General features: G+C 40.2%; 3 protein-coding genes across 7 annotated transcripts; 1 reads left to right on the top strand and 2 right to left on the bottom strand.

Moving 5' to 3' along the window:
- Positions 1-159: 159 nt before the first annotated feature.
- On the bottom strand, positions 160-11,048 carry wnt7aa (wingless-type MMTV integration site family, member 7Aa). Its single transcript, XM_026308048.1, has 4 exons — positions 10,754-11,048; positions 10,111-10,337; positions 7,356-7,627; positions 160-2,968 (listed from the first exon to the last, which is right to left on the bottom strand). Exons 1-4 carry the CDS (start codon positions 10,822-10,824, stop codon positions 2,489-2,491), a joined length of 1,050 nt encoding a protein of 349 aa, XP_026163833.1. The 5' UTR covers positions 10,825-11,048; the 3' UTR covers positions 160-2,488.
- Positions 11,049-19,829: 8,781 nt separating this feature from the next.
- Positions 19,830-54,722, bottom strand: ptpdc1a (protein tyrosine phosphatase domain containing 1a). 4 transcript variants are annotated; one of them, XR_003295725.1, is made up of 11 exons: positions 54,557-54,722; positions 50,566-50,663; positions 34,444-34,615; positions 33,987-34,067; positions 33,714-33,832; positions 27,565-27,702; positions 26,390-27,489; positions 24,437-24,622; positions 22,243-23,716; positions 21,027-21,137; positions 20,909-20,934 (listed from the first exon to the last, which is right to left on the bottom strand). XR_003295725.1 is itself a non-coding variant. In XM_026307461.1 (10 exons), exons 2-10 carry the CDS (start codon positions 50,651-50,653, stop codon positions 20,821-20,823), a joined length of 2,109 nt encoding a protein of 702 aa, XP_026163246.1. In that variant the 5' UTR covers positions 50,654-50,663; positions 54,557-54,722; the 3' UTR covers positions 19,830-20,820. The 4 variants fall into 4 exon arrangements, 3 of the variants coding, with proteins under 3 accessions (XP_026163246.1, XP_026163249.1, XP_026163248.1); XM_026307461.1 differs by lacking the exon at positions 22,243-23,716 and having other exon boundaries at positions 19,830-20,934; XM_026307464.1 differs by lacking the exon at positions 22,243-23,716 and having other exon boundaries at positions 19,830-20,934; positions 21,027-21,129.
- Positions 54,723-65,120: 10,398 nt separating this feature from the next.
- On the top strand, positions 65,121-68,859 carry barx1 (BARX homeobox 1). Of its 2 annotated transcripts, none has more exons than XM_026307321.1 (4): positions 65,121-65,630; positions 66,759-67,050; positions 67,810-67,894; positions 68,340-68,859. In XM_026307321.1, the coding sequence occupies exons 1-4, from the start codon at positions 65,492-65,494 to the stop codon at positions 68,505-68,507; spliced, it is 684 nt and encodes a 227-aa protein (XP_026163106.1). In that variant the 5' UTR covers positions 65,121-65,491; the 3' UTR covers positions 68,508-68,859. The 2 variants fall into 2 exon arrangements, with proteins under 2 accessions (XP_026163106.1, XP_026163105.1); XM_026307320.1 differs by having other exon boundaries at positions 65,121-65,693.
- The last annotated feature ends 3,230 nt before the right edge of the window (positions 68,860-72,089 follow it).

The raw sequence follows: 72,089 nt of genomic DNA, 5'->3' as shown, positions 1-72,089 counted from the left end.
TTTTATTAGCCAGAAACAAATGAAAACAGTGTTGGCTTACATGAAAAATGTCAATACCTTTAATTTAACAACACTACAGCAGTTGGGTGATATGATTGCATTAGTTTAGTCACATACAAGAGAAACATCTAATAAGGACCGAGTCAGTATTGACTGGCCCTTCGCTAGAAATTGTCTATTAAAAAGAAGAGAAATGTGAATGAACTGCATCCTTTCTGCAACTATAGTCATGCAATGCACCCTTCTGTGACAAAGGCATTTCAGGTAAGTCTATAATCAGCCCGATTATGATATTCTACTATGAGAACTTGCCACTGGCATCCCTGTTAAGGTACCTCAGGTTGCTTTATATTTAACTGCTAAGGCTGTGTATTAAACCTTAACAATTATTGAGTAACAACTGAAATGTGTCAATAGAGCCGAGAGTCAATTACCTCAATATCAAAATCTGAGCTCAAATTTTTGGTCTTGTTTAATTCTTTGATCAGATTTATAATCTTAAACATCACATCAGCTCAGAGACCTTGCAGGGCATTCCTTTTCTATTTCTCCACCCAGCACAGTTTAATAAAAAGCATAAAAAATGTGTATATGAAACAATGTCCTGTCCTGGTTTTAGTGAGAGACGTGACAAAGAAACACTGCATGTACTGTGTGTGGATTGGCTGACCAAAACTGTTCTGTTCCTGAAATAAAAACATCACATTTGTAATAATTTTTGAAAATCTGTAAAACAATGAACAACAGTATGTCAACTGCTACAAATCATCTGTCTAACAGGATGGAAAGAAGAACATTTAAATTAAATATGTATTTATCTTTATTTGTTATATTTTGCTGTATATTTATTGTTTTAGCATCCTTTAACATCCCTTACAACCTTTAAGTATTAGCTGTTGCTAGTCATGGCTAAAGGGCAAGAAGAGCAGAATGAAACATATGTTTTAGACAACAGATTAAAGCTAAAAACATGAAAAGAAGGGGAAAAAAACTGTGGTTGAATATCAAACATGAGGAACCCAGCAGTTTCAATGACATGTTATATGTCTAATACTAACCCTCACTTTTAAAGTTTCTGAGTTGCAGGTTCTTGCTAGCAGGTTTTTGCTTAACTGTTAATGTTAGGCTTTAAGACAGCTAATGGCCTATGCTGTTGTAGATATATATATATATATATATATATATATATAATCTTAGTTTAGTTTATTTTCATGCTTTATTTTTTTTTAGAAACAGAAATGAAAGAAGCCCTCTATAATAAATATCACCCAGTCATACAAGCTCTGAGGGAGACAGTGAAGGAGTGGACCCCAACAGAAGACAACTACTGAAGAAAAAAAAACAAAACAATGTTGTCTAGTGAGTGCTTTACTCACAGGTTAGTGGAAAAACGGCCATCCTGATATGTGGTGGCGATGTTAGGACTTTAGCTCTCTAAACGTAGCAAAGTAAGGTGACATGGATTAAACACACACACAATACTGCACATTTCATTAATATATTCTGCTGCTGAGGAACAAGGCATATTTCTAACACAGCGGTTCACTGGGTCATTTCCTTTTGCTGAACTTGTAACTGAACAGAAATGCAGAAATGCTAAGGGAAAATATTTTACAGATAAGAAATAAATAAAAAAATATTTATATAAAAATAATCTCTTACAAAATATATTCTAGCAACCAACATTGAGGGGAATGTATGTCTGGAAGCTTGTGTTTGCTCCTGGTGGTGTCAGCTTAGCTTGAAGAATCAATATGGCTGCTTGGTCACAAACTCCATCACTTTCCAGACAACTAGCAGCAAACTGAAAGGGGATGAAGGACAGAAACGAGTAGAAAACAATACTATCATAGTGAGCCCATCAGTAGTTTAATGTTCTTCTGCTAGGTTTAATGCACAAGCTGTAGGTTCAGGTCTGAGCATTTCAGGTTTCAGCTCCAGTGTTTAAGTAACAAGAAAATTTTGTTTTGTTTTAAGTGCAGTTGATATATTTTTTTTAACTAAAATGCCAGGAATCTACACCAGCTTAAAACCTTACCAGATTTATCTGACAGCGAATTTTCAAAATAATCAGTAGTTTTCTCACTGAATAAATTATTAGTCTAGAAAAAGAGAAAAAAAAAAAAAGATTACTGTTTGAGGTGAGTCATGCCAAGACAACATTTTTTCTGCAGAGAAGTCAAGCCTATAGGCATGAAATGGCATTCAATTAAAAAAAATTAAAATTAAAATTAATGAACCTATAGGTTGAGTCCATCTGCTGAGTGTGACAGCAGATGTACACTGGCATCAGAATAACCGACACAGGTCAGGGGAAGTGGTTGCTGTGATTGCTGTAAAGTCAAGACAGCAAGGCAGTCGCTTCTCACAGCCCCCGAGAACCTTTATTCTGAAATACTTTAGCAACACACACACCTGCACACACACACACACACACACACACACACAGTCCAACCTTTCTGTCTAAATACATGTCCAATAAATATCTCTATTTACAGGTATAGACCTCTGTCCTCTCACTACAGGTGTTGCATTTGACATAGCAGCACCACAGGAACTTGCAGTTGCACTGCCAAACACGTGAGTACTGGTGTGTGTTATATCCCCGACCACAGCACATCAGGTCGCAGCTGTTGGGCTGCTGGGCTGTTTTGTTGCACAGGCGACCCTGTGTTCCCACGCTGCCGGTCAGAGGGTCAGCCTCGCAGTAGTTTGGTGATTTCTCGATGTAGACCAGCTCTGTGTCCATGGGTTTCCTGTAGGAATGAGGTTTTTTGATCTTCAGGAAGGTGGGACGCTTATTGCGACTGGCTTGAACTGGCTCCACATGTACGGCCTGGTTATACTTGTCCTTGAGAATGTATCCCAGCTGACGGAATTTGGGGAGTGTCGTCCAGCAGGTTTTGGTGGTGCAAGATCCTGACACACCATGACACTTACACTCCAGGCGCATGCCCTTCTCCAGGACCTGCAACATCAAGAAAAAGTTCAAATGAGACAGGGTTTCAGAGTTTCAAACGAAAATGTGTAGTTACAACTGCTCAAACCAACTAAACCTACAGCTGGATTTACTTGAACTTCTTTGATTATACTATATACCACACCTACATAGAGCTTAGTCTGAAAAATTCAAATTTCCACCTGAAAACGTTTCTTACTTCGGTACAGATTTTCACAGTTGCTGTTTTGCCATAATGAGCAAGTAAGAAACATCGAAGTTCAGAGAAATACGCATATTGCATGAACAGTTCAACAGGTTGAGACAAAAGTTGTCTAACATTCCAAATGAATGTAAGCATTCCAGAGATCCCAGAGCTGCTACAGTATGTCACCCTATGGCTAGTGGTGTGTGCCACTCTTACAAGACAGGATGAGTTCCAAACACATTCATGGAAGAACCCTACTAATACAAAAGCACAGAAATGTTTGAACTTCATGCATGTTGTGTTATGCAAGATAGACAGTTTAATAAATAAAAAAACCTAAAAGGGGCTCCACTGATTTTACACACCAGTTTCCAGTTCATAAGGTGCACTGCTCAGTCTGTGACAGCATTGGTAATTGAATGTCTTCCGTGGCCCTGGAGAAAGCTTTGTCAACTCAAGTGTCACATGTCACAGTGATCTTAACAGAATTATCTGAAGCCTGTTAGGCTCATGGTGAATTGCAGATTCTGCATTTATCACATCGCGCACACCAGCCCAAAAAGCAACATTTGGAAAGTTTGGCTGCAAGGCTAAATTGGTCTATCCCATTAGCTTGTATGCAGGGAGCCAATGGGAAATCAGACAGCTCAGCCAGCGGAAGTCTTGGGCGTGCATGATCTCAGCTAGCTCGCCAGAAGAAGCACTCCGGCGCATGTTTTCTATGGGCTAAAAAACGAGGAAAATTTCTGGTGTACATGAGCAACTTGAAAAAAACAAAACACCACCATCATTCTATTGATTTATTTTTAATAGCTCATTATTTTTTCAGATTTTTGCATAATATGTTTCTAGCGGTTTTTAATAACCAAAATTAGAGACCCCTAAATATTGTCTGCAAACTCCTTAAGGTCAGAGATGTAGAGATATTTTTCCACTGCCTCTACAGAGCAATCTGGGGTCTGTTTTATGGATTGTGTACAGTATCGTCATAGGCTACTTTATGAAGCTACTTTATGACTTTGTTCTATGAAGAACAATAAAAAAACAGCCAGTGTGACCACGAAACTTCCATTTAGAATAAAATGAATCAGTATGAGGTGATGAATTCAGACATAAGCTATCTTAATTTACATGTTCTTGCGGTGACTAAGGAGACCATTTTGTCTGTCACCACATCAAGACATTTACAGCAGGAGCACTGGCAGCAGTGCCCAGCCTTTTCAGGGTTAGAGTGGAACCTTTTGGTGTGTTTGGCAAAGCGGTTGGGGTATTCTCTGTGCTTCTCAGGCTGAATGACATCAGCTTGCCCTCCTTCTTCCTCACTGAGTGGGAACCCTTACTGGCATTAGTGAAGCCTCACCGTGCTTTTTAATTACTCCACCCTGATGTGGCCTCAGACTTTCTGGAGTCTCGTAGGGTAATTGACAAAATCCTGGGATGCATATAGCTTAGTATGGTCATGCCCCCGAGACCTGACAGACATATAATTCATGGAGTTCAGTGAAGTGAGATGCCATTGAAGCTGCCATTGTTTATCTAACAGAAGCCCTGTAAGCTTTCCATGGCACCTTGTACACTACTGTTTATTCTTCTCAAGAAATTTGAAGGTTGGCATTCAAAACAAACAGTGACATCATCGCCAATTAAACATAAAAGTCTCACTACAATAATTACAGAGGTATCAGTTTAGCAAGTGTATATTAAGAGATTCACACACTGTATGACATTCTGTCTGATGCCAAACCTCAAATATGAAGCCTAATTCCAACAAAGTCAGTCCAGAGATGAAACATCTGCTCTCTACAGCCTGTCACTGTAAAACTCACATGGAATCTACCTAAGCACTGCTTAGCTTCTCCATCATGACGTACGACCCTGAAAACTACCATTTCGTATATATTCATCTAGCATAGTCCACAACACAACACTTTTGGCAAAATCATTATTTTATGCCATTATAATGACAGTCTTGGGGTTTAAATCATAGTTTCAGCACCAACATATATAGTAAAACTATGATGGGGTTATCTTGACGTGTGCTTATACACATGCAATGGATTAGCAATTAACAGATAATGAGAGTGATTTGGATTTGGCTGTTACAGAGAAACATTTTTAAGCATTTCTAATATTGCGCACAGCAATGCCTTAACTCCTTATTATTAATCAATTTGTTTCTGTTACAGTTCATTATTTATCTATTTGTATATATATATATATATATATATATATATATATGTGTGTGTGTGTGTGTGTGTGTGTGTGTGTATATATATAATGCACACATGAATTCCAAGATCCTAAGACAAGGATCAAGGCCATGATAGCAGCTCTGTATTTAGAAACAGCTTTTTTGGAGCAACCATGTCTACATAATTTACTGTTCAAGCAATCTAAACTGCTTATAAATGCAGCTGCATCTTAGATCCAACAGACCTGTCTTGTCTGCAGCATTCATGGAAGATTACCACAGACGTCTGCTAATCTAACATGTGTCTACTGGGTTTTTCCAATTGATTGTTTTCCTTTCAGGCCAAATTGTCAAGGTTCCAGCAATTTCTATTGATCTGTCATTTGGCCTCAACTTCTGTCCACTGGTAAACAACATTCAGAACTGGTTAATGTACTCCCATATGTCATGGTCCTGGGTTCATCACACTGTTACCTCTTGACTCTACATTATGTTCTCTTTAAATGACTGTAGGATCTTGCACTGAGGACACTTTTCTTCCTGTGATGCTCCTGATGTCACTGTACTATACTTGTCATTTGACTTGGTTATGAACTTTTTTAGTATGTCTTTACAAGAAATGACTGCAGTAAAGCTCTAAAATTAGATTCAACTCACTGGATCACAAAATACCAAACAAAACTTTCCCCTTTGTATCTTTTTTATATGAAAAATTATAGTTCCACCTGTATTTGAGTAGAATTACATAATGTAAGGTAGGGTGCGATATAAAAATCAACAGCGTTTCACACGATCAGATTTGATGAATGCAATGATAATCATTTTGAATACATTTGTGCATGTATTCCTTTTATCATGTGTGGTCAGCTCAACCTATGTTTGACCTGACAATATAACCAGCTAAAAGGTAAAGCACTCACTAGACAACAGATTCTTTTTTCTTCAGTAGCTGTTCTATGGTGGGGTCCATTGGTTCATGCTCTCCCTCAGAGACTTTGAAACCATGTCAGTGCAATGATGATTTTTAAAATTAGCTGGACTCTCCCATCCAATTGTCCTATAACCTGCTTTGGTTTAAATGTTCTCATCTATTTTTATGTATTTGTGGCACATTTCATACAAAGAATTACTGTCAAAGGTAAATGTACAAATCCCAGATTAGAGTTTCACTTATTCCGGTAACCATCCTAAATCAAAGTGTAAAGGGCTACTGTGTATCTCTGTTGCAACCTCATTGCATTGAAGGATCAGACAGTTTAACCCTCTGTACTGACACCTTCACAGAAGTTCTCATATTTACCCTTTTCAATACCAGTCTTTGATTTCCACAACATTCACTGAAGCATGACTAAAACTAAACTAGACACTGTACGCTGAGTATTATAAATATGAGTGTGAATGTGTTAACCTAGGTACATGGGGCACCCCTGTAATAGGCATCATTTCAAAGTCTCAGTAATTTTCCAAAACTGCTGGTCACTGCAGTTTTTATCAAATGTTATTCAAACAGGAGGAAATAGTGCATTTGTTAGGGAATATTCTCAGCAGTGGATGAATCCACATTTGGTGCTCTGGAGAGTATTTCCAACTGCAGGACAGTGTATATGGGATTCAGTCAAAATAGAGTACAGTGTGTGAGTTCATTGAAATGAAGGAAGTGTGGATCATTGATGTGTTTTTACTAGATTTTAGACCACAATGAAGCTCTGTGGCACAAAGGAATAAGATGTCAGGTCAGACCTTGGATACACACACAATACTTTTAAGTAGGATGCATTCAATTACATATATATATATATATATATATCATATATTGTCCATCTTCACAATCTCTCCTAGATCCTATAAATGTTGTGTTCCCTCTAAATTACAGCATTCACATATGTATAATACTGCATCATCCAGTGCTATGATGTTTCTGACCATGAGCATATACTATATTATTTGGTGATGCTTATGATATGATTAGGAAATGTAAAAAGTAAAGCAAAAATAAGAGCACACAATTACATACATACCTTGCGCCCCACTTCATTGTTATGTAAATTCATGAGAGTCCTGGCATTCTGCTTAATTTCCCGCGCATCCACAAACATCTTGGAGAACCCCAGGCCATAGTGGATGTCTGCAGAGCAGCCACCCCACTTCCAACCCTCCTTCTTGTTGTAGAAACCCTGTTTCTCCTTGTCACAGCCACAGCTGCTCAGACTGCCCTGCGTGCAGGCCGCAGTGACTGCATGAGCAACCCCAGCAGCGATGATAGCATAGGTGAATGCAGCCTCCTTACTGCCTGTGATAAAGAAAAAAGACATTTGTAATCACAATTGCCAACAACAGGATTCAGTATTTCAGACTCTGTCAAGCCTCCTTGCATACCTGGCATAGTTGCCTCAAACCAAATCATAAAATACATCAGCCAAGCCAAGCCCAATTCATTAATCACATTCTCTTAAAAGAGATAAACTTCAGGAGGAAGCTCTGAATATTGCAGAATACATAATACAACTGTTTGGAAGAGGAGAAAAGCCCTAATAAAGGAAACTATTTCTAGGGAAGCAGGACAGTTTCATTATATTCATAAGTTATGCTCAAAGAACCTCCAGGCTTGTAACTAGTCTGTAAATCTTGTAGTATAATATAACAGTTTCACCAATTAACATTCAGTGGGAAATAAAATATTAAATGTTTAGGCATCATTTTGGCCCTTGCCCCAGCTGCCATCACACTAGGATCCACCCTGTGATGGCAGGTGAATGAGAAGCATGCAGAGCCTCCCTACATGGATTTATTTCCAGTGCATAAATCAGAATGCCTTAGGTCAACTGCTTCTTTGAATTAAAATGGAGATAATGAATATTAGAGAAGCATGAAAATCATTCAAAAGCGACAAGTTGTAAAATGCTCAAATAAGGTCTTCATTAATAATTAAACCACAATAAAAATGTTTTTAGGCATTTAAGGTCATAGTTCTTCAAATTCTGAAATTGATGTGCATGAGCATTATTGGGACATATAAATGTGAATCTATGAGTGCTGTGTGCAGATGAACTAGCTAAGACTGAGATTTAAAGGGATAGCAGACACAGCAGGCTCCTTGCATAAAGTTTGTAAGCCAAAGATATTAACTATTGCATCATTTCCAACAAACACTCCATGATCTGCTTCTAAAAGTCAGAAAGAAGGGGCTGGTAGCCACGCTGAGTTACTTCAAACAGTCAGCTTGGTGGGTGGGAAGGATACTTGATCTTAATGCCAAAATACTGTACATTATTGCATCACTGCCAACAACAATCCCAAATTCATGTATTCTGTCAGTTATCAGTGTTCCAGTCTGCTGAAACAAAACAATGGATTGAGACAGACTCTGTGTTGCTGTCTCCAGGCACTCTGCCTGAATCTCATCCAAATTAAGGTAAAATTTGGAGTTTGCAAAGCTGAAATGTTTGTAATCATCTCCTCTTGCCGAGCTTTGTTTGAATCTGCTGATGTTCACAAATAGTATTGTTGCTTCCCTGAAGCGGTAGTCTATAATCGTTCTACATAAAAGATCCCCTGCCAAGGCTGCAGAACCTGGAGGTAAATTTGTGAACCTAGAAGAAAGTACTTGTTTGAACATGAAGGTTTTGAAGGAAAGTATTTTATGAACATCATGAAAGTGGTTTAGCTGAGAGTAGATAAAAAGCATGTAGGGCTACATGATACAGGCTATGAAACTGCAACAGGCTGGAATAGAAATTAATTCTGTTACAATAGGTAGTTATGTTTGAACACTGAAATCATCAGACTAAACATGGCAAATAAAATCAGAGGTCAAGATGTTTATTATTTTTTATATCAAGCCATGAAGCAACTCAAACTAAGTGTGTGCCACATATTAAACAGACTGGTAAAGCAAATTGGCTTTAAGAATACTACACCACTGCAAATGCAGCACTAGGCAGAAATTAAGGGCTTTAACATAATGTGAGTGATAATCCCAAATGACAACCTCAAGTGAAAAATGACACCCACACTATTTTTCTCTGTCTATGAGATGACATGGTGAAGCTAAAGGACAGAGGAATACCAGTGTGTGGATTCTCCTCTTATTTCCACTGTCCCATCTTTGGAGCAAGCATGGCCTAGAGCCTTATTCCACATACAGGCGTATTTTCCCACCAAGCACAGATGCACTGAGATTCAGAATCACTGACATTGGTCAAATGTCTGTTTGAAACTATTTTTGGACATTGTATAGCAATTTCCAGTGTCCAATGTTCAGCATTTTCTTTCTTTTTGAATCAATGTTTCAAAAGTAAAAATATAATAAAAAAGATTAAATGAAGGAAACATTGCAGTGTATGTGCAACACACAAGTAAATACTGTTGTATTAGTTAAAAATTCATGTGAGCTCTGTAACTATGAAGATCAAGCCATGCTGACATGTTTCAACAACGTCTTCTATGGTACATTAGAAAGAGGAATACTAAGTGAAGCTCTTCCTCACAACAAAAACAACAAAAATAGTCATTCTAACAATTACATTGTTAATGGGCTGCACTATAAATATATACAGTTCTACAGAAATAAAATGCATGTCATATAATTACACTGCAATAAAACCACTCTAAACTTAATACAAGGCCTATCACGGAATCCCATAGAACAAGATAAGCAAATAATACTAATCCAAAGTGTCTGTTGCACAAATAACCAAGAAATTCAACAGTTCAATGTTCCGATTTTTTGCCGAGGTGTATGTGATGTTAGAGTGAAATCAAAGCGCAACATACCCACTCTGAGCTCTTTCCCAAACACGGTCCTCTCTCCCAGGGCCGAGCAGTTCCAGCGTCCGTGCCTGAACTGAAACTGACACTCGTTGATGCCCATCTGAACCCCCTCTCCGATCACTATGATCGCGTCGGGTCGGCTCTGACATATAGTCCTCTGACGGGGGGCCAAGCCGGGGATTTTATTACAGATGATACTCGCTCCCAGTGCAACTACGGATGAAAGACCCCTGCGGTGGAGATGGAGGGTTAAAATCTGGCATTTTCCTATGGAAGTTCTACAGGTGTCCTATAGATCTTTCTTTGAGTGCAAGCTGAAGAACTTAACGCTCTTATCACATAATAACTGCATCTTGTGGTCTGATGACATTCCTACACCTCCATCGAAATGAATGTAATAAAAGAAATGGTTAATTAGTTTAACTATAGGCTACCCCACTTGCAGGGGGAAACCGCGGAAAGGCCTTGATACCTAACTTTCGGGATCCCTCATGTTTCCATAGCTCTTAAGACTGTCAGAAGTGGGATCATTGTTAAATGACCCAGTTTTCCTAAAATCAGCTACATTTTCCCTGCATTATTTCCAAATCTAGTCAGGGCCTGTGTGAAAATGCAGACAACCCACAGGACATCTCTACTAACTCACCCGATTTTCAAATACACTATTCCAAGGCACAGGAAAAAGTGGAAAATCCAGCGCCGTGCCTTCCTACTCATGGTGCTCAGCCCAGCTGCTAGATTCACGCTCTCCTGTTGCAACAAGCCGCTTTATTTCTCTGTGGAGTCCCGCTGGATCTCCAGGTGTTCCGAGCTGCAGACGGGGACAAAACTCCTCGTGACAAACCAAAGTTTGTGAAAGTGAACTCGTCCTGATTTCATTTGGTAGGTGTCCGGTGGTATGAGCCTGCGCTGGAGCATTGGGGCTGTTGTTTCCAGGTAAGCAGCTCGGCTCCTCAATGATCAGGCTCAGTGTGCGTGTGCGTCTACCTTTTTCTATCAGGGCGTGTTCTGCGGAGGATCTGCCTCTGAGCTGCTCACACTCAGCCTGCAGGTACACGCTCAGCTCATCAGCGCTTCCCCTGCCTTGACGCACGCTCACAGCGGCTCAGCTGTGAGCCAGGCAGCTCCCAACCTCCTCACATCTGCTCCAGCCTCAGCTTACAGAGACTCTAGGCCTTCTCGGGGACAACGGGTGATTCCTGCGCTTCAGGAGCGCACCCAGTCACTGTAGCGCTCCGACAGACCTCAAATACCGCCACTTTATATTTAGCTGCTTTCCAACACTAATTCTGTGTCACCGTGGCACGTTTTGAACCCCCTATGTCCATCAGATCACATTTCACCTGCTGCGTTTTTTTAAAAGTCAAATCTAAATCAGTTAGGCGAACTTGTAACACCATTAGTGGAACATGAACTGCTGAGAGTTCACTCTTTAAACCCAACAGAAACAAAAGTAGGCCTAGCAGAGTTCCCAGCATGCACTGTCTGACAGGTAGTTTCTCATCAAACCATGAAGGTTGGTGCTGCATTCACAAGGGAAAAATGGATGCGGTCACTGCCCACATTATCCAACTATTCATTCTTTCTGTTTTATTGAATTTCTTCCCTCAGGTTCATTGTGCTTCGTTTTATATGTTCACCACACATCAAACAGCACTTAACAGAACAGAACTACCTCGTTTTGAAGGCAGCAGTAGCAAATGAGGTCTAATTACAACATCCCTATCCATGGTAATGCCTCAGTAAAAAATAAACTTGATCTAGTAAAAAGGAGCTCTTCTCCATAGTGGGAAATTTTACTTTGTGAGTTTTATTTGATTACATTTTTAAATGCAGGCATTTTACTTGGAATTGAGTATTTTTATTTATAGTATTGTTGATTGATTTGAATTATTCATATTTCCATTTATGTTTACAGCTGGCCAGTGTACAGGTTCTTTGCCAGATAGTGTTAACTGTAAGACTTTAATACAAGTCCAAACTAATTTGTAAAATTTAAGTTCATAAATATTGAAACAAAATTCATTAGCAGTTACATGAAGAAGAAACAAAAAAAGTAATTCTTTGTGTAATCACTTTTATTAATAATCATAAGGATTAATGAGTAGTCCACAACATGCTGCAGAACTATTACTCAGGATTAACACTTGGCCATAGTTCCTGTCCAGTAATTGTCCTGTCAGTAATTCTTAAATATGACAGGCTTCATCATGATCTGAGCAGGAGAGTTGGTGTGAGTTGTCAAAGAATTACACCACCATCTGCTGGCACATCTCGCAACTACCGTCATCATGTTCACAAAGTGCCTGGCATAACTGACTTGTTTGCAGGGCCAGCTGCCCATGGCCCATATGTTGCTGCTATATGTTGAGACAACCTGACAGGGTTTGCTATGTCACTTGCTTTATTATACTTTGCCTGGTGGGTAACCCAGCAATGCAAACTGGTATGGAGCCAATTCAATATGATGCCGCTCCTTTTTTTTTTTTTAACAATGCCAATGACTGTTTTTCTGTTATGGGGGTCAAGGGGAGGGGCCATGGGACCATGATTTACATATGATTTGCATACCGCGGTCCGCCGAGTAACCAAGGGAGAAGCGGTAAACTTGCACTCCAAGTTGTTCAGCGTGGGCTAGGGCTGAGACAGTAGCTCTGTTCCTGTTCAAGGCTTTAATAAAGCAAGGAGCTAAAAGGATAACGAGTCGTCTGGTAGCTGGAGGTGTATGGGGTATTACAATATTTTCAATAGCACTCACATGTTGGAGTAGGCACCCCTCCCCCCCAACATAAGTTCACCAGGACCTGCTTTAAATTAAGAATTTGAACTTTTACACTCTTTTGAAGTGTTGGCACAGAGAAAACTTCCTTATGCTGTTAAAAATATATAGCGTTATATACTCAATGTTGTTGCTAAGGTTAGCTAGCTAACGCTAGCTCTTAGTATCAAAAGACTGTCACTGAAAAACAGACCATAATGCAAACAGATACAAAAGTAACATATATTTTTAATGTCCATTTGCAAAAAGTATATTTCAATGCCAATGCTTCTTTTTTCAATGCAAACTTTCTTTACAATGCCAAAACTTAAAAGACATCGAATTGGTGTAATAATCCGACTTTTTGTCATGGCTAGAAAATGACATGACATTCCTATACACTGATATTTAAAGTTTGACCCTGAGGATACAGACTGAGGTTGACAGCCACCTCTATAATAGTTTTTCTCCTTTTAGGATGGGACAAATAAGGAATGTTTCAGTTTATGTCAACTGAGTGGGACTTCATGACACACTAGCAATTAAATGCAGGGCTAACAACTAAACTAACCCAATTCTGTATACAATTACATTCCCTGGTACTTAGGATATTACACACCTGTAGAATAAGTCAATAACCATTTATAAGATAAGCTTTATTAATGTCCAAAAGGAAATTCATTTACAACACTGATACTTTCATTTTGCACATCAGAAAATAATGACAACCAAAAATGTAATGCACTGCTATACACTTGACTACATATCATTACAAAATTAGCTCTACCTCAACCATACATTAAAATGCTACTAACATATTATTGAACCAGAAATATTCATCCAATGCTACAAAAACAACATTCAGCATTCTGTACAATTTTATTTTTACTATGTAGATTTAACTGATAATACCTCTGCACTTGAAATAAAACTGCAACATTTACTTTGAAATGGAGCATGTTTTCACCGATTACTACTTTTACTTAAACACAGATATAAAAAAAAAAAAAAAAAAAAAAAATCACTGAACATTCAGTCTGTAATTACTTCAACAATTTGTAGCCAAGTCTATACTGCAGCAGGTTTTCAATAAAGCTGAAGAATATTGTAAACACCATCCTGTATTTTCCAGACTATAAATCGCAACAGAATACAAGTCACTTTTAGCAAAAACAGCTTTGTTGAACAGAAAAAAAACATAAGTCACATCAAGAAGAAGTGCATTACAAAATTCATTCATCCGTGTTAAGTAATGTTAAAAAACTGTGCCAATGTCGTAGTGGAGGGATGACACTCACTCCAAACTGTTTCAGCTGCATACTTTATTACCTGAACTTTGAAGTCTGCGGAATAGTTCTTTCTTTAGGGCGGCATTTTCACTTTTGTTACACTAGGACTTATAGATTACTGTGAACATAAACGTTTTTATTTTTTGGGCAGTACAGTATTGAGTCAAGAGTGTCATCTAACGCTAGTGAATACTCAACAAAATTACTGTAAATATACACAAATATACACTTCGCTATATAAGTCCCACTACAAGCTAAAGAAGAAAAAAAAAAAAAGTGTGACCTAAAGTCCCGAAATTACAGTAAGTTTATTTTCACTAACTATAAGGAAAAACTTAATCAATTTTCAGTAGTTACAGAAGAACTTAAATAAGAAATTTAAACAGACTTTTAGTGTGGCTGCCTCACAAAGAAAAATGGTGGGGGGGGGGGGGACCTTAACAGAAGGGATGCCACTCCTCAGGGAAGGCAATAGATTGTATAGTTATCTCCCTAACAGGGCAAAAACACTACCCTACAACTATACAATCTACTACCTCACACCGTGTGAACAGCTGGAATATGTGCTGCTGATTAAATCAACATCTGGATCCATTAAACCACTGCTGTCACAAAGTAGGCCTTCACAATCCATGTGGGGACACCTGAGACGTGTGTTTGACACTTTGAGAAAGACAGTAGGCTGAATAGTTATCTCCCAGTGTGGGTGTGACCCTAAAACTATACAACCTACTACCTCAGCCCACAGTGCCACCTCAGCTGCTTGCTGCAGTTAGTGAAGATCAGGGCTGATTTAGTGATGATGATACTCCAAGATCATGGAAAACCACTAGCTGGATTCAGGGCAGTTTAGCAGGCAAAAGATGACTGTGGAGAGAGTCAAACAAATGTAAGATGAGAAGTTCTGCTTTATAGTTGTAAAAATAAGGCTGTAAGATGGATAATGAACCTATTTAGTTATGACAAAGATTATTTAAGCATTTCATATATTTCTAGTGCCTCTATCATGCCTTTTCTAGTTTCTCAGAGCCCAAGGAGACATGCTGGTTTTGTTGTATTGACCTGATCCACACCCTAAAGGTACAATGTGTAATATTTAGGCTGATCTATTAGCTGAAGGCTCTGAAGGTTGCATCCTGCAATCTCACCACTAGATGCTGCTAAATCCTTTGCATCTTACACACTACAGGTTTAAGGTTTTCAGCTCACAGATAGCAAAGAGATGTGACAGCTCCTCCCATTCAAGATGGAACCATTTTTGGGTAGAATTGTGCTTGATGAATGAAATGATTATCAAGAGTGATACATTTTCTGCAGTTTGCCCAATCAATTGTTTTAGCACAAGAGGAAACCTTTGCTTTCTTTGATATTGGGTTGCAACTAGTTAGGAAACATGGCGAAATATGGTATCTCCGTTTTTTCAATATCGGGGTATAGACTTAAGGAGTCTTAATGAGCAAGAACTATTTGTTGCATCTGTCCTCATGCCACAACAGATCTGTGTTCTTGTTTTAAATTTCTCTCACTTTTTCTGTAAGGTTTATTTGTATGGGTGTACCAAGACAGATTCAACAAACTTCACTGTGTTTGGTACATTTGATCATTATTAATTGAGACCCAACCGATAGCAATACAAGGCTACCTGTGGCTCTCGATTTGTGCTTTTAGTTTCAGTCACGAAAATCAGATCAAAGGACAGAATTTCTGAATGAAAAGCCTCAAAAAAGGCTTGTGTGAAAAAGGTGAGGTGGTTTAAATATTTTCTACCAAACTGTAAATCACAAGCTTTGTTATGGATCTAAACAATCATCCATTTTTTTAATCAATGCAGTCAACATGTTGACTAACATTTGTCTGGATTTGACTCATGTACAGTACTGTTGTGCAGCTATAGGACTTGTCAGTGCAGGTGGTGAAATGTGTAAAGCTCCCCCCCCCCCTTTTCCTTGGAATTCTGCAAAAAGCTGAGTCAGCAGTGGTAATGTAACTGTTTCCATCCTGCAGCTTCATACCTGAGGTCAATCTCTTTTACTGGCTTGTCAAACCCAGTTTTCCACTTTTCTGACAGGCATCATGTCATTTGCTATAACACATGAAATATCCATCAGTGTGAGCTTCTTTTTAACCTCTTATCTGCTAATGAGTGAAAAAGCAGACAGCAATAACTGCTGCTGGGGTCTGAACTAGCAAGAGGTGTGATTGTGAGCAAACTACAGACTATATTTCATTACAGGTATTACTCCACTGCTTATACAGTTTTACAAAGTCTAACCATTTCCAAATCATACCCGTTATGTGACCTCCTCTCATCACAATTCATCATCTGACTCGCCCAGTGGTTGTTCATTTTCAAATTTACAGTGTGTGTGTGTTTTTTGCCTTGTTTTGGACCTAGAAGTGTCAGCTACATTGTAGCCAGATGGAGAGCAAACCGTTAGCCAAAATTACTCATCAGTTTTTTGTTTTTTTTAAATCGTTATTGCAGGATTGTCTTTTAACTTGGGAAAATAAACATTTAAAGTGCTTGCTTCATCGCCCAGCCCTCACTACAACTAACAAATATTTCCATTAATGAATAATATGCCAACTATTCTGATCCCAGAACAAAAGGTTCTGGAATCAAATCCTCTGCAACCCTGAGGCCTTTAACTGGTGGAGTCTGAATGTTCCCCGTGTCTGTTTGGGTTTGTTCTGGGTGCTCCAGCTTCCGCAAACAATCCTAACACGTGGGGTTAGTTAAGTGGTGACTTGTCACTGTGATAGACTGGTGATCTATCCAGGATCTGTCCTCTCCACTGTCAGCTGGTATTGGTTACAGTGATACAGCATCCATCCGCTGCAGCTCTACTTTATGTATAACTTCATGATTATTATGACAAACTATACCCAGAGTGCAACAATTAACCAGCACGACTAAAGGATGTGCTATGTGATTAGTTTAGAAAAAGCAGCCAGCTGCCTCCCCTGATCAAACACACTGCTGTCTGCCCCTCTACTGTCTGACCAGTGCTGCTCCACAAATGGCTTTGTTTGCAGAGCTGTTGTTACTTTGTCAGTATGACGCGCATTGAACTGGCCCCACAGAATCAATCAAGTAACTGTGACATTCAGCCTTTCTTTCTTGAACACTGTGCTTACACCAGGACCGACACTTGGAATGGAAGCAAGCAGGCTAGCTGGATTTAACAGCCAGTCAACATGACGGGACATTTAAGAACTACACCATCCTCTCTACACAGCCTCAACGTTGTAAGCTAAATGGTACTGAATGTAGTAATTGCAGACACGTGTACAGGACTATGTTATTCACACCGCACTCTGCTAGATAACCACTGCTCTAACCTGCTAGCTAAGGTAGCAGGTAGCAGCTAGCTAGTAGCACGTTCAGCATGTTGGACCAGGAAACCGCCCGTCCAATAAAAGTGCAGCAACTGCATCTTCCTCTACACAATTACAGCAACCACGATTACACAGACTTTTATGAACACTCATTCAAGCATTGCGATGTATTTATGCAATATATATCTGTGATTAACACATTCAGCCCACCTGTCTGCCATGTCGAAAAGCGCCTCCACCCTCTCACTGCTTCTTCTCCGTGTTCAGCGCAGTTGCAACGCTGTCAAACGGGTATTACTGCCCCTGCTGCTTTACATTGTCACCTACAGCAAGATCTATGTACAACCTTATGGAGCCAGAACAGTGACAGTTCAACTTTGGCACTGAAAACAAAATCGGAAATGAAAAATAAAACACTGAGACATTTGAATTTTTTTTTTTGCGTTTATGTTTTTTTTAAACAAATTTTTTCAATTGTTTTTCAATGCCATAGTTTTTTTAAATTTTGGATTTCTGTCACTGTTTTGGTGTGGAGGAGAGGGCTAACAGGGTGTGGTTACTACATGTTCTGCATATAATTTGCATATGTATGAACAACACAGCTCATGCTTCCCTGTTCATTGTATGAACTGCTATGCTGTAAACATCGTCAGTTTCTACCGGAGATAATGTTATTGTGGATATCTTTAATTACCAATCCGAGTAGTGAAAATACAAATTTGATTGACATAGATATCTAAAATGAATTTTCAAACAGTAGCGTGGTTCATTCACATGATAAAACAGCTCACCATGGACGACGCTCACTTCCTAGCATGACTGTAGCCAGCATGAATTCAGCTGCAGCTCCCAAACAGCTAGTCTGTCTATCCTGTTTTTTCCACACAGGGATGGGCTGATATGAAGTTAACGTTACCTTTTGATCAGCTTAATAATGTTACATGAGCAGCAGGGTCACCGAGTACAAACATTAACTCTGGTGTTGAGGCTGCCACATATTTTGTGTTAGCACATTTATGAGACCTTCTGCAGCAGCAGCAGCCACACTGGCCTCTGAAACAAAGCAAAAACAATCACCACAGGACCAGAGTCTGAGCTAACATTACCATTAACCACATGTATATATATGCTAACTTGCTAACTCACTTGCTCCAGCATACCTCTGCCAAACTAGTATAATATTATTAAGCTAGCACTAACTTCAAACCCCCTCAACACTGTGTGGAAAAGCAAATACAACAGGACAGAGGGACATATCTGTGCTTTGGAAGCACCAGCCGAGCTCATGGAAGCCATTTGCTAGAGACCTAAGATCATAAGACAGCAGTAACATGGACGGGGGTGAGGAGCTTTTATGTCCATGTTGTGGAAAATTTATCTTTGGCTTATTATATAAAAATAGAATACTATGTAGAACAATAAGAAACAAGAACAAGGAAGGGAAATGCATACTTGCAAAAACAAAAACTAGCCTATATAAAATATAATAGATTGATATGGGAGAGGGAATACATTTTTGTGGAGTTCAGCAGCCTGCCCCACTCATTTCTGATGACTCTTGACTACAGAGTCTCCCTGAGAGAAAAGCTCAAAGTGCTGGGATCGCTTCTAAGAAGCTTTAATTAATTTAACAGGTTACACATTTCTCATTTGATTGCTTCTAAGGCGTCTCCATTAAAATTATCTTTAATTCTACTATTTGTCTTCATTTATACTGAAAAAAATGTGAAAAGCTAGACAAGGACCTGAGCCATCTCTTCCTTCTGATGGCTATTTCCAGCATTCTAAGGCTCCATATCACAAAGGACACATCAACTTCACTGTACATTGTATTTCACAGGGTGCTAGCTCTTAGTCTAATGGGGCACCTTTGGGACATGGAGAAACTGAAGCGATCATGTCCACATGGACCTGAATCTCAAGGGAATTATTCCAGCATCATGCAAAATGCACGCAAGAAAGAGGCTGCTCTTGGGGAAAAGGTGGGTTTCTACCCATTAGGGAGGTGCACATATGCCTCTTATTGTCAAATCTTGAAGAGGCACAATCTTGGCTAAACCAGATGCTTTTATCCCACTCCCTGGATTTGGATGTGAGCATCAACATAAAGAAAACAATAAAATGATTATCATGATGAATCAGACACTTTGAACTGTGTGCATCAGAGAGTGATTGGACTTTTGCCCTTACTGATGAACAAACAGGGATGTATCATTTTTATGCCCTCATGTTGCTTGTGACCTACCTTATTAATAACAATAAGAAACACACCATATATAGAGTATACATCTATATGTACAGATGTGAGATATCAGGAAAGACTGAGTGCCCACAGCTTGCAGTGCATTGTGTTTAATTCTGAGAAGTAGCTTGTTTAAACAATGAAAAAATAGTGCTTATTGAAAATTCCCCACAGTATCATATCTTTCATATTATTATTATTAGTGTTCCACATTCAACATGTGTGAGTAGATACACATTAAACTGTGCCTATACATGAGACATAAAATGAGAGGCAACCACTGACTTCTCTCAACAGCTACACACATGCACACACACAAACACACATAGGCAAGGCAATGTTACACACATAAGCCACTGCATTTGAGGCAGACAGCATTTTGCTAAATGCAACAGAGGAGGCAGATTGATGTTTAACAAATGCATGTAGCACAAAAGAGTACAGTGAGAGGTTTTAGGTACCCACAGTATTAAGGACATTAAATTGATTGGTAAAGCAAATGCAGTGTGGTCTTTTGAGTTTGCATTGCCATATCAACAGCCACAGTTTGCATTTAACTAAGAAAACAGCTTACATTCTACAGGAACAAAGCTAATTTGCATCTTGTCATCGGGTAATAGGTAAGATCTTAATAAATAAGACACATTGTAGCATCTGCACAGTGTAAAACATCTTTTGGTTTAAATAAGACCCCCACACCAATAGCTTTGAGTGCTGAGTTACATGTTTAAATAACATTACATTAACTTCATGAGAGGTTCCTCAGTCGTTTCCTCATTATACAATAAAAGCAACATCTATTTCTTAACAAATCTTACAAAACAGATAGAACAAATGGTTTAAAACTGAGCGCAGTGGCACATTAACACAGACATGGCAGTGTTTAGTCTAGTAAGAGCTTATAAAAAAGGACAAAATGCTAAACCTTCATACTACAGATGTCTTAAAGAATTTTGACTAAAGATTGGCAGATCACAGCAGTGTCTGGTGCAAGGAACTTGGTTAAAAATACAATAATGCCCCTAAAATTTGAATGTAACCCCTTTTGTAATTCCTTTTGTCAAGCTGATCATGTCAAGACTGGATCAGGAGACTTCATTCTCCTCCACAGATTTGTCACGCAGCTCATGAAGAATGGGCGTCAGGATTGCTTTCAGTGTCATGTACAAAGACTCACTGTTCTCTGATGCAGAGTCGATCTGGGGGAAGAAAAAAAAAACAAAACATTAATGTAAACGAAACACCCAGTGTGAAACTATATAGTTAAAACAAACCTTATGTTAATAGTCACCTTAGTAAACACTTTTATTGTTTGGTTGAGAAAGCTAGTCTCCACTTCTTCAGGCACTGGGAGAAGATGAGCAGCACAGTCGAGGATACACAGCAAAGTCAGCCTGTGACCCTGTTGATGGTAAGGACCAGGGCATACAATTACATCACAACTTTTTCACTGGTAAGGACCAACTGCTAAGGACAAAATGTGACCATAAAGCAATTTTGAGGAGCTAGGATATTCATAGCATAACACATACAAGATTTAGGAAAAACAACTAAAATTAAAATTTGTGCCATAATCAGGTTGTTGGGTGTAGGGTTGCATGAATCAATTAATAGAATCAATAAAATTTGATTATTAAAATAGTTGGCAATGAATGTATTAATTGATTAGTTGGATCTAGTGATGTAGCTGTTTGTCATGGCACATGGTGACACAATGAGCAGCCACAGAGACAAAAATTGGAGTGGAGAAAAGTGAAAGTTACGTTTTCGATTGACTCATCAAAAGCATAACAGATGTATTCATCCATTTCATATACCCGGGTTATTCCTTAACCAGGATCACGGGGATCTGCTGGAGCCTATCCCAGCTCTCTTTTCAGGTGGAAGGCAGGGGTACACCCTGGACAGGTCGCCAGTCCATTGCAGGGCCACATATAGACACACAAAGACAAACAACCACACACTCACACCTATAGGCAATTTAGAGTCACCAATCAACCTAACATGCATGTTTTTGGACTGTGGGAGGAAACCAGAGTACCCGGAGAACATGCAAACTCCACACAGAAAGGCCGGGTTGCGAACCCATGGATCTTCTGGCTGTGAGGCAACAGTGCTGACCACTCCAGTGACCATGCTGCCCTGATGGATTCATTAATTATTAAAATAGTTGTAGTTGCACCCCTAGTTGTGTTACTCCATTCTGAGTATCAGTATTCCCTGCTTTAGTTCTGTGTTTTTTGATGGTTCGTGTGAGTGGTTGTGTTGATGAGCTCTGTCTGGTTTTCATCAAACTGTATGCATTATGGCCAAACATCTCCACTGTGTCACTTGTCTGTCCAAAGGACATTTTTCCAGAGGCTTTTTGTTTGTTAAGATGCAACTTTTCAAACCTAAGCCATGCTGCCTTGTTCTTTTCAGAGAGGTTTTCTCCTGGCAACCCTTTGAAAAAAGCCATACTGGTGCAGTCTTTTTCTAATTCTATTGTCATGAACCTTGACATTTACCATGCTAACTGAGGTCTGTTGAGTCCACTTTTGGGTTTGTTGCAGCTTCTCTGAACATTACTCTGACCTTGAGGTGAAATTGTTGAGACGTTTGCTCCTGGGAAGATTGATGATTGTCTGGAATGTCTTCCATTTGTGAACAGTCTTTCTCACAGTGGAATGACAGATCAAATGTTTTGAAAATGGACTGATAACCCTTCCCAGATTGATGGGCAGCAACAATTGATTCTCTAAGATTATTGCTAAAGTCTTTCCTCCTTCGCATTGTGTTAACACATATCTGAAGGCTCCAGACCAGCAAACTGCCAAATGTTCTGCTTTTATAAAGGTGCTCACACTTTCTGATGATCAATTGATCAAATGTTTCATCAGCATCAGCAGCAGCTTGCTGCTAATTACCTTCTTCCTTATGGAAGCAATGGATGGATGTACTTTATTTTTCATATACTGTTTCTGCATTTTTGCTTAGTTTTTATTAAATAAATAATAACAGGGTGAAATGTGTTGGTCATCTGAGGTTCTATTTACCTAGCTTTAAGACCTGATTAGGATCAGATCATTTTTTATTACATACTTCATGTCATGAATGTCCTGGAGAGATTCATCCTGGCTCAACTCAGACCCTTGGTAGCCCCTGCCCTGGACCCTCTTCAATTTGCACATCAGCCTCATGTTGGCATGGACGACACCGTCATCTACCTGCTGCAGTGTGCTCACTCTCACCTGGATGGTGGTAAGGGCACTGTGGGGATCATGTTCTTTGATTTCTCCAGTGCCTTTAACACCATTCAACCCTTTCTGATGAGTGAGAAGCTGCTCAGGATGAGTGTCAGCTCCTCCACTCTCCTTGATTACTGACTATCTGTCAGACAAGCCCCATTTTGTGCGACTGGGGGGCTCAATGTCTGATACTGTGGTCAGTAATGTGGGGGTGCCACAGGGGACTGTCCTGTCTCCATTTCTGTTCACTCAGATTTCCAGTACAACTTTGGATCCTGCCACCTGCTGAAGTTCTCTGATGACTCTGCAGTGGTTCGGTGTATTAAAGATGGACCAGAGTTGGAGTACAGGACACTGATCAGAGACTTTGTGGAATGCTCCCAGGCTAAGTACCTGCTCCCGAACGTGGACAAGACGAAGGAGCTCGTCATAGACTTCAGGAAGAGGGCACCAGTGTAACCCATCATCATCCAGGGCAAGGAGGTGGAAGTAGTGAACCGCCACAAGTACCCGGGAGTCCACTTGAACAGCAGGCTGGACTGAAAGGACAACAGCAATGCTATGTACAAGAAGGCATGAATAGACTTCCTGAGGAAGCTCGGGTCCTTTAATGTGTGCAGGAGGTGCTGGAGATTTTCTACCAGTCTGTGGTTGCAAGTGCCCTGTACTTTGCTGTGTTCTGTTGGGAGAGCAGTTGCAGTAATAGAGACATCAGCCGGATTAACAAACTGATCTGGAAGGCTGGACATTTTATCTGCAATGAAATGAAGATGTTTGATCCAATGAGGCACAGGAGAACACTGGACAAACTGCTCTCCATCATGGACAATCCTTCACACCCACTTCACCAGACTGTGGAGGGGCAGCGGAGCTGATTCTCCAACAGACTCATCCAGCTCTGCTGCCACATTGAACGGTATAGGACTTCATTTATGCCGTTTTCAATCCATCTGTACAACAATTCACCCTTTTGCATCAGATAATTCCATTTTATTCATGTTTATTATCCCGTCTGTTAATGTTATATATACAGTGTATATATACTTCCATTTTCCTTGTAAATTTATATGTATGCAAATCTTATATCTCAATTCAATTAAATTTTATTTGTATAGCGCCAAATCACAATACAAATCATCTCAAGCATATAATATTGTATTATATTTCTATTTATCTTATTTTATTTTTATCTATGTTAGTTTTTATCTTATTTTGCTATCATTTTTTGTCAAGAGTGTTTTGTGTGCAACTGAGCTACTGTGACCAAGCAATTTCCCTTGTGGATCAAAAAAGTTTAGTGTAAATCTAAGTCTAAGTCTGATGTGTAAAAACCATAGAACCCAAAGAGGGCGTACTTTATTTTTCACGACTGTAAATAGCTAGCTGGAAAAAACTGTTTAAACAGTTTGTCAAGTGTGTGTTATCATTCTTTGCTTCTGAAAGTAATGTTGTGGAAGATGTTCAACTCTGCTACCTTTTCCAGTGAGTTCAGGATGTTCTGTGGGTTGGTGTTCTCCTCACTGAGAACATTTATATCCTCTCTGCTGATGACTGGATCTCTGAGCTGCTCCAGCCATGACCACATCAGACAGGACAGAACTAGAGGGTCTCTCTCCATACACAGCCTCTCCCATGCCGCCTCTCGGGAATTCAGCTCTGTCTGCACATTACAATAAACAACACTCTGACAACAGCCTGACTGAAATGAAGTGACATTAAGTAAAAACGAACATCCTTAAATTAGTAATAAGAAAGGAATCAGAATGTGCTGCAACCATGATTCTCTGTACTCTTCAGAGGTTGGGGATTATAGGCTCTCTGATCAATGAAGGAGGGTGGTGCTTTCCCACCATTGTTTGAGACTCACGTAAATAATTGCTTAGAAGTCACAAATATAAGTGACCACATAATTAGCTCTTTATAGGTGAACTGGGGGAAAATCAAGTTCCTCTAATACCCCAAGTACAGAAGTCCAGTTTCCCCACATTGTTTTTTAGTGGGGGAACCCTGCTTGCCTGAAAAAAGAGCCACTGTACTAATGTCAGAACCAATCTTCACATTTTTATGAAATACAAAATTAGGTTTATTAAGTCTCAAAAGGAGTAGCACCACATCATGAAGGGTGCATATTTCATGCATGAGGCAAATAGAATAAGACAATTACACTGTTGCACTGGTGCAGGTGGCCGACTGATCAATTGCAACATTCCTTCGGCAGTAATAAATCAAAATAGCATTATGGACAAAAGACAAACACAACCTCCAGTCAGTTCAAGTGCTCATGTGTGAGAAAAGAAAGGAAACTGGTCTTTACAAGCCTGTGTCCACTCTGTCAGTGTGTACTGCCTGAGCTGAACTAAAACAAAACGCCACGACTGTGAACGTTTTCTGCCATGTTCACTAAATTTCAATGTAAGAATTGTAGAGGCATTTTTAATACCACATAGAATGCAGGCCAAACCTGTCAATTAATGATGTCTGCCTTAGCCTAATACTGATATCTATGCCAGGCAAGCCAAATGATTGATGTCTTCATATTACCTTCCAATGTCTTTTTGTTTTTCAACAAAAATTAAATTAGTTTGAAAACTTTACAAGACCTGCAGATCCCCTGACTACACACCCCATAAACTCTGACTAGATAGCACAGCATGTGTGATGAAATGCAGTGGCTGCCAGTCCTCTGAATGTACCAAGTTGATGATAAATAGATGGATAGGCAATGCATCACTTAATATATGACCAATAAAGTGGTCATATTGTAAGGGTACAGATAGAACATTAATGCACAATAGTTTCTACAATAACCAGAGAGTACTTTATATATTTTCTAATGCACCGTGTTACTACATGGTACCATATTTTTCATACCATAAGTCACACTAGAGTAATAGTCACTTTTAGCAAAAACAGAAAAAAACATAAGTCGATTTAGTGTATAAGATGCATTTCTAATTATACCAATTATAGTCTAAATTAGCCTCTGACGATCGTAGGCTAGGCATAAAAACAAGCAGAAGTGCATTATGAAATACATTTATCTGTATCAAGTAATGTTAGTTAACTCCGCCAACTTCATGGAGAATGTCAAGTGGTGTGTCCTCCCCCTCTCTTGGGTTGCCAGAATCCCCACACTCCAAACTTTGTGCCAGCTGCATACTGTATTATCTGCACTTTGAAGTCTGCAGTATAGCTCTTTGTTTTGGGCAGAATTTTCACTTGTGTTACACTAGGAGTTACAGTTTAGCGTGAATATAAATGTTTTTACTTGTTCGGCAGTACAGTATTATATTCAGTTGAGTCTAGGGTCCCATCTAACGGTAGTGACTATTTAACAGAATGACATATATGAGTCACTTTGCAGGACAAGCCAGAGAAATAAAAAAGTCTTGATTTGTAGTCTGGAAAATATGGTATATTTGCTTACCTGCCACTCTGAGACCTTGAAGCTGAGATCTTTGTCTGTGAGGACCATGGCCAGAGCTTTGGCCACCAGCAGGCGTCTGCTCTCTGGAGTGAGCTCAGACTGGAGGATGATGACATCTCTCTCTGCTCCACCCAATGACACATCCACATCTGGTTGCTCTTCACTGCTCATCAGTTTGCTCTTTGATGATAAGGCTGACAGTGTGGTACTACAATGGGATTTTTCTCCCTGCTCCAAAAGATCTAAAGACAAACTCTGATGCCCCTTATTTAGCTGTTTTTTTAAAAAGGGAGAACCAATGTTTTGCTTTGCTTCTCTGATTGTGTCCTGAATGTTGCTGATGTCCTGAGGAGAGAAGTCACAGAATCTGTGGGGTGTACAGGCTGTAAGGCTGCTGAAAGACAAAGAATGTTTAATCAGGCAGTTGATTGGGTTGTTGCTCTTCAGATTTCCTAAAAGCTCCTGTCGTGGTCGAAGTTTGTGAAGGAAAGAATCGCTGTAGCTGAGGTTCCTGTTGTTCAACAGAGAAAAGTTCAGAAAGCTTTCTACATTCTGCTGCCTCCACAGAGGTTCAAGCTCATGATCACTGGTGAGAGGCTGATCACAATGAGGCCTGGAGTGCAGAGGTGGCTGGCTGAGAGGATGAGATGAACAAGGAAGAATAGGAATACCCTTCCCTCTCATCTCCTTCCCCAGTTGCTGAAGAGCCTGCTGGGACACGGTCTTCTCAACCTCGGCTGTGAGGTCAGGGATCTCCAGCCAATCCTCCTCGATTTCCACCTGTTTATTGGCTGCAATGTTGAGTAGAAGCCTGCACACCAGCTGGATGATTTTTGGCACGTTCTTCATCTGCCGAGCCTCATAGCCATGCAGGAGGTGGCGCTGCCGGGTGAGGTACTGTGATAATGTGACAGCACTTGTTTTGGGTTCTGCACAGGAGAAGACACTTCGGAGAGGAACCAGGAACTGGGCAAACTCCCTCACACACAGCAGCTGGCCTCTGGTCTGGATGGAGTTGGGTCTCTTGGCTCGTACAAACAGGATGGCTTGGTCAGCACTCATCCGGGATGTGAACACCAAGTAACAAGCCAACAACACGCCTACATGAAGAACAAACATATAATAAAACCTAACTTATAAGCAAGTCTAAATTGTTGTGTGTTTGTGGTGCAAACCTGTTCTTCCAAGACCAGCATGACAGTGGATAGCCATTTTCCCCTCTTGGACAGCAAACGACATGACTTTTACCATGTCAAGGATTGTAGTTAGAGATGCCACACCGTAGTCTTTCCAGCCAAAGTTGTAGTAATAGACTGAAATACACAAAGCCAGAAAACTGAATCCATTTCACACACAACCTTATGGGCCTTATATATCTATTAAAGTATCTTCTTTGTCATTCAAATATAAAATAGGTGTATTTGATGTTTAACAGGTACTCTGTCAATTAAAAAAAAAAAGAAGAATCAAAGCTGGATGCAGTAGAAACAGATAGATCTTGAATTGTACGCATCCTTATTTCTTGCCAATTCATTTAATATTTCATAGCTAAAGTAATTCAGTCAGTGTTTTGTATATTTCACCATATATTATATTCACTTTGTGTAGACTAATTACGTGTCTTCTGTGTTTGTCACATTGATAATATATAAGACAGGAGCAGTTTGTTTCTCACACTATGAAGCACTATGGGAGGTCATCAGGTTCTACAATCAGCAAAGTTATTTTATGCCTCCTCCTCTGAGTAACTAATGAAAACTGATTGAATAATGAATTACCCAACTGTGTGAAGATAGACTCAAGATGCACCTGGGCTTTTTTTTTTTAGAGAAATAGGAAGAGTGAAGGCTTTCACAGAAAGGAAACCAAGCAACAAGAGTAACAAGTGTATAAGAGGAAAAGAGGTAGGAGATTGCTCTGGGATTAAGATTGTTTGTCTAATTCCTGTTAATAGGTTTGGCTCAAAACTGCCACGCCACTCCACCCAAAATGTGGAAACAGATTATGATCACTAAAATTTGGTTGTAGATGATCCATTATAAGAAAGATAATCTTGTCAACACATTAAAGGTGAGATAATATGTCCCTTTTTTGGGAATAAAAAAGTAGGTCCCAAGGTCCACAAAATGCGTCTGTAAATTGTCAATGAAATACCTTTTACATCAGTTTCCAGGAGGTCTGAAAATTTGTTGTGAATACAGCACTTGAAAACGACCGGTTTTGAGAGCTTGTCGCTTTAAAAGAATGAGCTTGTGGCTCCTTCACCTCTTTGAGGAAGTGCCTGCTATGCAGGTTCAACCTCCTTCCAGTTTCCATGGTGAGGGAAATTTGAAGTCCCAAATGCAACAAAGCATGTCGGAATGGTTAGTTAACATTTTTGATTTACTGTGTTTGATACTATTTCATAATTGAATTGGGGCATTCTTAGAAAGTAGCTGCTAGTTTGCCTTTCTTTTTCATGAATAAAAAAGGTCACGTAATAGCGGCTGGAGGACAACTATGTAAGCAGCTACATTAGCTACACTGCTAATAGTCAATAGTACAATATGTGCAACAGTAGTTAGGGAAAATGTCGTGCCTGTTATTTGGTTAAAAACATAATTCTTTATACTTTTCATAATGCATTTCAAAGTGTATAACGTGAGGAATACTTGATACTGTGCTCTTTCATTGTCAATATTACATTTTATATGCTTATATTAAAGTCAAAGCATATAAATATGGTTTACACCGTATCATAGCATACGTCTTTCTTCCTATGTGCCAAGGTAGATAATGCTGAACTATTGCTGCAGAGATAGACCACAGGTATGTTTGGCTATTAGTTACAAATGTTATTGTCTGGGCAATTCTGTCATCAAAACTTATGTTTTCCTAACTAACCAAGGTCACAAGACAGCTGAACAGCTTCCAAACCTATCGTCATGGTTAGCACCTGGGGCTGGTAAATGTGTTTGAATGTGTTACAGAAGGCATTCAGAATGTGCCAGGCTGACTATGACTCCCCGTGTCTAACAGGATAAAATCAATAAGTCTGATAGGCTGTTATTACCAGTATTTTGGAAACGATTCAGATGTTTTAAAAATTCATAAATTACATTTTAAAAATTGCTTAGATATCCTCCGGAGACCCAGCCTATTCATTTATGTCCTCTGTAGCTGACATTGGTTTTTGAGCTATACATCTTGTGTCTTTTGAGCTTCCTCACTAAGTCCTGGTTTGTTAAATAGAGGACATCCTGGCCTTTCCAATGAACTGAGGCAGAGAGAATTTTATACCGAATGGTGGAAGGAGAGTCAGACCTGGAATTGTCAGATGAGAAAAGTGCTGAGAATGAGTTTGATCCTGTTCAAGAAGAGAGAGAAAGCTCAGATGAGGCAGGAGGCTCATCAGATGAGACGACAGACACAGATGAACAGGAAAACCGTCGTCCTCTGTGGGCCAAGACCAGCATGTATGATAGATCAATAGATGGATAGACAGATGCTGTAGATTAGTTACTGTGTTCATTACCTCATTGTTTTGTTTTTTCACCCATTATAGATTCAAACCTGTTCTACCCAGGCCTCCTGACTATCAAGACGACCCCACCATTCGTAGAAACTGGAGTCCTATTGATTACTTTTCACAGTACATTGACAAAGTTTTTGAAGACTTGGCAGCATTCACAAACCAGAGAGAGATACAGGTGAGGGGTGTGTCCCTAAACACCACCGCTGAAGAAATGAGGATCTTCTTTGGAATATCAATCCACATGGCCTGCCTTGGCTTTCCCAGAATCAAAATGTTCTGGGCCAGCAAAACCAAAGTGCCAATAATATGCCAGAAAATGACACGAAACAGGTTCTTTAAGTTGAGGAACTCACTAAAGATTGTAAATGACCTGGATGTAACAGAACAAACAAAGAAGAAAGACATTCTTTGGAGAGTCAGATCACTTCTGGACAGAGTAAGGCAAGGCTGCCTTAGCCTCCCAAAACCAGTAAAAGTCTGCATTGATGAACAAATGATCCCTTTTACGGGCTGGTGTCCCATCAGGCAATTTGTGCCTGGCAAGCCATACCCTACTGGCTTAAAGGTATTTGTACTTGCTTCTCCAGATGGTCTGATGTTGGACTTTGAAGTTTATCAAGGGAAGGATACATTTGCTGGTCAAAAAATAGAAATTGGGGCAGCAGCAGTCCTACGCATGGTTGAAACTGTTCCCACTGGAAGTCACCTGTACTTTGATCGCTACTTCACATCAATTAACCTCATGGATGAATTGCTGGCCAAGGGCCTTCCAGCAACTGGAACCATAATGAAAAATCGCATCCCAAAGATGTGTCGGTTGCCTGATGACAAACAACTAAAAAGAGAAGGTAGGGGAGCGTCAGTGACGATAGTCAGGAGAAGCCCTGAGTTAGCAATCACAAAATGGTATGACAACAAACCAGTGCTGATGGCTTCTACTGCACATGGAAAAGATCCGGAAGACGTCTGCACCAGATGGTCAAACAAAGACAAAATCCAGGTCCAGGTGCAAAGACCTGCAGTCATCAGGGAGTACAATGATAACATGGGGGGTGTAGACCTCTGTGATTGCATGCTGAGCTTCTATCGCATTGCAAGCAGAACCAAGAAATGGACTATGCGTGTGATTGCTCATTTCTTTGATGTTGCCATTACAAATTCCTGGATCCAGTACAAGTGACAGCGTTGTGCTTAACTGATCAGCAAAAAACACTGAGCAGTTCCTAGACTTCAAACTGCATCTGGCAAATGAGCTTCTGAACTACTTAGAACCTGATGACACTGACAGGATACTAGAAGACAGTGATGAGAGAAGAAGCGTATGAGCCACCCCTCAAAAAGAGGATTCCACTCTCTCTCTCCCCTAGTTGTGCTCTCTCCCTATCTCTCTGTCCAATCCCTGTACCTTCTGCAGGTGTCCCCGGTCCTGGAGCTGTATATCGCTGATATGCAGATACTGGCCCCATCAACCTGCAATGTCGGTTTGTTGTTTATTGCCGCTGTTCTTTTCTCTCTCCTCTATCCACTCAGCCCAACTGGTCAAGGCAGATGGCCACCCAAACTGAGCCTGGTTCTGCTGGAGGTTTTTTCTTCCGTTAAAGGGAGTTTTTCCTCTCCACTGTCGCCAAGTGCTTGCTCATAAGGGATTTGTTGGGTTCTTTGTTTTTGTTTGTGTAAAGTGCCTTGAGATGATTTGTATTGTGAATTGGCGCTATATAAATAAAATTGAATTGAATTGAATTTCAAAGCAGTCAGAGGTAAAGTGATTTCCACACACAAACAAGGCTTTGGGAGATTTGCTGCCATCTGTCCATTTTAAATGAAAGTACTCCAGTGTCTTGTGCTGATGTTAGTGAAAACAGACAGTAAACACCAGAGCAGCTTCTGTGCATAGTTTGTCTCCGTGATGTGTTTTTCCTCTTGGTGCCTGATCAAAGTGAGTGCGCATCAAGTTTTTTGTGAGAGGTGTTTGGGCAGAGCCAGAGGTGGGAATATGTAAACAGTACTCTTGTATACGTATATGAGAGAAGGAACTGTCTACCTTTTGGCCATTGCTTTTCACTAAACAGGAAAAAGAAAAAAAAAAAGGAGGCGCACCTCTATATTACTTGGTGTGTAAGTAAGACATACTTACACATACAGCAGCCAGACTACATACACCAGACAGCCATATAAATGTACCACAATGGCCAAAAAGTCGATCTAGCATAATAGGACTACTTTAAAACAGGCTCTTTTACAGTGGTTCCTGCTTTGTGATTTTATTTTCTTTGCACATAATTAAGATAATTGAGATAATAAATATTTAGCATTATTGATAAAAACAGTGCATTTAGAAGATCCACACTGCATATTTTACATTGTGCTACTGCAGCCTCTATGTTAATTGTAATTGTACAATTCAATTTAGATTCATTTAGGTTTTGAAAGTGACAGAAGAAAGACAAGTCCAACCTGGTAAAACTGACATGATTTTTATGTAAAGATGACTGGTGCTTATAAAGAAGTACATGTCTGAAAGAGGTTCTAGAGACCTGGAGAGTGAATAACTGCAAACAATAAAGACCTACACTAAGATAACACGTCAGAATTTACAGACTATCAAATAAAAGATGGCATAGCTGAAACCAAAGCTGATGCTCTCACGAGATGACTTGAGATGAGATCTCAGGAGAGCTTGTTAGGAGGCGGAATCAAGAGTACAACCCTCCAAAGACATAATACCTGGAATCCCTCAGTAATTACTTGGTTACTAGGAACCACATTATGTTCCGGATGTAGGCAAAACACAACATTGCTGGTACTGAGGAAAATGGTAAATTGACCTTAATCTTTTGTCTAATACTTGCTACTCAGTCTCGTATAGAACGCTAAGATACAGATGTGCTCAGAGAGACTAATTTCTAGTATAGTAATGCAGTAATACACCATGTAGAAAATATGGAAACAGCACTACACTTAACCAAATAGAGACCAGGGTTCCATTACTTACTGTATTTACATATAAATCCTAAATGTAGTTTGGCCATTAGTCTATCTGCTCTTATCAGTTCAATCATTGAATGATTAGAGGGTGTTTGTGTTAGTTAATAAATAGATGTTCGCCAGCTACCTGTTACTGTTAACTGTTAATTGATATAAGTATGCTGCTAAATGCAGAAGTTATTATTCTTCTGATGCTTTTGGCAGTTATCCAATGTATTAACATCAACCTCTGGACTGGAGTGGGGCCGATACTGATTATCAGTGTGTTAAATCCAAAAAACTTTTTATCAGTATATGAAACACTTGAAAAGACAAGTGTGAACAGGTTTTTTGATACAGGTCAGATCTTTCATAATGTAAAACTGCTTAAGTACCTGAACCATATGAATTGTGTTCTGAAGCAGGAAAATTGAGTTTAAAGAACCCATCTCACTTGGCAATGCTGGTAGATGGTAGGTGTTAGGTGCGTCTAGTGCAATTCCTCCCATTTAGTGATTTAAAAAAAAAGTTAAAATAACATTAGTCTGGAGTATAGCCGGTGTAACAGGCTGCCAGCACAAAACTGAATTTGTGTATTTGTTCCTTTTTAGTCATCAAAAACAAATACACAAACTTTCTGTAAAATACAAATTAATGTCAACATGGCCCCATGTTTATGTATATCAAATCACACACATAAGGACTCCAAGTCTCCATCATTTAAATTTACTGATGTCACTGATGACATGCTGTATGAAGCAGGATTAAATTTTTTAACCCGTTGGCATACTACATGCATATATGTTGATGTCCTGTTTCAGAGATTGCATTAATATAGAGACTTACTGTCTGCCTCCATGAAAGTTTCAGGTCGATAAGTGAAACCACTCTGCTGCTCCAGTGGGAACCCACAGCTGGCGTGTTCTCCAGGCCGCTGCAGGTTTATGACTGTCTTTAAACCACACCTGAACACAACAAATAGTCTAAGTTAGTGTACAGAACAGTAAATATTACTAATGATTAATAGCTGCAGTGTATAAATTACCACAAAAATAACATAAATTATTCTAGCAAAAGTTATAAATTAATACAACGTGTGAAAGAAGGAGTCTACTTTACCTTTGAAACTGTTCAATAACATTATATTTCTCTATGATTTCAGTGGAAGGCCTTGCCATAGCTAGCAAGTTGTCAGTAATCCTGCAAATGCAAAACATTACATGTTAGTTGAACTATAAAATAATTTTAAAAAATTAATGTTTGCCTTGGTTGGTGGTTAGAAATGGAAGGCAATATCTACTGACTATCATAAGAAAAAGAACAAGTTTCAAAAGCCTAATTACCAAAAGAGACATCCAAACACCCCTGACCCAAATTGATGCACTGAAACAAAGATGTAAACCATTCAATTTTTAAAAATATAAGATGATCATAAGGGAAAGCAAAAACCAGGAAAAATATATTCACTGTTCATGTAAATACCGATGTGGACTCAGCTGTGCTCACCAAGCACAATGCAGGACGGAAAGCTGCATAGACAGTGAGGGTTGCAAAGGTAGTAGACTGCCCAACATACCACGATGAGTAGAGTCCTTTGATTGCCTGCTCTTCATCACTCCAACGAGAGGGATTTTCATATTTACAGGCTTTCCCTCCACAGGCCATGGAGCACTGCATGTGACCAGGGATGACATGTCTCAGGGTCTCCCCCATCTTGGTGTACTTCGCTGTGGGGATTCTCGCATTGGCTGGGAAAAAACAAAACATAGAAAGATTTCACAATACTCATCAGTGCTAGGTTCACATTTATCATCAACCCCTTAATCAAACACTTATTTCTTCAGTGTGGTTACATCTCCTGGTCTTGCATTCAGTGGGAAGCTGAGGCTGGTTCACAGTGATGGCCACCATGACTCTGTGGGAGGAAGAGGTGAGGATCGTCAAAGCAGAGCTGCGTCTGTGCTGCTGGACCTTCAGCAGGATGTCGGAGGCAGAGTGCCTACGGTCGTGCCTCCTCAGGTTGGCCATCATGTCCCTGGCTAAGGAACGCTGTCCTCACTGCTGCCTAAGCTGCATGTAGCTCCATAATAATAAAGGCCTCAGGCTCAGCAGCTCTGTGCCCATGGTGAATCAGCACACAACAATCACCTATTGGTAAAGCCAGGCAAATACAACCTTCATCAGCAGCATTTGAAGTGTCACCATGACAACCATCTCCACAGTCGTCAGTGGACAGTGTACGGGGGGTGAAAGTCTTCACATGTTCACATGGATCTGAAGCAGGTGGCTTGTAGCCAAAACAGGAAAATGTCGCACTTGCTCTCTTAAAAGCTAGAGTACATGAGGTGGTATACAGTACTGAACTCACAGCATCAACTAGATCAACAATTTGACATATGACTGAAGTCACAGTACAGTGAAAATGGTTAATATAAAACATCTTTTGGTAATTCTGAGATTTGAGGTCTACATTTATTTATCACTATCATAATAGCCATTTCAATGTTTTATCACCTTAATAAATCTTAACAATCTAAAGTGAAACTTTACCTGTTTTGTGACATTCAGTTACTAAAAATAATTAAACAAGGAAAAGTAGAAACCCCCACATAAGTGGATTTACTAGACTGTTTGATATATCTGGAAGACATACAACTTATTTTATTTTGATAAAATTTTTATACAGTGAAAGTATTCAGACCCCCTTCACTTTTTCCAGTTATGTTGCAGCCTGATACTACAATTGTTCAAAATCTTTTGTTTCTCTTCAATCTACACTCAGTGAAAGTGAAAACAGAATTTTAGAAATGTCTGTAAATTTATTAAAAAGAAACAAGCTGAAATATCACACTTATGTAAGTGTTCAGACCCATTGCAAAAACAGTGGAAAATTATCTCAGGCGCCTCCCATTTCTCTTGATCTTTGCTGAGATGTGTCTGCACCTTGATTGGAGTCCACCCTGCGGTAAATTAAATTGATTGGACATTATTTGGAAAGGCACACACCTTTCTATAGAAGGCCTCACAGTTGGAAATGCATATCGGAGCAAAAACCAAGCCATGACGTCAAAGGAACTGCCTGCAGAGTTCAGAGACAGGACTGTTGATACCCACAGAGCTGGGGAAGAAAAAAAATCTATGTATTTAAAGGACAATACATATTTTGTCACTATGGACATACCTTTTCACTAATGTGGACCACCAAGGGGGATTCAAGGCACTAGTGTTTTTTCTAGATGAAAGACTTCCAGATACTATTCCCAGTACATGATGTATAAGAGAATTAGCTGATATTGTACTTACAAAAAATATTTTATGTTTGAGAAAATGTCTAACCTACAGAGACAATGTAAAGGAATTGCTATGGGGACTATAAAGTCACCTAACTTCTGTTCTCTCTATATATGTTGCCTTGTTTGAGAATGAGTATATTTTCTCCCCAAACAATTCTTTTTTGAGGCAAATAAAATTATGGAAATGTTACGTGGATGATATTTTTGTCATTTTTGGTGGACCTGTTGAATATATGCTCCAATTCTATGACTATATAAATGGATGCCATGGTCATCTTAAATTTACAGCCTCGTATGATACGGAAAAACTAAGTTTTTTTAAGACATTCTTATTAAACAAAATGACACCACTTTGGTAACAGATTGGTACAAATAAACTGACAAGTGTGCATTTTTACATGGCCACTCTTCCAATTCATTTGAAAAAAGGCTTCCCATTAGTGAATTCAGTCACATTAGAAGATTTTGTAAAAAATAAATAAATAAAATAAAGTCTATGAAAAACAAGCAGACAAACTAGAACATAGGTTTAGAGCACAGGGTTACAACAATAAATGAATCACAACAGCTCGAGACAGATTTATTACAATTAACACAAGATGATTGGCTCCAGAAAAAAGAGAGACCAACCTATAGTAATTGACCTTTATGTTTTCTTAAAATATTCAGCATTGAGTAAAGCCTTAAATTATTATCAAGAAACACTGGCATATTTTGAGTTCAGATCCATGAATGAATCTCCCAAAGTTACATATAAACACTCTCTAAATGTACTCTCTAAATCTGACTGTTAAAATACAACCTTTTTGGATCCTCCTACAGGTAATAATTAATGTGGTTATTGCACTCAGTGTAATTTTACATACATATTACATTCAAACACTTGATAACAGGGAAAAAAAATGAAAATGGTAATAAAAGGTTTTATAACATGCTCCAGAAAGACTGTAATTTATATAATAAAATGTCCTTGTGCTTTAGCATATGTGGGAAAAACATCAAGAGCTTTAAAAATCAGGATTGCAGAACATTGAAATGCTATACGGAACAAAGATCAACGTAATCCGGTAGCTCTAAATTTAAACCATTCTGTATCTTCCTTGAGATATGGTGGCATAAAAAAAGCAATACCCCAACAAAGAGAAGGGGATGTTAATACTTTGCTGTTTAAAAAAAGAGAGTTTTCATATTTTCACTCTACAGGACCTCACACCAAGTGGCCTTAATCAAGAATATGACATTAAACATTTTTTTTGTAAAAGAATGACCTTTTTAACAGGTCAACATGAAATATGAGGAAGGTTTTTGGATGTGACCACTATGTTATTTTACACAGTATGCTAAGAATTTTTAAATTAGTGTATGTGCAATGAAAATTACAGTATTATATGCACGTCTATATGTATAATTTGAACGTCCATACATTAAATTTTGGATTGTACATTTTGTTTGTAATTGTGCACATTTGGTTTGTAATTGTGTACACTGAAAAAAAGCATACTGGCCATCTGTAAGATTTATCTAATGGTCTTTTGTGGACTTCACACAAATGTTTCATGTTCTGAAGCAAAATGTAATGGTATTGTGTAGAATCTAAATCATATAGACAAAAAGTATATAAACGTGTTTAGTTCATGTTTGACAGATCCATGTCTCTGATTTTGGAGTAAAGTGAGCCAATCAAGTACATGCGTCAAAAGTCATTTTCTCGCGATATCCTGCGAATTGCGCCATACATTTGACGAGAAGAATTTGCCGCCTCAATCTGTTACTCAACTTAACTCAACCCAGCTTGGTGAGTATTGATGAGCGGAATAATTTTAATAATAATTTAATACGTCTTGGGAGTCTTCAGTGTAGGTTAGTTAACTGCCATGAGAATATGCTCTTGACTTTTTTCATATCTGCTTCAAGTTAAACTGCCACACCTCCCCGGTGGAAAAAGTCAGAGCAGGCACCATCAAGATTACAACGCAAGAGTTGTTCATATCCTCGCAAATTAAAGTATTTGCTGTGGTAAGCATACAGTAAGAGTGAAAGAAAATGCTCATTATTTTCTAAATGGCACAGATATGAAACTGGCATTATATTTACAGCGGTTAATTTGGTGGTTAGCCCACGTGCGTATGTAGCAAGGTTATCTGCTAAATTAGCATTTGTTAGCAGAGAACCGCACATTTAGGATTAGTTTTGTCAGACAGGCATACTAGTCAGTTGCTGCGGTCATTTGACAACCAGAGGATCACTTCATTGGGCTTGTACAGTAGTTAATAATCACATTAACTAAAAAGAATATTGTTGCTCAGTGGTACATAACGTTTTGGTGGATAGTGTTAGCGTGTGCACTTTGAGCATGGTATGAAGCCGCTAAAAGATCCCCACTTACTTTTTTCGGTGAACAGAAAGCCTTCGGTCACTTTTGTTTTGTGAGTCACTGTTGGATTGTAGCTGTGTTTTGTTTTAATGCTGTTGCTCTTGTTGCTGCTGCAGAATAGCGTCAGACATCCTCTGTGTCTCAGCTGTGGCCCAAGTTGTGTGGTGAGTAACCTTTTGCATCTTCTGTCAAAAAACTGTTATTCTGTGTCTCTACCAAAATTAGATTTGCAATAAATATATTGATGATGCACCGTGTTATTGTGTTGAATAAAACTCTATATTTTTTATGTTGAATAAAGCAGTGGTGTCATATGTTGCTCGGCTAAAATTAACATCTTTTAACCTTGATTATATTTTTTCTTAATTTTTTCCCATTGCTCTATGCTTCGGCAGATTAACAATCAAACTCACAGTCTGCTTTTCAGGGAGTCAGCCCTTTAACTGTGTGCTCAACTTTTTGTGGTAAGAATACACCCACAAGTAGTTGTTATAAACAGTAGTGGAAACAATTTCAATTTCTGTTTTTTAGTGAATGGTGCTGCAAGTGACCAATGTTGCTGTGAATATGGCAATGTAAGGCTACCCCTCAGTTTTACCAAGTAGGTCTCAAATATTAAAGCATTATAGAGTGAAACATAGATATTACGGTAATAATAAAGCTGTTTTTAGATTTCAGCTTTCAAACAAACGTGGAACATTTAAACCACACAAGAGCAGAACACACAGTTCTTATTTGTTAGATTTTAAGCCAGAAGTTGTGACATCATCCAACTTTCTTTCCCTGGAATCTGCAGAAACCTCTTCAAATGATAGCATAAATGAGGAATGTTCTGATGAACCAGGTTCTAGCGTTACTACTAATACCACAGAGGTTTCTTCAAGAGTAATTGAACATACTTTTGCAGCAGCATTGTTAAAGTTTACATTTTAACAACGTACCAAGCACAGCAATCAATGATTTTTTGTTAGAGCTTCACCACTTAAATAGCTCTCTCTCACGTTCCCACACTGACAGTGTTGTAGTTAATATTTTTCAGAGGCACCAGATTCAGGTTGACAGAGCAGTCATAGATGAAATAACCACTTCACTGTGCACAGGGAATCCTATAATTAAAGCTATAACATATGGTGGTCCTTTGAGTTCTGCATATCAGCGTAAGCAGTATTATAAGGTCAACTTCAACATTATTGAGCAGTTGAGTATATTTTGGATGCCAAAGAAAACAAAACCCTTCAGTATGTCCCTATTCTTGCATCCATTAAAGTTTTGTTGAATAGGAAAGATATTATGGACAAGATAGTCATCACGCAAAACAAAGAGAAGCCGAGGCAGTTAAACAAATTGTGTACAAGTCATTTAGGGATGGTGTGCATTATAAGCAAAATAGTTTCTTCTCAAGTCCAGAGTTGAAGCTATCTGTTTGGTTTGTATATTGATGATTTTGAGGTCTGCAACCCTCTAGGCACTTCTCGTAAAATTCATAAACTTTGCACTGTGTATTGGGTGCTTTGTAATCTCCCCCTGGGCTCTCATTCTTCTTTGTCCTCCATTTATTTAGCCATTTTGTGCAAAACAGACAATGTTAAGTTGTATGGCTATGACAAGATTTTAGAGCCACTTCTACATGACCTCAGGTCTTTGAAAGTTGATCGAATTTTTGTCCCACACCTGAGCAAATTAGTGAAAGGCAATGTTCAGACTGTTGCTGCTGACAATTTAGGAGCTCATGGACTCATGATATTTTACAGGCACCTATTGTTGTCGTCTTTGTACTGCAAAAGGATCAGACATTGTATCAAGTGAGGTTAGATCAGGAATCTTTAGCCTAAGAACAAAGGAGACACATGTCAGGGCAGCCCTAGATAGTGGCAGCAACTTTTTGGTGTTAAAAGAGCTTGTCCTTTGACAAGCACTTTCTCATTTTCATGTTGTCAGTGGCTACCCACCTGACATTGCCCATGATCTTTTTAAAGGCATTGTGCCTGTTGAAATAGCTCATTGTCTCACATTGCTAATATCAAACAAGTAATTTACCTTGGAAGATATTAACATTTCCATTCTAAATTTCCCATACAAGTGGACAGATAAAACAAATAAGCCTCATATTTTCCCACAAAATATCTCAAGCAGAAGAACCATAGGAGGTAATGCCCATGAGAACTGGAGCTTGTTAAGGTTGCTTCCATTTCTAATTGGGCCCAAGATACCACAGCATGATCCAGCATGGCAGGCCCTGTTAGACCTAAAACAGATTGTTGAGCTTGTGGTTACCCCAGTTCATAATGATGAGTCTATAGCATACCTCGAGAGCAAGATTTCAGACCACCGGCTAAGGTATCAAGAGATGTTTCCTGAGAAAACACTAAAGCCCAAACAGCACTACTTAGAATATTACCCACAACTAATTAGGTTCTTTGGACCTCTTATGGGACTTCGGACTATCAGGTTTGAGGCAAAACACAGTTTCTTTAAAAAGGTCATTAAACACACCAATTGTTTTAAAAATGTGCCTCTCTCTTTGGCTGTAAAACATCAGTTTATGATTGGGTACCACTTGTCATCCCCAAACACTGATAAACCAGTACTGGATGTCTCAGATGTATCTATTGTTCCATTAGATTTTTTTGAAGGAGGAGCTAGCTCTAGCATTTAGGCAGAAAGATTCCAGTCTCTTTGAAATACAGTATACCTTGCCAAAAATGTTTGGAGCAAGGGAATAAACTACAGGACACATATGGTAATTGCCCATGGATCTGAAGATGGCTTGCCTGAGTTTGGTGAAATCCAACAAATGTTAATTTTGCATCAGAGGTTGATTTTTGCTTTAAAACTGCTGTGTGGATGGTATAGTGAGCACTATGGAGCCTATGAGCTGACATCTCCAACAAGAGAACTTGCTCTTGTGGAAGTCTGTGAACTGATCAATGAGTATCCCTTGGCTAACTATCTGGTTGGATATGTGAGAAAGGTGACTTTGAAGAGATCAATCTGTATCTAAAGTAAGGTAATAAATTAATAATTTTTACTTTTGTCTTTTGTCAGTTATTGCATAGAAAATTGCAGGTTCCTTTTTGTTTAAGGGTACAAACATTTCCTCCAGGTCTATGTTGATATGTCCTAGATGTCGTTGTGTCCTCTTGTTATACTTGTATATACAATATCTCAAACTGCCAAACTTCAAAATGTATTAGGGTGTAATGTAACAAAACAGAAAAAATTGAGAGAGAGAGACAGAAGAAAAACTGAGAAATGAGGTGTGGATGGAAAGCAGGAGAAAGGATGATATAGTCCTGCCTGCTGACAATTAGTTGCTGTTGTGTTATATAGAGTCAGTTAATTTTGGGGGAGTTTATTTACAATTAACCCTTGTCCAAGATCAGAAGCATTCCTCTCTCCTTTTACAGCTACCAATATTGTCATGAGGCGGCAGGTCCAGTCCCTGTGCTCTCTCTCTCTCTCTCTCTCTCTCTCTCTCCCTCCTTTAGGTTAACAAGGCACAGGTGCGTGAGGCAGGACAGCACGCCAACCAATTATTCCGCACACCACCAATAAAGGCTCTGGTCCTCCCTGATCGCGTCGCCAGTTCGTCCGTCTACCTGCCCTGACTGCCAGTTTCCTCCTAGTTGCCTGTGGACCCCGTCGCCCCGGCCAGCGCTCCAGCGCACCTACCTGCCCTGCACGCCGGCAGCACGATCTTCCGCCAGCCACACAGTGTAACCTTCTCAGTCGGCTGCTCCCCGTCTCTCCCCCTTCTCTTCGATAATAAAGAAAGACTCGAACTAGCATCTGCACCTGGGTCCTCTGTGTTGCTTCACACACATCGCCCTCACCTTGACAGAACGAACTGGCCACAAAAATGGACCCAGCAGATGCCCCGCCGCGGCCAACCCCCACGACCACGGACCTGCATCAGGCCCTCCTCAGCCAGGGATCTCTGCTTGGCGAGCACGACCGCTTGTTGCGGTCCGTCATGGACGCTAATCACCAACTCCTCCAGCAGGTAGTTCAACTCACCGAGCAGGTGCGCGCCTTCACCACCCAGCTTAACCCACCTGCCCCCCGGGAAGGACAACAACCGGAGCCCCGCTCTTCCAGCCTCAGTCAAGCCGGTGCTGCACCGCGTCCTGAGGTTCCTCATGACACGCCAGTCCCGGAGCCTTTCCCCTTCTCGGGAGACCCAGATAAGTGCCGTACATTTATTTTTTTGTGCACGAATGTTTTCAAGGCTCGTCCTTCCAGTTATTCTACTGATCTAGCTAAGTTGCTTTTTTTTCTGGACTTTTGAGGGATGATGCGTTAATGTGGGCTCAGGCGGAGTTTGCCGCTCGCCCTATGGAGACGCAGACTTTTGAGCAGTTTTTGGTTTCTTTTCGTCATACTTTCGATCATGCTGATCACGCCGGCACTACGGTAAAGAGACTGCTTGCCCTTCGCCAGGGAGATCGGCGGGTGGTGAATTATGCCATTGATTTTAATACTCTGGCGAGGGCCACTAACTGGGGGGACAAAGAGTTAATGGGAATTTATGCTCAAGGTTTGAATAGGGACATTAAGGATTTGCTAATTGGCCGAAGAAACTTCCCTCAGTTCTCTGGTCTCCCTTACAGTCACTTTGGACAACCAGCTGCGGGAACGAGAGAGGGAGAGAGAAGCGGAGCTGGGGACCCGGCAGAGATATTCGGGGAACCCTGTCGCTGCCTTGCCCTGTCCGACTCCCGGTCACTCCGAGCTGGAGGAGCCGATGCAACTGGGTCGCGCCAGATTAAGCCCTGCCGAGCGCCAGCGGCGCCTCCGTCAGGGGAGTTGCCTCTATTGTGGCGTTGAAGGACATTTCATTGCCACCTGCCCCACCCGTCCGAGGTCCCCAAAGGGGGGCAGACGATAACTTTGTAGATGAGAACCTTGCTCGCCAGCTCGGCGTGCCCCTGCAGCCCCTCACGGAGCCTCTCCGGGTAGAGGCGCTGGACGGGCGGCTGTTAGCCCAAATTACCCACACCACCGGGCCCCTCCCTCTTCTCCTCTCAGGTAATCATCGGGAGGAGATAAAATTTAAACTCATTTCCTCCCATAATGCCCCGTTAGTTTTAGGTCACCCGTGGCTGGTCCAGCACAACCCCCACATAGACTGGGAGCGAAGCAAGGTGGTAGAATGGAGCATTTTTTGTCATGCCTGTTGCCTTCGCTCCGCTCAGTCCCCAGCCAAAACCTTAGCTGCAACTCCCGAGCCCCTCCCAGATCTCGCCGGAGTGCCCGGAGAGTATCTCGACCTGGCGAGGGTCTTTAGTAAAGACCGTGCCATCTCCCTGCCTCCCCACCGGCCATACGACTGTGCCATTGACTTCCTCCCGGGTTCGCCACTACCTTCGAGCAGACTCTACAGTCTGTCTCGCCCTGATAGGGAGTCAAGGGAGAGTTACATCCGAGACTCCCTAGCAGCCGGCCTAATCCGACCGTCCTCCTCCCCACTCGGCTCGGGTTTCTTCTTCGTCGAGAAGAAGGATGGGGGTCTCCGCCCCTGTATCGATTTCCGCAGGGTAAACGAGATAACAGTAAGAAATCGCTATCCCCTACCATTACTCTCCTCTGCCTTTGAGGGCTTGCAGGGAGCAAAAGTGTTCACCAAGCTTGACTTGCGGAACGCTTATCACCTTATCCGGGTACGGGAGGGGGACGAATGGAAGACGGCTTTTAAGACACATGTTGGGCATTTTGAGTATTTAGTTATGCCTTATGGTTTGACCAATGCCCCTGCCGTTTTTCAATCGTTTATTAATGACGTTGTCAGGGACTTTTTGCACCAGTTTGTTTTCGTCTATTTAGACGATATATTAATTTATTCTCGGTCAATGACGGAACACCGTCAACATGTCCGCCTAGTCCTCCAACGCCTCCTAGAGAACCGCCTCTTCGTTAGGGCGGGGAAATGCGACTTTCACTGTTCGGAGGTCGCCTTTCTCGGTTTTATTATTGAGGCTGGTAAGCTCCGCCCTGACCCGAGCAAAATAAAGGCCGTGGTTGACTGGCCGCGACCCAGAAACCGGCGGGAGCTTCAGCGCTTCCTCGGGTTCGCCAACTTTTACCGCCGGTTCATCAGGAACTACGGCACCTTAGCACAACCCCTCACTAGTCTCACCTCCACTAAGATTCCGTTCCAATGGTCCCCACAAGCAGAAAGCGCCTTTCAGTCTCTGAAGCGGCGCTTTACGGCTGCCCCTATTTTAATCCAGCCTGACCCCCTATGCCAGTTTATTGTAGAGGTAGACGCCTCCGAGGTAGGGGTCGGGGCAGTTCTCTCCCAGCGGGCCGAGGAGGATCAAAAACTACATCCTTGTGCCTTCATGTCCAAACGACTGACGCCAGCTGAGCAGAACTATGATGTGGGAAATCGAGAACTGCTGGCGATAAAGCTGGCACTCGAGGAATGGAGGCACTGGTTAGAGGGTGCAGAACAACCATTCCTGATCTGGACTGACCACAGGAACCTCGAATATCTCCGCGCCGCCAAGAGACTCAATCCCCGCCAGGCCCGGTGGGCCTCATTATTTAGCCGTTTCCACTTCACGGTGACCTATCGACCCGGCTCCCAGAACCAGAAACCGGACGCCCTCTCACGTCAGTTTCCCCACCTCCCAAGAGGGGACACGGCTGAAACCATCCTGCCGCCTCAAAGGGTCGTCGCAGCTCTGACCTGGGACATAGAAACCCAGGTTCGAAAGGTTCAGGAACAGGAACCGGACCCAGGCGGTGGCCCACAAAACTGTCTCTTTGTCCCTGCCTCTGTTCGTCCACAGGTACTACACTGGGCCCATGCATCCCGGATCGCCTGTCACCCTGGAGTGACCAGGACCCGCAACATCCTGCGTCGGCAGTTCTGGTGGCCGGCAATGGATTCTGACACCAGGGAGTTCGTAGCGGCTTGCTCCACCTGCGCTCGAGGGAAGGCGTCCAATCGAAAGCTGCCAGGACTGTTGCACCCCCTTCCTGTTCCATCCAGACCCTGGTCCCACATAGCCTTGGACTTCATCACGGGGCTTCCTCCATCAGACGGTAATACAACCATCCTCACTGTTGTTGATCGATTTTCTAAGGCTGTGCACTTTATCCCTCTTCTTAAGTTGCCCACAGCACTGGAGACAGCCCAGCTCCTTACCAACCACGTCTTCCGACTTCACGGAATCCCCCAGGATATCGTTTCTGACCGGGGTCCCCAGTTCACATCCAGGGTCTGGACCGCCTTCAGCAAAGCGCTAGGGGCATCAGTGAGTTTATCCTCCGGGTTCCATCCCCAGTCTAACGGTCAGTGTGAGAGGGCCAACCAAGAACTCGAGGCAGCTCTCCGTTGCCTAACTGCGGAGAATCCTTCTTCCTGGTCATCCACATTGGCTTGGGTCGAGTACGCCCATAATTCCCAGTGGTCGTCGGCACTCGGGATGACCCCCTTTGAGGCCTCCATCGGCTACCTGCCTCCCCTGTTCCCTTCCCAGGAGGCGGAGGTGTCGGTCCCCGCAGTTCGACACCACCTCCGGCGTTGTCAGCGCGCCTGGACCCGAACCCGGGCGGCGCTACAGCGCTCATCGGCCCAGAACAAGCGCCTGGCAGACCGACGAAGGGCCCCTGCTCCTGCTTATCGGGTCGGCCAGTTAGTTTGGCTGGCCACGAAGTCTGTCCCCCTCCGTTCGGACGCCAAGAAACTGACTCCTAAGTATATCGGCCCATTCCAAATCTCCCGTTTAGTTAACCCTGGAGCGGTTAGACTGCAGCTACCTCCCACCATGAAGATTCATCCCGTGTTCCACGTCTCCCAGCTAAAACCAGTTTCCTCGAGCGACCTCCAGAGTGCCACCATTCCTCCCCCTCCTCCTCGCCTCGTCGACAATGCTCCGGCCTTCACCATCCGTCGGCTCCTTGACGTCCGCCGGCGGGGCAGGGGTCTCCAGTTCTTGGTAGATTGGGAAGGATACAGTCCGGAGGAACGGTGTTGGGTGGCTCGCTCCGACATCCTGGACCGGGACTTGGTCCGGGATTTTCTTCACCGCCATCCAGAGAAGCCTGGGGGACGCCGGGTGGCGTCCCAAAGGGGGGGGTCCTGTCATGAGGCGGCAGGTCCAGTCCCTGTGCTCTCTCTCTCTCTCTCTCTCTCTCTCTCTCTCCCTCCTTTAGGTTAACAAGGCACAGGTGCATGACGTAGGACGGCACGCCAACCAATTATTCCGCACACCACCAATAAAGGCTCTGGTCCTCCCTGATCGCGTCGCCAGTTCGTCCGTCTACCTGCCCTGACTGCCAGTTTCCTCCTAGTTGCCTGTGGACCCCGTCGCCCCGGCCAGCGCTCCAGCGCACCTACCTGCCCTGCACGCCGGCAGCACGATCTTCCGCCAGCCACACAGTGTAACCTTCTCAGTCGGCTGCTCCCCGTCTCTCCCCCTTCTCTTCGATAATAAAGAAAGACTCGAACTAGCATCTGCACTTGGGTCCTCTGTGTTGCTTCACACACATCGCCTTCACCTTGACAAATATCTACACAATAAACACATTATCCAGCTCCATGTTTGCCTGGGAAAACTTGGAAACGTTGAGATTTTGATGGTTACTTATACCTCTTAAAATAATAGTAACTGTTAACCATTTGTTTGTTTACTTACCCTGATTTTTCTAACAGACAGTGAAGTGAGACCATGACAACGCCAGCTATTCTCAGAGTAATCCTAGGGCCAGACAGCTGTCAGAGAGTGCTGTTTTCCTTTGGCCTACCTTTAACTGTTGCTGAACTGGAGGATGAGATCAAGAGTCAGTGTAAAATAAAGGAACCATTTCGTCTGCAGTTCATGGACACCCTTTTTGGCGATGAATTTATGAACTTGACTTCAATGGAGGAAATACAGGAAAAAGCTACTCTCAAGGTCATATACACATCCAGAAAACCTCTCAGTGCTGACGCTGAGTGTGTTGCCAGTTGCTTCTTCCCACCAACCATTCATCCTGATGACAGCACAACATCTTCAGGTGACAGCACTGTGCTTCTCCAGAGTCCACTTCCTCATGGTCTTCGTGGCCAGATATGTTCTGTTTTCCCCGTTTTTCATATGACGCAGAGTTGAAGCGTCAGGAGGCAAACAAAGCTTTTCAAGAAAATGAGACCTTGCTCATCCCTGATCCAAAGCTGAAGTCTGATATACTAGAAGAGTTCATTCAGGAGATCGTTAAGTACAAAGTGTATGTTAAAGACAGGGAGTTTGACAAATTTGCAAAAGCACTCATCATGAGGCATCCATGTTTACAAGAAAAGGGCTCAGCAACTGGCTATATGGGGGTTGGAAGACCAGTATCAAATACAAGTTGTCCAACTACCACACACATCTCAGGAAAGTAGGATGTCCTGAAGTATGTGTTAGTGCTTTGAAACATAAACCAGATGGAAAATGGAGTCCTGCCTATGATGTTAAGAAGCGAAAGAGGGGTGAAGTGGCTTACTGCCCCTCCTTAACACTCGGAGAAAGCTGCCAGTCCCTGGAAAAATTAGGGTTGAACTCCTTTCAGAAACCAAGAAGCGTAATAACAGAGACAATTAGGACTAAAATGGAGAAAACCTTTACGACGACAAGAAATTGTTCGTGATGCTTCCATGATCAGTGAGGTACAAGAGAGATGGCCAGCTCTCTTTGATGTAATGGAGGTAAGTTTAAAATATATTTTTAATATATTTATATTTTTTGTGTTTTTGCTGTTTGGGTATATGTAACTGTTAGACTAATGCTGGGCTCTGTTAGAATGTGATTCAGAATATTAACACATGTGACTAGTGGGTGTAATTCTGGTGAAACAGGTAGGTCTATGTATGTAAGCATGTCTAATGGGTTGCAGTATTAAAAATAGGTTAATGTTGTTTCATTTCAGATAAATGCAGAGTTCCAGCACATCACACTTATAGAACAATAAACTAGATTGTTGAAATTACATTTGCAATGTCTTTATTTTAAAGCATTTATTATTACAATATATTTACAATGATAACATTTACTGTATGTTATATGTAATAGTGAAAACAGTTGAAAATAAAAGGACTTAGACTGCGCTGGAATAAAGTGAGCAAATTGTGCAATAATAATAACATAATAAATGAATTTGATTTACTTTATTGCTACTGATTTCCATACCTATGTATTAACTAAAAGCGATTATGTTGATTGATCCCAAATATTTTGTGTTAATATGACACAATTCAGTAACTTGCTGTCAAAGCAAACATTTTGTGTGCAACCAATGTCCACTATTGAATTAAGTAAATCCAACAAATTATTTTTTTCAGTGTATATCTGGACACCTTATATGATATCTTGGGTGTGCATAATTGTTTTGGTAACAAATCTGTGTGGGAAGTTTGGATATGTGTTTGTAGGATGGAGTGTATAAATTTCTTCGCTATGTTATTTTGTCCTCAGTAATTTGATACTATTAAGGCTTTTTGCCGCTGTAATGGCTGATTGATTTCAACTGTTCCCATGTTGAAACATCACATCCCATTGGCTTTGGATAATATATTAGGATGTGGAATTGGATTTTATGATATTTTGTAAGATTGCGACCTGACGAAGATCCAAAATGGATTGAAACGTCACTAAATAAATTTCTGGCTTTGGAGTAAGTATGCAGGGGTGCTATCTTTTTGCAAAAAAGAATAGCAGAAAATCCTCCAATCCAGGTGTGCAAAGCTATTTGCGTCATAAAGACTTGAGGCTGTAATTGCTGCTGAAGGTACTTTAACTAAGTACTGAGTAGAGGGTCTGAATACTTATGTAAATGTGACGTTTCAGTTTTTTGGTTTTCATTAATTTACTTTGTCATTAAGTGGTACTGAGTGTACATTATTGAGAAAAAAAATGAATTTAAACAATTTTAGTATCAGGCTGCAACATAACAAATTTTTAAAAAAGTGAAGTGGGTCAATATTTTCTGAATGCACTGTATATCGCTACTAATGCCTGCTACTTTTAACAATAACAATTATATTATGTTAACAACTAACCCTATTATGTGACAACAGGTGTAGTTGTATCCACAAAAAATCATAAGGTGAAACGAAACTGTTGCCACACACATTGAAGCTTTTAGCAGGCAGACTGACAAAAAGCAGAGGTGAGAAAGGGCTGAAGCAATAGAAATTATTAGAACACTGGTTGCACAGGGTACACAAATTCACTGAAAGCCAGTCACATTCATCATGTCTCTTCTATTTTTGCTGGTAATATGTTGTCATTGAACTGATCTAGCCTTGCAATTAGTATCAGTGAATGATTTGTCTTCTTCTTTTTGTGTTATAGATGGCTAACCCAGAGGAGACAAATCCACAGGGGTCTGCAGGAAACCTGCTGCAATCACTTTCCTAAGGCTGATACAGTATTGTTTACTATAGGAAAATCTCATTTAACAAATTCAGCCAACATCAATCATCAAAATATTATTAAAAAGCAAAAAAAAAAAATAGAAAAAATATAATTAAAAAAAATACATAAACAGCTAATATTGACTGATTGATTGAATTTTATATGTATTAAGAATATGAGTATGTTCTGTATTTATATTGTAACCAGTAATATATTGTTACATAGTACAAATACTTCCAATATATGCAGAGGTGTTTTTTTAACATTTAAATCATCTGATCATGTATAACAGACCTGCTGACTGATCAACTCTTGAGTATAATATCCATCTTCCAGACTTCAATTTAAAGAAAACCTGATCTCCAGTGGCCCAACATTAATTTGCATGTTTTGTACATAACATCAGAGACAAAGAGTAGCATGTGTTTGACCTGAAAGTCTCATTGCTAAAGCTGCCCTGCAAAGTGGCTGCATGTATTCCCACAATAAATAAAATCATCTATAAAAAATGTATTCAGAAATTAATTAACAAACAACAAAATGGCAATTTAACTTTACTGATTCAAATCATTTCAAGTCTACAGTCCTTTGCAAGATAGAAAGTACAACTTCTTTTTGAATGTTTGTGTGTTGCAGAGCTTTCCTACCTGCTTCCATCTCTATGCTGATTTCTCCACTGTCAGCTCCACTAATGGAGTAAGACAGGTCACTCAGTATGCTGACACCAGCTGCCATGGCAAGTGGGCTGAAAGGTGTGAATAAACATTGTGTCAAAAGCAAATGAAAAAAAAAATTGCTTGTAAGCTGTGCTGATAATGCAGTCACAAGGTGCACACACAAATGAGATATAAAGTGTGAGCAGTGTTGCCTGGCAGGATGACCCTGGGGAGAGGTGGAAATGTGCAAACTGAGCCACCATATCAGCAACTCATGTCAGCCTGACCACTGCACCTCTGGGAGAAGATGGGAGTGGCCTCAGGGTAACAGTGGGAGCCAGGATCGCATCAGAGATCTAAGGTGCTGAGTTACAAACTACACAGACAGCAGCACCCACAAAGCCAAAAAGAGAAGTCTCACAAAAATCACACACTGAAACAGCCTTATCACACTCACTGAGAACATTTTAGTATGTTCTTACGTTTAACCAGTAAGAATAGTTTACAGTTAGAGATTAGGCAAATTCCTCCTGTTTCATAAGATTGGCACATTTATTAATTATTAAAGTAAACACATCCACCTGCTATTGTGCATCTTCAGAGCAATACTTCTTGACCTGGACATCGGATTTATGTAACCTGACATCAGACTTGTGCCACACAGATCGCTCAATGTGTCGATTTAAATCCAGTGAACAACTGTTTCTCCTGTTACACTCAGAGCTCTAATGGCCTTCACCACTGCCAAATGCTATTGCAAATGTGCAGGGTCCATTACTAATTGAGCAGTGTTGCTAAATTTTGATTGTCAAATGATTTTTCGCCCTTTGAGCGCGATATTGAGATATCCAAGTAAACTGTAAGCTACTGTACTTTACACTTCGGAAAGATTTAAGTAAACACAATACTACACAAAATGGCACATCATCCAAAAGCTCTTAACAAATCAGTTACATAGTCACAGTGCTGAAAGACGGTCTCATCTCTCAGCACACCGTCCTACACAGAGGCACTTTCATGCTGCCATAAATTCTGTGAAAACATTTACAGATCAATAAAACTGTCTATAAAGTGATAGTCACTTTGGGACTTATGGTTTTCTATTATTTACAGGCCAAATTCATTATTTGCTTTGAAAAACATGGCCTACTGCTACTGAAAACCATCTTTTCCAACTTAAGAAACAGGTCACACTTAGGCCACAAAGCCACTCCTGTAGTCTGTGAATAATTGATGGCGTAAAGCTAGAGCCTGCCTTTTTCCATCCACACCTTCTTTTTGACTTCTTTTACATTGTAACCTACACTTCTCATTACAAACTGATATGGCACCAAACCTAGAATGGCACTGGCTGATGCATTTCCAGCATTACAGATAGAACAAAGCCAATTCAATCACTTCAGCTGGTCTGGCATTGTCTGAGGAAGCTCCTGATAACCAGCTGGTGAATGAGAAGGTTCTCTTCATGACAAACCTAAGGTATGTACATCAAATATTAACAGTTATATCAAACTACACAAAAAAATCTCTTCACACAACCACTAATCAAATTCACCACAATGCTTTACACATTTGTGGTGGATCTGTAAGCTCATGCCCCTTGGGGAGCCAGTGTGTTGGAGGACATGACAGAGATGGTGTGAAGGCCGAAGAATTGCTGATAATGAGTGTGGGATGTGAGAGTCATTTCTACTAAGTGTACTAATAACAAATATGGCAGACAAGATGGTGCTTCTCACACAATATTGAATCCAGACAGCCTTCACAATACTAGCATGTCTCTCTATTACAGTGGAATGATCAGAATCTACCGCTGGTATTTTTTGTGTGGCTAATCAGCTAGCTGATTGTTCTTATCTACCATTCCATTAATAAGAATTTAATTCTTCTAATTAAATCCTTTAATTAGAAAGGTAAAACAAAAATCAGGAGAACTCTAGGGGTGCAACGCAGGTTTAAAGATCTGTTCAGGACTCTGTATGAGTATTATCTTGCTCAACTAACTAATGACAATATATATCACTTAATTTTATGTTTGCACAATGTTGGTGTTTGTATCTAGGCTATATTGTGTTGAGTGCAAATGTTTTACTGTGACTTTTACTGTGTGAAGGAGTGCTGCACACAGGATATTAGTGAAGGCATGGTCACATTTTCTCTCTGTCCGATGGTCCACCTTGCTTTAAGTCAGGGGTTGGCAACCTTAAGTGTGCCACAACTGGAACACTGAGAGAAAATCCACGGCACGCCAAGCACATTTAGGGTGACCAGACATACTTTTTTCCCGGACATTTCCTCTTTTTGGGGCTATAAAAAAGCGTCCACCCGGATTTTCTAAATCACCCCAAAATGTCCGGGATTTTAATCCTACCACAGTCAGACGGCATTTGTTATATGCTGTTACCAGGCAAGTGACGTTTATCGTTAGGTTCTGCCTTCTTGGACGCAATTCAGTCACTCTTCATGCTAACACTGGTCAGTCATTACACGAAGCACCAATAATTACCCCTAGATTCACTGTTGACAGCAATGCCCCCCCAAAAAATACCCTAGTAAAATGGCCAAGTGATTGCCATGAAAAAAAAAAAAAAACAGAATGGTACAGCACTTCAAAAAGGTTGGCCACCCTGCTTTAAGTTCTATTCTCCATATAATGGAGTATGCACTTTTGCATGCAGTTTTGCTTTCAAGACATCACCACTCCAGTGTGTTTCCTCATTTTCCTCATTACTTTTTGTACATTATCACACCCCCAAGCTGTGTATAGCATCATTCTCATACACCATTTAGAGTTTATGAGTGCATCTACAGGAAGGAAAACTTTGCACTGGGATGCTCATCAGCAAACAAGGCTTGTACATGACAAGCGCTTTTGAGGACACTACAGTACATAAAATACAGATTCAGTATTTGGACACTTAAGTAAAATAATAAACAGCAAACATAGTACTATCCAGTCAATAAGGAGTGAATTTGAGTAGCACTTCAGACTTGTGCAGGTTTAACTGATAACATGGCCCATACATTCATTCATTCATTGTCTATACCCACTTATTCCTAATTAGGGTCACTGGGATCTGCTGCAGCCTATCCCAGCTCTCTTTTGGATGAAAGGCATGGGTACACCCTGGACAGGTCACTAGTCCATCACAGGGCTAGTTACATTACATTCAGATTTAATGTGAATGCAGTGTCCATTCTGCTGGCTTACTGACATGGACCAATCAAAAACGTAATTTGAGGGTGGTGTATGGACAATAACATTATCACATAAACTAAAATCTTTATAGTGATGCTCTACATATCACCCCCTATGGCTGCGAGTGAAAAGGTGCTCATAGCAAACGGAGAGGTCGTTACAGACGTAAAATTACTCCTCCTAAAAACCTGCGGTACCTACAGTACAGAAGAGAGGTTGTAGATATGCACGCTGTCATACAATTCTTGGCTACCTGTGTCTGCCAAACGCTAAGTACATGTGCTGGCAGATAAGAATTTGAGCTGTTACTTCATTTGGCTAATAACAGCTGTCTTATAGCTGCACTAATGTCATTAAAGATACTTGATCCAAACTTGGGTCTCATTTTAAAGCTTAGTTGAAGCTCACTGAAGCTGCTTTAGCTGTAACGATAGTTGTGTTGTCATGTGCTGGCAGATAAGAATTTGAGCTGTTACTTCATTTGGCTAATAACAGCTGTCTTATAGCTGCACTAATGTCATTAAAGATACTTGATCCAAACTTGGGTCTCATTTTAAAGCTTAGTTGAAGCTCACTGAAGCTGCTTTAGCTGTAACGATAGTTGTGTTGTCATGTTTGTCAGAGTATTAACAGTAACCTAACGGTAATGTCGCCAATACTGTGTAACGGTAGCCCTGTATTAAAGACGGTAACGTTGCTGTGCAGGCTAATTAGCTAGCTTACTGTACTCTGTTAGTTTAGCTGAAGCTATCAGAGTTGATACAGACGGCCTATTTAACTTACCGTTTTCCTGTCGCCTAAATCCGGGGCTGTTGTTATGCTGTTTGACATTCATCTCTCAAGAGCTGTCATCGTTTTATCAAAGGCACACGCTGTCAGCCCGGCCTTTTCCTTTAGCCACATCATTTGCTAAGCGAATGCAGCTAGCTAGCTTACTAGCAGCCACTTAGCAACGTGACATGTTGTCATGTAGAACAACGTCACGTGATCACACCACGACCCAGTTAGTATATTGTAATTATATGTATATAACGTTATATATTATTTAGTATATTGACGCTTTCGATACATTCATTTTAACTATTTGCTTATAGGTTGTATATCGAAAAAATATGTATGTTTTTCTTCCGTAGAAAACTGAAAACGGATTGATTCCATATCCACATACAGTAGGTATTATTCACACAGCCTTCTGTATCTGTGTTCTGTCATGTCATGTCATGTCATGTCATGTCCATGTTTTACAACTGTTTCTACTTTTCTTATATAAGAAATCACAGTAATGCATTAATTAAAAATATGTTTGTAACTGAACTCTTTTAGGGACTCTTTATTTTATGCCATTTGTTCTTTGTCCTTACGTAGAATTGTCAAATTGTCATCCTATCACGTTAGGAGATATAAAAATGTATTTAGACATCATTTAGACCTATATTTAGACATCATTTAGACCTAAGTAGCACTGTTTTTGCGTTTTTACCGTGAGATCAATATCTATCAAGGTAATGACTTTTATCATAAGCCTAAAAATGACTTGTGCTCAGTTAGTGAATACTAACATGTTGTTTTTGTTAACTGGCTGATTGACTGGCTGAATGAATATCCCTGAGAAATAAAGAAGACTGATGAGAGTAAATTTCTCATCAAGCCCGCTGGTGCAGCCTAGTGGCTGTTTGTTAAAATAATGCTGTTGAGTTGCATTGTAAAAGATCGACAGTAAAAAATGATAATACATCACTGACGAATAGGTTTGAATAAAATATCTGACAATGTCTATGGACCACATACAGCCAAATATCTTAACAATGTGTTCTTAGAAAGTGTTTTTAAAACAAGTAATAAGCATAGGGATTTTTTTCCAGTATCAATATTCAGAAAAACAGATGATTGACCTTCAAACAGACAGTAGGGTCAATAACACACATGAACCATATGAGTGTCCAATTGAGGGAGGCAGTAACAAGTTATGAGTTATGTCTTGAAGAAATCTGATATAAAGATGACACATTCTTGTGGTCATTTGTGTATTTAATCTTTGAAACCATTTAGAATTGCATTAGTTTTTATTTTGACAAAACATGCATTTGGTTGACATTTGCTGCTTAGGTTACTGATGGAGACAATGAGTGGCCCTATGTTGGACTGGTGACCTGTCCAGGGAGTACCCCTGCCTTTCACCCAAAAGCCGGTACAAATGATGGATGGAGACAATGAGGCATTATGAAAAGTTGCAATAATGTTTTAGATTTAGATTATTTTGTCACTTGCACATACATATTGCTCTCCAAGACAAGAAAAACCCCAACACTCTAATTAGTAATGTTTAGTAGTACTGTCACATCCTGCTGAAGGTAATCAGTCTGATACATTAATGACATTCAAGTTAAATACAGGTGTGCACTGTCACTGAGAGGAAGGACCAAAAGGCCAGAATGGACACCTCCTTAGGTTTTCTAGAATCAAGACAGCGTTAACACCATATTTGGAGAACTGGAACAAATGCATTTCTGTTATAACATTCTGATTTGTCCCATATCTTAAATTAAAGATGTTCAACAAGCTACATCATCGAAACCATGAAAAGTTTTTTCATTTTCCCACTTTAGTTTCCTACTTTGCTGAAAAGTCCAATACCCAGAATATGTGCACAGGAGGACTCAAGTTTTTACATAGGTATTGTGTAACTTGAATGACCAGCAGTGATTAGCTTCCAAACCACTTGTAATGTCACAGAAGCCTGTGGATAGGCATTCATGCTAACATGAGATGTAAGGTTAACCATAGAAACCTTCCTCATTCATACAAAATATGAATATTCAGTCGAACACATTGTACACATTGTACACATGTACATTATGTATGTCATAAGAAAAGCTATCAAAGATGTTAAAAAAGCAGCAGCAATGTACTTAGTGTGCAAATATTAATGCTATAGTTTGCAGAAGTATTCGGATCCATGGTTGGAAATGGTTACAAGAGACATATAAAAGGGGCTACAGCCTAAAGAAAGATGTTGTGGAAGTGACACGACGTTTGAGTATCCAGGGCTCTCAGTCAGTGGTGACTAGAAAAACACTCTATGGGGCTAATATGTTGCTAGTGTATCTTTTTCAATTCAATTCAAATCAGTTTATTTGTATAGCACCAAATCACAATACAATCATCTCAAGGCACTTTACAAAAAACAAAAAAAAACACCCAACAAATCCCTTATAAGCAAGCACATGACGACAGTGGAGAGGAAAAACTCCCTTTAACAGAAGAAAATACCTCCAGCAGAACCGGGCTCAGTTTGGGCGGCCATCTGCCTCGACCGGTTGGGGTGAGTGGATAGAGGAGAGAGAAAAGAACAGCAACAATAAACAACAATAAGACACTGTGCTAGTAACTGCAGATCAGCAATATACAGCTCCAGAACCAGGGACACCTGCAGAAGGTACAGAAAGAGAGGACAGAGAGAGCGGGAGAGAGCACAAACTAAGGGAGAAAGGGAGCACAAAGTTAGTGACATTCAGTGGTGAGATATACATGTCCGGGGTTAGGAGAGGAGGGTAGGGGAGGTTTAGGGTAGGGGAGCTCAGTGCACTGATGGTCCTCGGGCAGTCTAGGCCTATAGCAGCATAACTAAGGGATGGTTCATGATTACCTAACGACACACTTTGTCAAAAAGTAAGGTTTTAAGTCTAGCCTTAAAAGTACAGAGAGTGCCTGCCTCCGGAACCCAGGCTGGGAGCTGGTTCCACAGGAGAGGAGCTTGATAGTTAAAGGCTCTGCCTCCCATTCTACTTTCGGAAACTCTGGGAACTACAAGTTGACCTACACTCTGAGAGTGAAGTGCTCTACTGAGATAATATGGTACTATGAGGTCTTTAAGGTATGAAGGAGCTTGATCATAAAGGGATTTGTATGTGAGAAGAAGGATTTTAAATTCTATTCTGGATTTTACAGGGAGCCAATGAAGAGAAGCTAATATAGGAGAAATATGATCTCTCTTGCTAGTTCCAGTACAAAATATTTTACCTCCTTTCTCTCAAGGCTATGATGTTATTGCTGTCGTTGTTTTTCTATTTTTTGCCATTCACTAATCTTTAAAAGTTGTAGGGAAGCATTATTCCACTTGCAACTTCAGAAGTGACCACCAGAGGAAGATATGTTCCAACAAATCTGAGTAATCCAGCTGGATCCTGTTCCTGAAGAGGTTTATCATGTAGACTCCACATTTAGAGTTGCAAATGTTTCCTCACAGCATGCATTTTATTATTATTATTATTGTTGTTGTTATTATTATGTTATTTAGATTTTAACCCTCTGATGCACCCAAGCACATTTTTGTGTTTAACATCTTGTTAAAATGAAACCTGGTTAAGGTATTACTGAGACAAGGTTTACCAGGGTATCCCACTTTTGTGAATATTTATCACATGATCTCCTCAAATAACATGACATCATCCAGCTCCTGTACATTTTTTCTATTGTCAAAAAATGTTAAAACAAGAGTAAGTTAGAGATCTAAACAGAAGTGTAAAGAAATAGAACTTTAAAGCACTCAAACTTTCTTTGAGCCTTCAGCTCTATGTCAGACATTTTCTCAAAACAACCCTGAGACATGCTAAAAATATGCTGTGGGAGAAATTTCACAATTTTTGGGCCAAGTAGCTGCAAAGGAAAAAATTCTGAGGTGCTCCAGAGTGGGTGTTTTTGACCTCCAGAATGCTATATTTCTCTTTGAGCTGCCTCAGTGGTTTCAGTGAGCCTGACAGCCTGGAGTGGAGAGCTGATACCATCAGCTAAGGTTTGATTAGTTTGTAATGGCTTTGCATAACAGTTACACAATTTTTGCCAGAAATTGCATTATATTTCATCATCACAAGTATTGGGCATCAGATACATAATTAGAAAACATGTTGATTTCATGGACACTATCTTGGGAAAAATATGTATGCTTATTACAGCCTGCATACCTGTTCTGTATGCAAATGCAATCTATATGCCCCAAACCTATTTGCCCTTTCATTGCCCTAAAATCAAATCACTTGAGAATATAATACATTTCTAACTGACTCAAATTAGCAAGTTCCCCTACTGGCTTGAATGAATGAATCAAGCTCAAACAGCTCCATGTAAAATATACATATAAACTTCAGTTAACTAAACTGGAAAAAAGTTCAGTAAAGTTATTATTATAAGAGAGTGGTGCAAAGACATCTGAGTGTTTGCATGTGCATGGACGTAATGCTAGCCTACATCAGCTCTATCTGACAACATACCCATACGAAATATAGTTCAAAGGATGAGTGATCTATACCTTCTTATTTCTATTTAACGTCACAGGGGATCTGCTGCAGCCTATCCCAGCTCTATTCAGGTGAAAGGCAGCGGCACACTCTGGATCGGTCACCAGTCCATCACAGGGCCACATATAGATGAACAACCACACACACTCACACTAACTCCTATGGGAAATTTAGAATCACCAGTCAACCTGATGTTTTTGGACTGTGGGAGAAAACCAGAGTACCCGGTGAAAACCCATACAAGCACGGGGAGAACATGCACACTCCACACAGAAAGCCCAGGAGACTTCCCAAGTAACCTTTCATTGTCAGTTATGTGATTTTTCAGCACCTGGCACAGAAGCAGTTTTTTCAGTCACCTCCACAGTACACATTTAAAAGTTGATCCCATACTCCAGTAGGCTATCCATATCAAGGATGTTGCTTTCATACTTATAGGTACTCCACATAGAAGTAGAAGAGTACAGAACAGGCAATTGGAGGATGTTCATAACAGTTATTTCAACTATGGTAGTGTAACTAATGAAAAGGCCCAAGAAGAACAGATGTCTCCAAATGACACACACAAATTTAGAGGACTGTGAGAATTCCAGCAATGAAGAACTTCATGATCTAAAGAAACAGATATAGCAAAACCTGGCCGCTCTTTTTTTAAAAATATGCAAACCATCTTTTATATTTCAGAAAGGTCTGAACAAGAAGTTATACAACAGCTTTTACTGATATGTGAACTCTTTCACTCACTGTTGCATAATTCAATTAAGGACATACTAAAACAACACACAGATGTAGATGATTTAACTGTGAGACGGTCCGGGCTTCCTCCTATGAGCAATGTCATAATGAGAGCTTGTGGCAAGAATGGCTCCTTATCAACCACCAAAAGGAGAGCTGCAAAAAATTTTGTACTCTATATGTTTTTCTAAATGCAATGCTACAGACAGGGGTAGGCATTTTAGAAAAATGCTTCCAGTACAAAAAGCACGTGCCATGTGAATACAATAAGTACAGAGATGGTTCATACTGTAGAGAAATGACCTCAGGGGCGTTCTTCGGAATCACTGTTGGACTTTACACAGCTGCCCAGTCCTTTAGGAACATCTAAAGAGAAACACAAAATGAGGGCAACTGGGTATGGCTAATGTGTCACTAAAATAAGGGTCCACACTCCACTCTATTTAATTTTTATTGTCACATAAAGCCTCTCATGGAAAAGAATATGGCTATGCTAAAAGAACTGGTTTATTGTAGCAGCATGGTCTATATGTTGAGGAATCAGGGGTCATGTATCAAAGGCACAGTTTTATATGTGGCTGCTGAGAACTTGGCTGCTCACTCACAAGCAGGATTCTTTGGGAACTTTTCAAGGGACAGGTTTTGCAGGTTTTGTATGGCATCAAGGCGTGAGGCTCAAGGCAAGGAGGTAAAAACCCAGAATAAAGACACTCACAACCATTATGGTATGAAAAGAGGATGTGTATTGACTGATAGTATGGAGCACCTTCATACTGTTCATGTGGATTGAAGCTAATTTCACCATTAGCATAGTTTTCATGTTATTGAGATAATTTGATAGGGTTGTTTCAGCAGTTCACACAGTTTTTACAACAGACCAGGGTTGGTCCATATCCATTTTATACTTGCATTGTTTTTCACAGCTTATATTGTAATAGCATGTCACAAAAGTGCTACTGTATTGGTTATGCAAGACAATCAGAACTGTGCTTGGTTAGTTATAGACCCTTCATTTTGTGTCATTCAAGCTATGTAACTTGTATTCACATTTTACTCTACAAAAGACTAACAAGTGACAAACCCACAGACTTCTACAAAGCATGTGTTGTAAGTAAGCTCTTACTTTCTCTGAGTATCTAAAAGGGCTATGATGGCATGATCTTGAAATTTCACCATTAGCATAGTTTTATACATTTAATGAATAATATATGTTTCCACTTATCACTTGTGTAATCTCACCATATTGTTAGGTTCTGTAGGATTTGGTAAGGCTTCCAATCCGCCAAAATTTTTATCTCCCAGCACTCCGATACAGTGACTCTGGATAGTTTTTTTTTTTTTTTCATGGAGGTCAAACCATTACAAATTTAAATGAGGAAAACTTTATAGCAACAGAATTTTCCCAACCTTTTATATATCTACTTAAGCAATCATAACAAACTCATACATTCCCTCATGTGTCTAACGCTCCTGTGACTAGACTATCTTGCTTAACATGGTTGTTTAATAAGTAATGCCATGACTGTCAGAACTGACGATGACTGATTTTGCCACCTTGACATTGGGATCTTCTTCAATGAGCATGAAGGTGCTATCCTCTGATCTTCCCTCCATCTCAGTCCAGCCTCCCTAAAGATACTGACTGCCAAAGGTTATGTGCATTCTGTTTGGACTTGCACACACCCTGCTTCTCAGCAATACCCCAAGTAATGAAGAACACATTCCTGTTCAACCAACAGGTACTCACATTAGGTCACAGTGAACTAAACCCCAGGTTACAATGACTGAAAAAACTGAAATGCTATGTCAGGTCTACTGTGCTGATTTTGTTTTGTTTTATTTTACCTGGTGCACATGCAACTGCTGTTATGGGGTGAAACTAGATCAGCACATACAGTGGGTACGGAAAGTATCCAGACCCCTTTAAATTTTTCACTCTTTGTGTCATTGCAGCCATTTGCCAAAATCAAAAAAGTTCATTTTATTTCTCATTAATGTACACTCAGCACCCCATCTTGACAGAAAAAAACAGAAATGTAGAAATTTTTGCTAATTTATTAAAAAAGAAAAACTGAAAATCACATGGCCATAAGTATTCAGACCCTTTGCAGTGACACTCATATTTAACTCACATGCTGTCCATTTCTCCTGATCCTCCTTGAGATGGTTCTGCTCCTTCATTGGAGTCCAGCTGTGTTTAATTAAACTGATTGGACCTGATTAGGAAGGGCACACACCTGTCTATATAAGACCTTACAGCTGACAGTGCATGTTAGAGAAAATGAGAATCATGAGGTCGAAGGAACTGCCCAAGGAGCTCAGAGACAGAATTGTGGCAAGGCACAGATCTGGCCAAGGTTACAAAAGAATTTCTGCAGCACTCAAGGTTCCTAAGAGCACAGTGGCCTCCATAATCCTCAAATGGAAAAAGTTTGGGACGACCAGAACTCTTCCTAGACCTGGCCGTCCAGCCAAACTGAGCAATCGTGGCAGAAGAGCCTTGGTGAGAGAGGTAAAGAAGAACCCAAAGATCACTGTGGCTGAGCTCCAGAGATGCAGTAGGGAGATGGGAGAAAGTTCCACAAAGTCAACTATCACTGCAACCCTCCACCAGTCGGGGCTTTATGGCAGAGTGGCCCGACGGAAGCCTCTCCTCAGTGCAAGACACATGAAAGCCCGCATAAAGTTTGCCAAAAAACACATGAAGGACTCCCAGACTATGAGAAATAAGATTCTCTGGTCTGATGAGACCAAGATTGAACTTTTTGGCGTTAATTCTAAGCGGTATGTGTGGAGAAAACCAAGCACTGCTCATCACCTGCCCAATACAATCCCTAAAGTGAAACATGGTGGTGGGAGCATCATGTTGTGGGGGTGTTTTTCAGCTGCAGGGACAGGACGACTGGTTGCAATTGAAGGAAAGATGATTGCGGCCAAGTACAGAGATATCCTGGAAGAAAACTTCCTCCAGAGTGCTCAGGACCTCAGATTGGGCCGAAGGTTCACCTTTCAACAGGACAATGACCCTAAGCACACAGCTAAAATAACAAAGGAGTGGCTTCAGAACAACTCTGTGACCGTTCTTGACTGGCCCAGCCAGAGCCCTGACCTAAACCAAATTGAGCATCTCTGGAGAGACCTGAAAATGGCTGTCCACCAACATTCACCATCCAACCTGACAGAACTGGAGAGGATCTGCATGGAAGAATGGCAGAGGATCCCCAAATCCAGGTGTGAAAAACTTGTTGCATCATTCCCAAGAAGACTCATGGCTGTACTAGCTCAAAAGGGTGCTTCTATTCAATACTGAGCACAGGGTCTGAATACTTATGACCATGTGATATTTCAGTTTTTCTTTTTTAATAAATTTGCAAAAATTTCTACATTTCTGGTTTTTTCTGTCAAGATGGGGTGCTGAGTGTACATTAATGAGAAATAAAATGAACTTTTTTGATTTTGGCAAATGGCTGCAATGACACAAAGAGTGAAAAATTTAAAGGGGTCTGAATACTTTCCGTACCCACTGTATGCACTTACATTCAAAATCTGTAAGGTACTGCTATATAAAGCATGTTTGAGCTGTGATGCTTTTATGTCGGCTTGTGTCTGAGTGCGGACTGGAACACTTTTGAAGACTACTTCTGTATTGTACAGTAATGAATATATGAATACAGTATGTAGGCTTATGTATGCTTGTATATATGTTTAGGTCTCATATGTCAACGACACATCAATTTTGGCATCTTTCAGCATGCAAGAAGTACACTTTAAAATACAAAGATACACTTGCAACTTTGCTCTTCAGCTGCTACTGTTGACATCATTACTCTGCCCTCTGTTGCCACCTCTCTGCACAGCCATTATGACATGGAACCATCCCACTGCTCTACACTAAGAGAGGGATGATTTTAGCAGTATCAATTTTCACTGCAAGCTCATGCTTTAATAGTCACAATATTGCCCCTTCTTTGACCCCAGTAGCCCCTCCAACCACTAAAAGTTTGATAAAATAGAACACAAAAACCTCTGTCCTGTTGGTCACCAAGAATACAAAGGAAACATTGAACAGGTGTTACTTTGTGTTATATATGAAGTGGAATAATGAGGGACAAAAATATTCAGGCAGCCACGTTTAGTTGTACAGTAGAAAATGTACAGTGTAGTTCTCAGTTCACATTATATAGTTAAAACAATCCATCTGTTCTTATTAAGTTAAGTTCAAGGTTTTAGAATATCCCATTTTAATTCATGTGTGTCCAGTTGTTCACAAGGATACAACACATGCTGAATGCTCTGCATTCATATTCATTCTCCAGTAACTCGTTTTAATGCCTTTTACCTGTCTTTCTGTTGACACGTTTCGTTCTGCAGTAACACATGAAATTACACTTTGCAATATTTTGTCACCAATAAAATGCACTTGAACATTAAAATGTACTGTTTCATTTCTTTCCCTCCTATTTTGTTGAGACAATGTATTTAATGCAATAATCGCCAAATTCAAACAGTATAATTAGTTAAAATACAAGATATGGCATTATCTAACAAAAAAAAAAAAAAAAAAACGAAACAAACGATTCTCAGCAGGGGTGAAGTAAAGTTAGATTTGTAATGTCATCGAGTTTTACATAACTACAAAATTGGCAACTAGTGATTTTGTGTGAAGACTGATGCAAATTTGATTTGTCCAATCAAGGGTTTATGTTAATACAGCTTGGCATGTTTAGTTTCCACTTGAGTAAAAAGTTAGATGTTTTCTAGTAATGTCAACTAATTCCGGTTAATAATGTAATTCATTTAATTTAAGTAGTTAATTAATTCAACTAATTTCACGAAGACATAAAGTCACAACAGCATGTGTATGTGTTCAAAAGTGGTCCGTTTTTTTAAAGTTAGACATTCAATTTGAAACAAAACGTGCTTATTTACCTTAACCTAAGGAGAAAAGCTCAGCTGACCCCTATACAATCCACTGTAACTTTGCAGAAAGTCTTTAGTATCATATCTGTTGAAAATTTGAACTTTATCTTGTAATAAGAACTTCCTATGTTTTTCTAAATGAACCACAGCGTCAGCATCATCAGGCTACATCACCCTGTAGCCTTGCAGAGTCACTTTCAGGGCATTTAAAAATATTCATCCTTTCAGGCCCTTATTTTCTTCCCCTTTGCATATAAATCCATGCAGGACAAGTGCGACTTTGCATATAACTTCAGTTCAGTGAAGACAGAGCGCAGACAAACCAGAAGAGGTGGAGCTATAACAAGACTCATAAAACCCAAAGCCTATTCCTCAACTCATTGCCAAGGTGACGCGCTCCGCTGCTGACGAATAGCTCCGATCTCCGCGGCTCACACACAGCGAGTGGGCATGAACACGACCGGGTCTCGGGAGTTTTTGGTAAAAGATTTGTTCGTGGGTCCAGATTTCCTCCCCAAAAGAGAACCCTGTCTGAGCTGAAGTATCGCGTAAAACCCCACGAAGGACGCACAGACGAGTAGAGAAGTCGGCTACTTGTCTGTGATATTTCGCTTGCTCCAGAATCTGAGGATAACTTTGATATGCAGTATTGATCTCCGGACTATAAAGGCACTACACAGAGGGAATATGGCATCTGGCCTGGGCCACTGAGGGAGGGATAATCGGTGTGAGGACTTGGTGTTTGTTAAGGTGACCGCACAGCACGATTATGCAGCATCCTTTGGACATGGGGGCGCATTATTATCCTCCGGAAGTTCACCCCGATCACAGAACTCATCGCTATAGGAGTTTCATGATAGAGGAGATCCTGACCGATCACCCGGAGCATAAAGCCACGGCTCCCACCGGTGAGCTCCTCAAATTCGGGGTACAAGCTTTGTTGTCCGCAAGGCCTTTCCATAACCAACTTGGTAAGACAGACTCCTGTAAAAAGTTGAATGAATACCAAAAATTGTCTGTGTGGTTTCATGCTGTAAAAACGAAGGAACTGGAGATTACCTATAGTCTTTTAAGAAAGTATTATTATCATTATCGAAAATATTAAATTAAAATTAGCATTGATAATTATAAATAGAGGGAGGAAGCGAGTGAGAACAATTACCTTTCGCCAAACGCAGGACTGTTTGTGTGACTCGGGTAACAGCTAATAATTTGCAAATATTAACCACAAGTCGGTTAAAATTGCCATTATTAGACTATTATATGTCGCAGTTAGCAGGATATAACTAGGATAAACTATACCGTAACGTTGTGGAACTGCTTGATTTTCTTTGTGTAAATCCTCCAACAACCAAAAACAAGCGTCAGTGTGCGGTTTTAGGTTTCTAAAGTGCATGCGTAAAATTAGAAAGCCAGTCACGATTTTAGTGTTCCTTAAATTAATCCTATGTGAATGGTAAATATGACATTATTTACTGATGTCCTAGGGTAACAAAAACAAATCCAGTAGTTTATGAAGCCAACGTGTTGATACTGCAAACCCATTGCGCTGTGGTTTGAATGAGCTGGTCTACAGTTAATTCTACTCTATGATGTATCTGACTGTTAACTGTAATTCCAGGGAGATTACTTCTCTTAACAGTCTGTTCTATTGTATGGCATGAAAAACACCTGGACTTGTACATTTAGTGCTTTGTGATTTGTTTAATGATGACTCAAATCAGGTGACATTAGTCCAACCCCTGGCATCTATTTGGAATAAAGACTTAAACATGAATATGAATCTTGATTTTTAATAGAACATTAAAGCAGCCTAAATGAACTAGAAAAGCTAATAGGCTATTATTTATTCTAAAATTGATTCTAATAATTTATGCCTATAAACTGATAAGGTCCCCGCTGCTGTGTGCTGGACGATAACTTTATGATCACATTATTTTTTTTTTAATTAAAAACAGCCATAAAGCAGTTTCTAAAACAAATCTCTATCCGCCCGCGTGTGTTTGTGTGTCTTTGTTCCTTCTTGGTCTATCTAGTGCTAAAAGCCGAGCAGTCGAGCCTCCTCAAGTTCCCCATGTCCCCGCTGTCGTGCTCGCTGGGCCCTCCGCTCGGTCCACCTCTGCTGTCCGCGGCTCCAGGCCTGCAGGTCGGTGCGGCGTCTCACCATTTGCCGCTGGACCTGCACCTCCGCGGGAAGCTGGAGCACGGAGCCGACGGAGGCAACAAAACCAAGAAGGGCCGCCGCAGCCGCACCGTGTTCACCGAGCTGCAGCTCATGGGCCTGGAAAAGCGCTTCGAGAAGCAGAAGTACCTCTCTACGCCCGACAGGTGCGTTTGTGGACTGGTACAGACAGCAATAAGCTCGGCTGGAGACCGGGCTTTAACAGCCATCAGCCCAGCACTGAAAAATCCGACCACAGACTCGATATTTTTAAAACGATTTGGAAATATTCAGTCAAATAGATAAATAATTATAGCCTGCTTTCTGTACCTGTCAGGTGTCTAGATGACGTTTAAATATATTCTACACTATTAATAATAAAATAATTGAGAGAAATGCTGAAACCTAAATATTTTAAGTCTAGTTAAATGTAAACGTGTAAACACTGACATCTTTTAAATCACCCATCATTTCTAGGTTTTTAACTGCATACAAACGCCCCCCACAATTTCACTAAAAATCACATTTCTCATCTTTCATTTTTAAAAAATGAACTCAATGAGCACCAACTAGCAATGCAGCTACTTGTTCAACTATTGGCAATGCAACAGTAATTGTTCAGTGTCAGTGTCCCCTATGCACAGCAAGGGGTTAAATAAACTCTAAGTCTTAATTTAACACTCAAAAGTTTATAATCTAAACATGTTTTAGTGTTGATTTAACGCTGGTGATTGTGCTGTCTGAACTTAGTTCAGTTCATTTATTCTAAATTTCAGAAGCAGCTGACAATTCGATTGTTTTTGTCCTACAGAAAAATTGGGATAGGGTCTGTTTGATTTGATCATGACTTGTCTGAACTGCTTGACTTCAGTGATATTCTTTCTTTCTTTCTTTATAAATTAATGCATTTATTTTGTTCTTAACAGAATAGACCTTGCTGAGTCTTTGGGTCTCAGTCAACTGCAGGTGAAAACATGGTACCAGAACAGAAGAATGAAGTGGAAGAAAATTGTAAGTGATTTGTTATTTTTCATTATGATGATGATTATGATGATGGTGATGCAATAGCAGCCTTATATAAAGGCAGTGACACAATAACAACAAACAAAAGGGCCTGTTCCTGGTGTGCATTATTTCAGAAGATGCTGGTGGGAAATGTAGTTCAGTGAAAGAAATCAGCATTGGCACAAAATGAGAAGTATACTTGATCCGGCAGGCATAAGGGCTGCATAAATCAAAAAATGTGTTAATCTTCTAACAATTATAGGCTATAGAAGCACAGAATATAGTGTGCTTTTTACTGGGTTACATGAAATTTTCTATATAATACACTGAGATTAAATTAAGTACTAATATGCTTATGTATTTAGTTTAGTGCCTGGTCACTGTTTGAATGCCGTTTGATATAATTTATAACAGTTTAAATCTGACTTTCCTGCTCATGTTCAACCTGCAGGTGTTGCAGGGAGGAGGCCTGGAATCACCGACTAAACCAAAAGGCCGTCCAAAGAAGAACTCCATCCCCAGCAGTGAGCAGCTCTCCGAACAGGAAAGATCTGCCTCTGACGCTGACCGTCATTCTGAAGGCTCTATCTCCCACTTAGAAAACACACAGGAGGAGTGACCTGGCCCCGCAAATACTCTGACTCTGTATGCAGAACCTCTTTGACACTCGGTGTGCATCTTTTGCGTGGGACCAGGTTCTAAGATGGCTTGAAGAAGATGTTTGCTGATGTGCCTAATGCAAACCAAAGACTTGCAGACCCTGCAGAAACCCGAACTGTGCGAGCCAGCATCCTCCAGCAGCCATGTGTTGTGTTTGTCACAGCCCTCATCATGAACTTGCTGCAGTTGAGGAGAGAGCTCAAGCCTTTGCAGTAGGTCTACCCTTTATATTCTAAGGAGTCACACTCCATCTGTTCTGCATTCTTTTGTGTAACTATGCTGTGTTTAATTATTAAATATATTTTCTCTAATACCGTTCTCTGTTTATTATAAGGGGCGTCACTTTATGATAAGCTTTTAATATCGTGTGTTTACAGTGAATGTGATAATGATGGCTTACAGACTCAGTCACACACAGACATCTTCACATGGCGCAAGGCCTATTATGGTTACCTACCTCCGGAATAAATGATTCCTAAAATAGTTTGCTGCAGCATAAAATCATACACCACAGAGAGAAACTCATGCATCCATGTTTACAATATATTGCGCTCTCATCTCTGGATGAGGAAAAGCAAACAAGTCAGGTTTCCAAGCGGCTGCTTCATTTTTACTATGATTTAGCAGGAGCCGCGCATGTTCCTAGTTAAGATTCTCAGATATACTACTGTTCATCATGAAAGGAAGTGATACTGACTCCTCTGGAGGAACTGATAAAAAACAGAGCGAGGAAACTCTGTACCTTATTTACTTTAACCTAAATAATTCTAAAAGTCATTTAAATTTGCTGTAGCAGGTGAAGAAAACAAATGCACTATATTGATGTGGTGTGGTGACATTAGGCTTGTTTGCTTAAGATTTTAGACAGGACGACCCCAAATTAATTTTGATGCAAGTGATATAGTGTTATTATGATGTAGCCTAGAAGATTCACAACTTTGCTTTAATTTAATGTAAAGAGGTATCTTTTTCATGATCATATCAGCGGACCATTTACATGTTATATTAGATTATTAGATATTATTTGAAGCCACTTTTTTATTTTACCTGTTTGGTTTTGTATTGTTACAAAAGTTTTAGTTTATTTTGTTATGTAATGCACAGCACACAGAGATTATTAACAGTACCGAGGCGTTCACGGTCAGAAAAATGCGTGGAAAACACTTTAGTCTCATTCGTGCGCATGAACCATTCTTGGTGCATCAGTATGCTGTGTGCGCTCATCTCTCCACTGTTAGTTTGAAAACTCCTTTCATTTTCGCTGAAAATGAAATGAGGTGCACTCTCTGGTTGTAGCCCAAATTTACCAACTCAACTTGATAATATTGGCAGATTTTGTTGTGTCTGGCTGTGCATTTCCCCGGACATCACCGCTTCTTGCTTTGCGTTTGGCCTTAACAGGCTGTGAAATAAACAGAAAGCCAGCCTAGCACATTATAGTCCGTGTGAGTCTGAGAGAAAGCTGTTGAAACACCAGTCTGCAGGCTGTAAGTTTTACAGTCACCACGCGAGCTTCAACAGACGCCGATCAAAGTCGCAGTCTGAAATGACATCTTTTTTCTTCTTTAAAGCACCACATGAAGCGCACAGTAGGCGGGATGCGAACACATTATTAGTTACACATCACTGGAAGATTTGGTTTGTGGCTCAGGGCTTGTAGTCTATCATAGTGGAAGACGACCTCCCCCGCTGTAGTACAAGTTATGGTCAAATTTCTGAAATGTATTTTGATTTCTCCTGGTTATATTTCATTAACATTCCATTATAGCCTTTACCTTTCTAAAAAATACAGTCTAAATAAGATAAGCCCGTGTAAACGCAGAAAACATTTAAATACTCTTTTCAACCCCACGGCTGTGCAACAGGAATATTCCAGGCCTACCTATATCAGCACTATTCTTAGGTGAGATAACGTCCTGAATGAGTGAGAATCTAATAGAGTATTAAAGGTTTGGCTAACTTTTCTTTCATGGTGCAACATTTAATCCAACAAGCTTTGCCGAAATTATAGAGTAACCTACATAATTTCCCTTTTTCTCTATAGTTGTGAAATCTTAAGATTTTCATTTTATGTATTTATTAATTTGCAATCTAAACAAATAAATGTACATATATTAAATCAAGGCTAAAATAGTGTGTAATATAACTCAGGCAGGTCAGCAGCTCACGGCTTCATTCATAAAATACTCAACTGGTAGTGTAAATGAAGGAAGCAGATATAACTGCGAATTTAAGTTTATTAAGGACACATTACTGCAACAGTACATTTCATGTTATTAATAATCTAAAATATATTAGGCCTATGATATGCTACTCACTGCAGTTAATGGCACAGGTCAAAAGCCAATTATATATGGAGCAATGACCGCTGTAATTCAGCAGGAAACGCGTGGAAATGAAACCTTTTCTATGAACGTATACCGTGAGTGCTGCAACGTGTACCTAGAGTTTATGTAAAAAAGAAAAATAAGATTGGATTAAATTAAAAAAGGGGATGATGATGAGAATTTTTAACTTTATTATCTTTAACTTTTCTATCTGCATTTTTCTTTCAAATAAAACAAACGTTTGTTTTAACTACTATTATGTGAAATTTAAAAGTGATATTTTTAATGACCACTTACGCCAAAAGAAGAGAAGGTGATGGCTGAAATGACTGGAGGAAATCTGTGTTTTGATATCAGGTAACGTTCATCAAAATGACGTTCAATTTGCCCAAACAGCTCATTGCATGAGAAAAGTGCCATTTAAAAATTTGCACCAAAAAACCTCCACAGAATAAGAGTTAATAAGTTAATTCATCCAATTCTAAATCTCTACTCTCGGCTGAGTGAAAACACAGAAATCAAACGTGGTAAACTTTGCTGAACGTGTGTCCTTATTTCTTTGCGCCTGTGTTCAGGTTGCTTCCCCTGCAGCTGTGTTTTGGGCCTGATGGTCTTGAGGTTAAGGTGTTGTCCTTGAGGGCCTGATGTGTGGGGGATTAATAAGCAGCTGGGTCATAATGTGGCGAACATCAGTGCGCATGTATAACGAACTGTAAACAGAAGAACAAAGCGAGAGCGAAGAGGTAATTTACTTCAAAGGGCAAGTGTCTTATACACGTCTTAAATTAGAGGTCAGACTCTCCCAGTTCAGGCTCAAAAACACACAATTTGGTGTCTGAAATATCGGCAAGTCTTAATCTGCATCAACACACTTTAAACTTGAAGTTTTTCACTGGGCGTCTGCCTATTTTTTCTCAGATTGTTTGCAGTTTCCTCAGATTTTTCATTTTAGTAACATGAGTGGCATTTATAAATGAATGAAATTATGCTGAATTATTGCAGTGCGAAGTAGTCTAAATTATCAAACTCCATTTGATGTCTCTCTGTTATTCATTTTTACCGGTGGCTCTTTAAAATTTATGGAATCCAGACTAGTACCATTCCCGCTCATTAACTGAAATATAGTTGGTGGTCTTGGATAACAGGTCTCAGTTTCACCTAAAGATCCAAATGGAAATCTGCAGCAGCCCCCCCAATCTCCCCCTCCTCCAAGC

This window comes from Mastacembelus armatus, chromosome 5 (assembly GCF_900324485.2).
Source record: "Mastacembelus armatus chromosome 5, fMasArm1.2, whole genome shotgun sequence".
Lineage (NCBI taxonomy): Eukaryota > Metazoa > Chordata > Actinopteri > Synbranchiformes > Mastacembelidae > Mastacembelus > Mastacembelus armatus.
The sequence above is the reverse complement of the archived record's forward strand: the minus strand, read 5'-3'. Positions and strand labels throughout refer to the sequence as shown.

Bases quoted from the DNA above. Each gene is read 5' to 3' on its own strand.
- ptpdc1a (XM_026307461.1), bottom strand. From the start codon at position 50,653: ATGGCAGCTGGTGTCAGCATACTGAGTGACCTGTCTTACTCCATTAGT. The intron at 34,068-34,443 runs GTATGTTGGGCA...TTGCATTTGCAG, and splicing joins AAAGGACTCTACTCATCGTG to GATTACTGACAACTTGCTAG. The intron at 20,935-21,026 runs GTGACTATTAAC...TTCTTCCCCCAG, and splicing joins CAATAAAAGTGTTTACTAAG to ATCGACTCTGCATCAGAGAA.
- barx1 (XM_026307320.1), top strand. From the start codon at position 65,492: ATGCAGCATCCTTTGGACATGGGGGCGCATTATTATCCTCCGGAAGTT. The intron at 65,694-66,758 runs GTAAGACAGACT...TGGTCTATCTAG, and splicing joins GCCTTTCCATAACCAACTTG to TGCTAAAAGCCGAGCAGTCG. The intron at 67,051-67,809 runs GTGCGTTTGTGG...TGTTCTTAACAG, and splicing joins TACCTCTCTACGCCCGACAG to AATAGACCTTGCTGAGTCTT.
- wnt7aa (XM_026308048.1), bottom strand. From the start codon at position 10,824: ATGAGTAGGAAGGCACGGCGCTGGATTTTCCACTTTTTCCTGTGCCTT. The intron at 10,338-10,753 runs GTGAGTTAGTAG...TCTCCACCGCAG, and splicing joins ATAGTGTATTTGAAAATCGG to GGGTCTTTCATCCGTAGTTG. The intron at 7,628-10,110 runs GTATGTTGCGCT...TCTTTATCACAG, and splicing joins TGGGAAAGAGCTCAGAGTGG to GCAGTAAGGAGGCTGCATTC.